This window comes from Chiloscyllium plagiosum, chromosome 23, assembly GCF_004010195.1.
Source record: "Chiloscyllium plagiosum isolate BGI_BamShark_2017 chromosome 23, ASM401019v2, whole genome shotgun sequence".
Taxonomy (NCBI): domain Eukaryota; kingdom Metazoa; phylum Chordata; class Chondrichthyes; order Orectolobiformes; family Hemiscylliidae; genus Chiloscyllium; species Chiloscyllium plagiosum.
The window spans coordinates 23598947-23665563 of record NC_057732.1 but is presented as its reverse complement, the minus strand read 5'-3'; the positions used below and the strand labels follow the sequence as shown (position 1 = coordinate 23665563).

Below are 66617 nucleotides of genomic sequence, written 5' to 3'. Positions count from 1 at the left end.
AATTGTGAAGGTGGTGTTTGGTATGCTTTCCTTTATTGGTCAGAGTATTGAGTACAGGAGTTGGGAGGTCACGTTGCAGCTATACAGGACATTGGTTAGGCCACTGTTGGAATATTGCATGCAATTCTGGTCTCCTTCCTATCGGAAAGATGTTGTGAAACTTGGAAGGGTTCAGAAAAGATTTACAAGGATGTTGCTAGGGTTGGAGGATTTGAGCTATAGTGAGAGGTTGAACACGCTAGGACTCTATTCCCTGGAGCATCGGAGGCTGAGGGGTGACCTTATAGAGTTTTATAAAATCACGAGAGGCATGGATAGGATAAATAGACAAAATCTTTTCCCTGGGATGGGAGTGGGGAGTCTAGAAATAGAGGGCATAGGTTTAGGGCGAGAGGGGAAAAATATGAAAGAGAACAAAGGGTCAACTTTTTCATGCAGAGGGTGGGATGTGTGTGGAATGAGCTGCCAGCGGAAGGCTGGTACAATTGCAACATTTAAGAGGCATTTGGATGGATATATGAATAGGAAGGGGTTGGAGGGATATGGGCCGGGTGCTGGCAGGTGGGACTAGATTGGGTTGGGATATCTGGTTGGCATGGACGGGTTAGACCGAGGTTAGACTGTTTCAATGCTGTACATCTCTATGACTCTAAGTGTTACTGTCTTTTACTGTGTATTTTTTTCATCTGGGCTAATGTGTAACATGTTGGATTTTGAGTTAACTCTCCTGCTCTTCCTGGACCACAGGCAGTGCTATACCAGTTCTTAACTCAGGATTGAAGCCCCTCAGCATCTTTCACCTGCTTACTGAAACCTGGAAACGTAAGCTAACAATAAGTCAGAAGACTTAAGGCTTCATTATAAAATTTAAATGACCAACCCACCTCTTGCGAATAGATAGGTTGTCTGTCCCATGACTCACATTTTATAAAGGCAGTGAGGATTGGAATGGGTGAAGATGCTTAAAGCAAGTTGAGTTATTCTTTCCAACTTCCAGAACTTTAGCCTCTAATCCAACCCTAGCCCACCTATTGTTGAGAGTTTAGTTTCGACTAATTGGTCTGATTACTCTTTTCCTTACATTTTGTTTCACTGGAGTCATAAGTGCACAGAAGGCCCTTCTCCCTATTGAGTCTATACCGAAATAACAAATGCTAAAGGCGCTTTAATCTTAATTTCCTCCACTTGTCCCATATCCTTGAATGTTATGACATTTCATGTGCTTATCCATTTTTTTTTTGTTAAAGGTCATAAAGTTTCCAGCCTCCACTGTTGTCCAAGACAGCGAAATCCAGATTGCCAACACCCTCTGAGTGATAGAGGTTTTTTTTTAAATCCCATCTGAATCTCCTAGGTAGAATCTGACTAGGTGGAGCTAGTATAGAAGTTTGATAGCTGGTTACTGATCAATGTACAGATAGGTCAATATGAATCTGTAATTGGAGCTGCAGTCATTGTGTTAACTTTCAAAAGGGGACTTCAAATGATTATTGTTCCTGCCTCAATTCATAAACAGAGCAATTGCACTGACAGGATCAGAGTCACTCCAGCTGGTTTGGTTCCTTTAGCCATACCAGATATCTTAGTTGACATTTCTCGAAAACCTGTGAAAATGTGTTAAAATTAAATAATTTAATACGGTGGGTGGTTACAACCAGTACTAACAATGAGATACTATTTACTTATTCTTAGAATTGCTGAGGTAAGAACCTTTTGGAAACAGATGGATTCTGTTGGCTCTACAAGCAATCAGGACTCGGTTATTAATCTGCATTTATTTGACAGAATCTCAAATGTACAATAATCAATCTTTGTTTGTTACATTGAAAACACATATTGTTGTCCCCTATAGGTATGGTTCATAAAAAACAATTATTAAATTTATTGTGCTAGTAATTAGGAGTTCATTCAACAAGCTAATCAAATCTTCATGCCTAACTGCAAAGCCCTGAATTACACAAAAAAAGCCAAATGGCATAGAATTTGGACACGTAACACTATCGTTATGGATGTGACTGTGGCTTTAGGCATTCAGAATGGTGTCAGCAGTGTGTGTGCACCAGTGGTGTGAGCCATATGGGATGCCATTTCTGTAAAGACATTAGTGGGCAGCACGATGGTACAGTGGTTAGCACTGCTGCCTCACAGCACTCGTAGACCTGGGTTCAATTCCTGCCTCAGGTGAATGACTATATGGTGTTTGCACATTCTCCCTGTTTCTGTGTGGGTTTCCTCTGGGTGCTCCGGTTTCCTCCCACAGTCCAAAGATGTGCAGGCCAGGTAAATTGGCTGTGCTCGGTGAAGAGGTAAATGTACGGGTGGGTTGTGCTTTGGTGGGTCAGTGTGGACTTGTTGGGCCGAAGGGCCTGTTTCCACAGTGTAAGTAATCTAATCTAATACATGAGTTAGGGATGTCTACTGGTTATAGGAGGAGTGAGAAGATTATAAAACCAATCACAATATAATAGTGTTTTGATGGCATTTGGGAGCTCAGAGCCTCAACTAAGGCCATGTCTTAATCACCCAGAGCTGAAAATACATTCAACAGCAGGAATAAACCTTTCTCACAACCACTTCTAAGAGCATTAGTTCAAGGATCATCAGATGCTTTCCATTGCTGATGTATTGTCATTGGTTGTTGTCATGATTATCCAAATGTTTGGTGCTTTCTAGAGTTCTTTAACTGCTAAAGTCGAGGAGGAGTTATGTAGTAGGCACTGAAGGTTACAAGTCTCCAAGATGTGGGTAGAGTGATAAGTATTCCTCTTAGAATAGAATATAACTAAGGAAATGTGAAAAGGACATACAGAACAGGCTGCTAGAAGAGAGGGAAAATGATACTCAGATGTAGATGATTTCCATCCAAGTAGTTATGAAGTCACTTTCCTACCTCAGTGAAGAACACTATGTGAGATGTCTGCACTTCAGTAAAGATGTTCTCACTGAGATCTGATAGCTGTCACAACTTCAGAGCAGGGCAAGGGAATTACGAGTAGCTGAAGTGTCCTGCAGTTTTGCAGCTGCAGAGTTCTTTTGTCACTTTAGAAATTCTTTCATTGTGAGTATCACCAGCAAGGTTAACATTTATTGCCCATCCCTAATTACTCTTTAACTGAGTTGTTTTCTTGGCCATTTCAGAGACTATTTAGGAGACAACCACATTGCTACCGGTCTGGAGGCACATGTGGGCAAAAACCAGACAAGGACAGCAATTTTCCTTTCCTGTGGGGCACTACTGAACCAGATGGGCTTGTACAACAATTGAAAATGATTATATGCTCAATAGTAAGTGGCTTTTTATTACAGATTGCTGGTGAACTGAGAATCATCTAAAATGACCGGTGGATTGCACTCATGGATAAAAGAACTGAACTGTATGCTGATACAGACAATAAAAGAAACATCTAAAACCTGTCCACGGGCCAGCATATCAAACTGAACCCCCCCCAAAGAACACCAATGGCAAGACATTACATACTGCCAAGGTGTCAGTCCTGGATCATTGGTCAGAGCGCTTTGAAAAACACTCATTGCCAAGTGCACAGTGTACATCAACTACATCGAAAAACAATCTGTCAAAAAAATAAATAGGATGAGAGCATGACGCTAGAGGAAACTGTGATGCCATCAACCAGCTGAAGTCCCACATAACCCCTGGAGTCAATGGAAATCTAACTTGAAGCATGCTCGGCCCTCTCCTATTTATATACAAAGAACCATGCGTTTCAGACAGCAATGCAGGATTCTACATTATCTCCCTGATGCTACTATCATCACTGAAATAACTCCAGAAAAGCCTCTATCCCATAATCAAGTCACCTATTATTTACAGATACATAGTACATGACATTAACCCAGCTAGCTCAGAGCTGGCTCCTACAGTAGGCATTGTCCCTGACTTTCCTGTTTATATCTGTCAGCCAGGACTCCATGTTGAGGGTTGTTGAACTGGTCCAATCAGGGAGTTCATATTCTATGAGATCCCCGGCTGATATAGTTCTAATCACTACAGTCACCTCATTGAAAAACAAAGGAGAAAAGTCAGACTGCTTCAGCTGTCATGGGAACATCTTTTTATATGGCTTGAAAGATTCTGCTTAGAATATTTCTGAGCAAGCTTGTGCTACCACTGCAGAAGAAAACCTCCCAGAGAGCCAGGATGGTTTCAAAGTAAAGAAAAAAACATAGATATAGTGATTGCACTCAGACTATTGCAAGGAAAGTGTGAACAGAACAAAGGCTTGGACATTACCTTATAACCTCACCAAGGCCACAATGAAGCAATTTAATGAAAACCTGTATTGACTGATCAAGTACAACAACAAGCTCCAGTCATCTGTGAGTCACCAATGATGTGAAGCAGGGATCTGTACTTGCTGCAACCTATTTACCATGTTCTTGAGAGCAATCATACTGGGCTTAACAACTATGTGTGGAACCACAGGGGATGGGGAAGATACTGAACGAGTATTTTGCATCAGTGTTTACTGTGGAGAAGGACATGGAAGATATACAATGTGGGGAAATAGATGGTGACATCTTTAAAAATGTCCGTATTACAGAGGAGGAAGTGCTGAATGCCTTGACACGCATAAAAGTGGATAAATCCACAGGACCTGATCAGGTGTACCCGAGAACTCGGTGGGAAGCCAGGGAAGTGATTGCTGGGCCCCTTGCTAAGATATTTGTATCATTGATAGTCACAGGTGAGGTGCTGGAAGACTGGAGGTTGGCCAGTGCGGGTCCACTGTTTAAGAAAGGAAAGGAAAGGCCAGGGAACTATAGACCGGTGAGCCTGACATCAGTAGTGGGCTAGTTGTTGGAGGGAATCCTGAGGAACAGATTTAAACGTATTTGGAAAGGCAAGGACTGATAGGGATACTCAGCATTGCTTTCTGTGTGGGAAGTCATGTCTTACAAACTTGATTGAGGTTTTGAAAAAATAACTAAGAGGATTGATGAGGACAGAGTGGCAGACATGATCTATATGGACTTCAGTACGCGTTCAACCAGGTTCCTCATGGGAGACTGGTTAGCAAGGTGAGACCTCATGGAATACAGGGAGAACTAGCCATTTGGATACAGAACTGGCTCAAAGGTAGAAGACAGAGGGTGGCGGTGGAGGATTGCTTTTCAGACTGGAGGCCTGTGACCAATGGAACGCCACAAGGATCGGCGCTGGGTCCACTGCTTTTCGTCATTTATATAAATGATTTGAATGTGGACATAGAAGGTATAATTAGTAAGTTTGCGGATGACACCAAAATTGGAGTCGTAGTGGTCAGCAAAGAAGGTTACCTCAGAGTACAATGGGACCTTGATCAGATGGGCCAATAGGCTGAGGAGTGGCAGACGGAGTTTAAATTTCCATAAATGTGAGGTGCTGCATTTTGGAAAAGCAAATCAGAGCAGAACTTACACACTTAATGGTAAGGTCTGAGAGAGTGTTGCTGAACAAAGAGACCTTAGAGTGCAGGTTCATAGTTTCTTGAAAATAGAGTCGCAGGTAGGTAAGATAGTAAAGTAGGCATTTGGTATGCTCTCCTTTATTGGTCAGAGCATCGGGTATCAGAGTTGGGAGGTCATGTAGTGGCTGTACAGGATATTGGTTAGGCCACTTTTGGAATACTGCATACAATTCTGGTCTCCTTCCTATTGGAAGGATGTTGTGAAACTTGAAAAGGTTCAGAAACTATTTACAAGGATGTTGCCAGGGCTGAAGGATTTGAGCTATAAGGAGAGGCTGAACAGGCTAGGACTGTTTTTCCTGAAGCATCAGAGGCTGAGGGGTGACCTTATAGAGGTTTATAAAATCACAAGGGGCATAGATAAGATAAATAGACAAGGTCTTTCCCCTGGGGTGAGGGAGTCCAGAACTAGAGGGCATAGGTTTAGGGTAAGAGGGAAAAAATATGAAAGGGACCTAAGGGGCAAAGTTTTCACACAGAGAGTGATGCGTGAATGGAATGAGCTGCCAGCGGAAGTGGTGGAGGGTTGGTATAACTACAGCATTTAAAATGCATCTGGATGCGTATATGAATAGGAAGGGTTTAGAGTTTATGGGCCAAGTGTTGGCAAATAGGAGTAGATTAGGTTAGAATATCTGGTCAGCATAGATGCATTGGACCGATAAATCTGTTCCTGTCCTATGTTAACTCTGATGCTGCCAGACCTACTGAGTTTCTACAGCATTCCTGTGTTTGTTTCAGATTACCAGAATCCATAGTTTTCTGCTTTTAGTCATGTGTACAAAGCCATGGTCATCACCAACTTTATATATGTTGCTGAGACAACGGTCCTGTAACACAGTCGCATGCACCTTCAGGAGAGCCTCCATCAGCACATCCTCCACAGTATCCTTAGCATTTACTTGCAGGACCACATCACAAATATCAATGAGGGGTAAATCAATTATGGCTAACCCAGAAAGGTAAGGAGAAAATGAAGTTGAAAGAAAAAGCATGCCAAGGTCAGTGACAGCCTGAAGACCAGGATAAAAGTCACTAAACCATGAGGGCAAACTAGTGAGAATCATAAAAACTAACAATAAGAGCTTTTTAAAAAATATGGAAAGGAAGAGATAGTGAATATGGAAAGTGAATTTCAGCAATAAGAAAATGGCAGAAAAGTTAAACAAATATTTTGCATTGTCTTTGTGGTAGGAGATACTTTGAACATTCCATTAACACTAAAGAATAGAGGGGAGGAATTAAATATCACTACAATCACTAAAGAAATAGTATTAGACTATTTGACTATTAATCTAAGAACAGATAAGTCCCCCGACCCTAATGCCTTGCATCCCGGGGACTTAGGTTTAAGGTGAGAGGGTAAATATTTAAGTAAGTTGTGTGAAGAAAAGTTTTTACACAGAAGAGGTTAATGCCTGGAACGCACTGCAGGAGGAGGTGGTAAACGCAGATACATTAACAATGTTAAAGAGGCATTTAGACAGGCAAGTAAACAGACAGGGAATAGAGGGATACAGACCATGACCTGGTGGATTTACTTTTGAATGACATAATGATTGGCACAGACTTGGTGAGCTGAAGGGTCTGGTCCTGCACTGTATTGTTTTATGTTCTATGTTCTATCAACCTGGTTGAGACTTCCTCAAAAAATTCTAATAAATTCATCAGATATGATTTCCCTTTCATGAAGCCACCCAGATTCTGCTTGATTAGATTATGAGTTTCCAAATGTTCTGTTATTACATCCTTAATAATTGATTTCAATACTTTTCAAAAAAAAGATGTCAAGTTAACTGGCTTATAGATACTCACTTATTGCCTGTCTCCCTTTTTGAATAGGGACATCACATTAGCAGTTTTCCAATCCTCTTGTACTTCTCCAGAATCCAAAGATTTTGTATAATTACAACCAATGTATTCACTATGTCTGTAACTACCTCTTTTAGGATCTTTGTACACAGGGCATCAGAGTTATTTTGTCACTGTTCTGGGTCATACAGAACCTGTACAAACACTATACCTCAATTATCCATAGAACTTGGAGTCAGGGCCAAAAAGCTCTGATCCTGTTGTGGGCCCCATACTTCTCAAGAGGCCCTGTGGCTGTGACCGTTCCCTGAGGTGGATGCTTCCCATTCTCTACGGGTGTCTGTAGCTGCTCCCTTGCTTGCTTTCAGTCATGAACCTCTTACATCCGTCTTCTCCTTCTTAGGAAAGCAACAACAAACATGCATCAGCATTCCAAATGCCAGTTGCTGAGGTTTTGGGGTGGATGGGGCTGGTGCCATGGATCAGGTACTATTTGGTGCTGAGCAACACGGACACTGCAATAGAGTTAAGACTGCAGCCAGCTGTGAGATGAAGTCACCAGGTACCAGCTTTGACTTCCACAAGGAGAATCCTCAACCTCCAGCTTGTTTGACACATTTGATGAAACAGGAAGCAGAATAGTAATGAGGTGAGTTGTAGTGTTAATGAGTCATTTAGCAAGCTAATATCCCCCTTAATTAGTACTCACTACTGCTTAGGTAGAAACATGTCTCACTGCTCAGAAAATGCGTAAAAGATGGAACAAATTGCTCCCAATGTCATGATAGGCTTTGCTGGACTTCCTATCTGACCCTGCCTTAAATCTCTACATTTCTCAGGCCTCTGTAAGGTTCCATTCATTATTTCTCCATCAATTTTTTCCTAACATATTTATTTATTCTTATTACCTTAATGCTTTTAATATCTGTACCATCTCAAAGTTGACGTCTGCTGCCTTCAAGTTTATACTCTTCCATTTAATCAATGCCATTTTGTTACAAGGATCTTAAAGTTTGACTAGTTTTGTGATGCAATGTTGATGCAGTAATTTCTTTGCCTGCATGCTTTTAAATTCTGCATGATGACAATATTCTCTTAACGTCTTCCAATAAAGCTTTAAATTCAGTTAACTAGAAGCACTGTACTGTGTTACTTCTTTCAAGAGCGTGTTAAACAGCAAAACGGTAACTCTGTACTGGCTTTCCTGCCTTTTTGAACAACAGATACAGTGGTTTTCTTCCTTCTGAGGTACCTTCCTAGCTTCGACAGGCAAGATGGAAGCTTCCTGCTTCTACCTGGACAAAACAAATGTTTTCCTGCCTTTCATGTTTCAAACCTTAATACATGTCTCCTTAGACAATAGTTTTAAAGAAACATCTGAAGCCTCAACCTTAATAAAACTTATCAAAATCCTAGTTTAAATCCTCCAAATCTACTAAAATTCTTTTCACCTTCTTTTATTGGCTTTATCTTCAAACCATTTTTACATTTGCCTCTTGTCCCATCAAATGAACTCCAGGAATTAACCAAGAGTGTGGTCTCAGTACAAAGTTCTTGCTATGTCTTCTGTGGCCAAGCCTTGCATGGAGCCTACTTTCAATGACAGTGCTGTTCATTTTAAATATTCCCATTCACTTATACCATTATTCTTAATGCTTTCAGTCCCTGCCTTCTGTTTAGCGTCTGCTACTTCTAGATGTGTGTTACTAAATAGTATTCTTATATCTATATTCATTTTCAAATCCTACTCCTCATCTTTAATTCCAGATAATGTAGCTTGTTTCTACCTACTGTCCTCCCACACACCAACCCCACATCTTCTGTTCTCACAACTCTATCCTTATAACTTTCTTCTTTCAGATGTGTGTCAATTTGTTCTGCAAGAGAGATGATAACCTGGTAAACACTCAGTCCAGTGCAATCTGCTTGAGTAATGAGGCTGTCATGATTGAATGGTAAGAACTGTGTGTCAGCCATAAGATGTGGGTGGAAGACTTACAGCAGTGCTATGTGCATGTGAATGAGGCAGAGCCATGAGTGTTAGTTATGAGTGCTCATTAAGGAGATTGTATACATAATTGACAGTGGGGAGGACCCACCCATTTCCTCCTTTTCATCCTGTCCAGGACATCCATCCTACTGAATCATTTGTTAAATATCAAGGTTTGGCCCCAGTGAGCTACAATAGTAATATTATTCCTGTGGAAGAGTTTGGAGTCTTTCAATCAGGCTAAGCCTGCCAGTTACAGGAACCAGTTACAGGGTTGGTGTGTGGGAGGACAGTAGGTAGAAACAAGCTACATTGTCTGGAATTAAAGATGAGGAGTAGGATTTGAAAATGGATGAGGAGTAGGATTTGAAAATGAATATAGATATAAGAATACTATTTAGTAACACACATCTAGAAGTAGCAGACGCTAAACAGAAGGCAGGGACTGAAAGCATTAAGAATAATGGTATAAGTGAATGGGAATATTTAAAATGAACAGCACTGTCATTGAAAGTAGGCTCCATGCAAGGCTTGGCCACAGAAACATAGCAAGAACTTTGTACTGAGACCACACTCTTGGTTAATTCCTGGAGTTCATTTGACGTGCAGCAATGTGGATTTGACGTGCAGCAATGTGGATTTGATTAAATATTTTGCTTTTTTTTGTGAGTTAGGATTGTTTCTCTGGGCTCCATGAACATATCCTGGTATCTTTCCGACCTGGACTTCTTCTTGTTATCTGGTTATAGTGACCTCTTAATTTAAGGAGAACCCTCCTGACAAAACTCACTCCCTGCCCTTGTACCACCACCTCCAATATAAGGCTTCTTGTCTTCAGATGAAGTTTCCTGGCTCTTGTTTTGAATGGACAAATATCCCTTTGTTCCACCATGTTCCACCATGTCCAGAAGTTAGAATTAATGCACGATTTTAAACTATAAACAATTCTATTTGTATACAACATATGAAGAAAATGCAGACAAATTCTACTCTGGTCAAACAAAACAAAGAGAATCTATGCAAGATGGCAATACAGGCATTAAAGCCAACACAGTGAATTGTCGAGTATTTCCAAGCTGAAGGAGTGATAGGGATAGAATAAACATTTAATACAGAATCAAAAAGAGCATTTTAAGAAACAGTCATCATTGCTTGCCTAGATGCACATCTTTTCTGATTGCGTTGTGGTATGGTAAGTTAAATTCAAGGTATGTGCTCAGCTCCTACTTGCAGCTAGGGTAAGCCAGTGATATAAAAATCCATTAGTGTTTTATGTCACTGCTACATCATGTTGGGATAGCAGATAGTGCAATCTGTCACCCTAAGTAAACTAACTGTCACTTGGTTCACATAATTAGAAATAATAACTTGTTAAGCTTACAATATCACCTATGAGTTGTAAGATACACTGAAGATAAAGGTGGTTTCAGTATAGCTTCAGACTTACTGCTACTGTTAAGGTTAAAAAAAAACAAAAATTGAAATTATTTGCAGAAAACACACAGGGTCATTTGACAGCTGCAGAGAGAACTGATCATCAACATATTAAATGGATTACCCTGTATTTAAATCAGTCATAGACATGTAACATTTCATTTCAATTGTTTTGACAATCAAGATCTGTACAAACATTACACAACATCAGGTTATACTCCGAAAACTAGTGCTTCCAATTAAACCTGTTGGACTATAACCTGGTGTTGTGTGATTTTTAACTTTGTATACTCCAGTCCAACACTGGCATCTCCAAATCATGTAGAAAAGTTGGCTATTTGTTAAACTAAGAACACATTATTAGTGTGGATATATTTACAAAACAGATTTTTGATATAACAAAGTCAGTTTATGTTAAATATTTAATGTTTTGCCATTCTAACCTGACTGTTTACATATTGTTTGCACTTAAAATCTTCACAGTTCTTGTTAATATTTCCATTTTACATATGAAATTGAATGGAAATGCTCATGGATAATCATTTCAAGTGAGTTAATTATGCATTAGTATATTAACCCTGATCTTGTATTACTAACTCTGTGCACATTTATTAACTTCCTTTCAGACATAAAAATCTAACACATTTAAAGCAAAGACCAATTGTTAATTTTTAAATATATTTTGCCTATGTCCAATTAAGAAGTAATTAGTGGAAATTAAACCAATTAAACCTCTACGTGGGCGTCCACTCCCTTTCTCCCGGTGATTTGGGGTGGAGGTGTGGCACATGGCAATCCTCTGCAACTGCAGATTGCTTTTGTTCACAGACTCCCAGCCCAACTGCTGTGGAATCCATGGACCACATACATATGGGGAGTGGGCATTAGCACTCCACTTTTTAGTTTTTGTAGAATACCTTCTCTGCTCTTGGCTGCAGTTCAGTCCCACATTCCTGATCTTTGGGCACTCGGTGCGGAGGGGGAAGAGTAGGTCAGAGGACCTCCTTGCGGGTCTGCTCCTGGGCCTGGCAAAACTGGCCATAAACAGTTCCAGGCAGCAGGCTGTGGAGGATTCGTTATGGCCGATTGCCTGGCCCTCTTCCGTGGCTACATCCGAGCCAGGGTGTCTCTGGAGAAGGAGCATTCGGTATCTTCCAAGTCCCTTAAGATTTTCAAGGAGATGTGGGCACCGCAGAGAGTGGAGTGCTTTACTTCTCCCTCCAACTCTATTTTGATTTAATCCCTTCCCTCCCCTTCACCTTTTTGATCACGCAGTATTGCCCTTTGATGTGAAGGACACTGCTTGTCACTGGCCAATCGGGTGTTTCCTTTCTTCCTGGTGGTGGGAATTGAATAAAGATTTGTATACCTGTTGTCTTTCGCTGTGTCTGGCACTTACACACACACACGCGCGTGCGCACACACACACATATACACACACACACACTATGGGTGCTAAGAAAAATTAAAAAAAATACACTGAAATGGCTTGACATTACATTAAATTTGCACAATTAACTGAGCCAAAAGTCTATTAAAGATGATGATCAGAGCAGGAGACAGCTTATGGACATTATCAAATAGAAGTTTTTGGTCAGAACAAGGTCTAGTATCAGGGCTTTCCTTGCTTAACATTCTAGAAGATGAAAAGCAAGATCATTTGGAGGATGTGGAGTGATGTGTACAAAGTCTGAGATGTGCCTATTCTCAATTCGTGGGATATTGCTCTAAATTCCTATTTCTGACCCAGATCAGATAAGAAGCTGACCAGATATTTTTGGAGGAGTTGGCCAAATGAACAAGGAGCATTCCCAGCTAAAGCAGCACAGATGAGTGCAGTAGTCCACATTGAAAGCACTGGGTCGAAAGCACAGCCAGGTTGGTTTCAGAAGCTGCCTTATTCTGTAGTTTAAAGGCTCGATAACTATTTTAATGGCAGCTGAGAGAAGGTATAAAGGTAAGTTGTATAAAGTGATAAAGCTCCAAGTGGGTGAGGAGGTGGGCGATAGATGTGTTGGGTGATTAGATGTTAGGGTGGAAGACAGTGTTCTCTCTAATTTTTTACCTGGCTGTGGTTTTTGTGCAGCTGTGTCTTCTGAAAATGGAAGTCAAGGCTGCAGATGCTGATTGCTACATGTGGAATCTTGGAGTAGCTGCATGCACAGGTTACAGGGAACCTGGTGAGCAGGTGGGTACCAGTGAATGGAGGGGTAAGGCTACTGGGTGGGTAAGGTGGGAAAGATGCCAGATAGGTCCAGGTAGTGTGTCAGGTAGGTGAGGGTTAAGGGTCCTAGGTGGGTGAGGGTTACAGGTGGTATGCAGTTGTGGGGTACAAGTAACAAGTAGGTGGGCTAGGTGTGGCTAGTAAGTAAATAGGGACTTTTGGGTAGGTCAGGGTGCCATTTCAGGTCACACACTGCAAGCTGTTAGAGTTGTTGTGGAGGTTAGTGAAGCAGAGTCTGGTCAAGTTGTGTTGGGTAGCAGCTGTGGGAGGATGGATTCAGGCTGGGAAGTCCTGAGTTAAAGTGTGAGATGTGTTGGAGGGCGGGCAGGTCTGCTGGGACTCGTGTGCAATCACATTGAATCAGGACTTGGGGGTATGCAGTTTGGGAGGGTGTAGTCTAAAGTGAATCAGGTCCATTGGATTCTGGTGGAGTTGCAGTTTGGATTGGGACTACATGTTGTGGGAAGTGGTGCAGTGGGATAGAGTTGTTTGGGGTCACATCCATGGAAACCAATATGGTTTTCACAGAATCATAGAATCCCTACAGAGCTAAAGCAGGTTGTCCAGCCCATTGAGTCCACACCAACTCTCTGAAGAGCATCCCACCCAAACCCTCCCCCTCCCCTATCCCTGTAACCCTGCATTTCCCATGACTAACACACTCAAACTTCACACTCCTGGATACTATGGGCAACGTAGCTCATCCACCTAACTTGCACATCTTTGGATGGTGGGAGGAAACCGGAACACCCGGAGCACAGAGAAACTGCAAATGGGAAGAATGTGCAAACTTCACACAGACATTCACCCAAGGCTGGAATCAAACCATCAAACCTGGGTCCCTGGCACAGTGAAGCAGCAGTGTTACCACTGAACTACATGCTACCCCTTTGAACCACTGTACCGTCCCAATTAGCATGGAGATTTGAGTTCAGGATGGATTAAGGAGAAATTGATGCTGTTTTATGTGTGTGTGTGTCCAGTGTCCATGGAGAGGGTGCCAGGATTGGATTGGGGGTCATGTTGGATGCCTATGTGATCGAAGATATGGTCCCAAGTAATAGATAAGGTTTTAATTCATCCAATGTTTACTAGTTAATCATTCAGATAATTGAGTTGAAATGCCTTCCTAACTCAGAGCTGGGAATGTTCGTATAGGATTTGGAATGCTGGTTTAACTTCCTGAGCAACTACGACGGAGTCAGCTATCTCAAGAAATATGCAGGTCATGATGCATAACTTCAGTTTACATTAGAGCGATGAAATCTTTAAAAGATTTCAGTTACAAATAGGATATAAAGTAGAAAGAAGGCTAAAATGTCTGTTTTGGAGATTTATGTTTGGTAGATGTGGAAGGGAGGTCCATCTACCAATTTGTGTAACCCAAAATTGACCTTGGTAAATGTTGTGGTGTTATTCTAAGTGCTGCCAGCAGTTTTATCAGTTCATATGAAGAACTCTTTGTGACGATAAGGATGCACAGCTGGGGAACCTGGGGATCAAAATGGGACAGAAAATTATTTGCAACTGCAGAATTAAAATACCATCCAGAGCCTAAAATGCTCCAAATGGAAAACTACCTACAACTTACCAAGGTCTCAAGTGCACTTCTGGGAGATCATCCACAATCTCAAGTTGTGCTCTGGGGCTATGTTTTCGAACCTTTCAATTGAAGTTGTAATTGAATCGACGGGTCGGATCATGTTGGGAATGAAAAGAGACTTTAATCTATAAGAGTAGCTCAAATCTCATGGAGAGAGAGGCTGTTTAGCAGTAATTGCTTTCTCCAACACATCTAACCTGGTAACTCACAGTTGTAAACAACAACCTCTAGAAATGTGTTTAACCAAGGCATTTATACTTAGAACCACCAGATTGCAGTCAGTTGGTGAATAGGTTTCAGTGTTCAGGAGATTCTACAGGAAGCATTCATAATCATAGCCTTTACCTGGAAATGGTTCTTTACTGGTAGCGTTATCTGACTGCATGAAATATGTAGTATTTGATAGTAAATGACTATTAGATTCATTCACCATTTAGCACCTCCATTTCAGTCTGACAGCTAATGCCTGAGTTAGAGTGGATGTCATGACAGGAAGAAGGTGTTTCCATTGTATGGATCTCATGTCTGACACGTTCTGTAGAATAGTACTGAATTTTTTAAGGAAATTGAGAGGTGGAGGTAAGTGTTCTGAATTGCTATGATATTGGGGTGGCATGGTGGCTCAGTGATAGCACTGCTGCCCCACAACGCCAGGGACCCGGGTTTGATTCCACTCTCGGGCAATTGTTTGTATGGAGTTTGAACATTTTCCCTGTTCTGCATGGGTTTCTGCTAGGTGCTCCAGATTCCTCCCAAATATGTGCAAGTTAGGTGGATTGGCCATGATAAACTACCCGTAGTGTCTGGGAATGTGTAGGTTAGATACATTAGCCATGGGAAATGCACAATTATAGGGTTATGGAATGGGTGAGGATGGGATGCTCTCTGGAGGGCTGCTGTGGACTTATTGGGACAAATAGCCTGTTTCCACACTGTAGGGATTCTACTCTGTTCACTTTATATTTCTTTTTGGATTTAAGTAAAATTTTCACTCAGACATGATTATGAAAGCTAAATGCAGTCATTCTCAACAACAATGCAGCACTCAGCTAAATGAGATAACAAGGCTCCTGAGTCAATGGAAGTCAAAGGAAAATAAACTGTAGTGGCTTGTGCTGAACAAAATAAATACAGCTTTTCATTGCAGCTCCTGGCTATCACTGCACCAAGATCTCAAGGCAGAACACCAACAACTTTTCATTAGTTCACCAATAACTTGTTTTTCATTATAAAGTAAGGAATGAAGTTGTTTGCTGAAAATGTAACAGTATCCAGAATAATTTCACAATTCTTCTAATGAGTTAATTATGTCAAACCACAGCAGGACCTGAACTGTTTTGTAAAAGGCAGAGTCTCTTCAGGCAGTAATTATTCCTAAATCCATCCAAATCAACTCATTGAACCTCCAAAAACAATATTGCTGAGTTCTCACTATCACTATTTTAGAATATCTCATGAGTGGAAACTTATTTTGATAGTGTAATTCAACAGTGTGGTTATATGTGAAAAAAGAGAGAGACATGTTGCTCAGAAAAGAGAGACCGACTGACCACTTAAAGTAACTTTATCTCTACAAGGGCTTAGTCAGGAGTGTGATAGAATATTCAACACTTACCCAGATAAAAAAAAATTGAAGAAATCCAACAGCATCGAGGAGAGATCAGTCATTTGACTAATGGCTGATACACAGTTCTATTCCATCTATCACAGACAGATTGTCACCACAATATATACTTTCTACAAGATGGATTATAACAACTTATCAAGATTCTAAGTTATGATTGGTTTGCTGAGTGGCTTGTAGTCCCTTGAACTTGCTATAGGATAGGGTATTCCATTAATTCACAAACCCCCGAGTGAAGAATTTGCTCCTTATTTCAGTCATAAATAACTGAATTCTTATTCTGAGGCCCTAAGTTATAAACCATTAGTTGTAGGCTCTCCAGCTCAGAACAGCAAGCACTCAGGGCTTACACTGTCAAACCCTCTCCGACACAGTTCAACCCTGAATCTTTTTTACTCTTGAGGAGCAAAAAGCAAATTCATGGGAACATTATCACTTCCAAGTGATTTCCTAAATCACATGCTCGTCTGAATGATTGCAACTCTGTCATTGTCAATGCATTGATAAACTGCAATTCTAATTCCATGTAACAGCTTCATGAAATAAGTATCATAATAAAAACTGAAAAGTTCAAGAAAAACTACAGGATAATTCATGTTAGGCATTCTTGACCCTTTTTCATGAATATCCAAATCTCTAAACCAAATTTACAAACTGTGTCATGGGAATTTGCATTAATCCCCCATGTCACCCCTTGCACTGGAAATCTTGAATAAATGTTGTCTTCTAGAAGTATCACAGCAAAGAAAAACAGAGCAGGACAATATGTTAGTCTCATGATGGGTATGTGTTCAGGTAACAGCCAACATGTGGGAAATTGACAGTGAGGTTAGTGATTGAAGATGGGGTTAGGTTTAGAGATTATTGCCCAAACTGTATGACTTGGAAGGAATGGGATCTCGAAGCTAAACTGCAGTGCAATCTGCTGGGGCCATTAACTTTGCTGTTTGCTGTTAATTGTTATTATTATTGGCTGTTTGGCATATGGTCAAAACCTGGAGTTGCTGCCGAGATGGAGGGATCAAATAGATCACCTAGCTGGCGGGAATGCACCTTGTTCTGAAATTTGTACTGGAAAGTTGAAGGTAAACTGCAAGAAGAACTGAGTCCGAGAAAGTAAAATGGGGTTATTAGGAGACAGTGGTGAATCCCTGAGTCTGTGAATAAGTAAGATCTGGGCATTGGAATTGAGTGACAAGAGGCCAGGAATATTTAGATTTGCAGCTAAGAGTAATTAAGTCAGAGAAGGCAGAAGACACAAAACATTTCTTATAAAGATGCTCCTGCCTTGGATTTCCCAGGAACCAACTAATGGGAAAGAAAACATTACTTCTTTTGGAGAGGGTGAAGTCTAATGTAAAATAGTGACACAAACTGAGACTTGAAACACAATGTTTTGACGTGTTATATCAGCACACCAATAATAATAGATAGAATAGGTAAAGCAATAAGACAAAAGTCAGAACAGAGAAACAAGAACATTAGGGAATGCAAGCAAAGAAGTAAAGATGTACAATGTGGTAATAGAGGTAGGTGCAGAGAATAGAGTAAAAAGACAAAGCATGATATAGAGTGAGTAATGAGATATCACAGGAAATAAAGCAGACAGATGAGTTAATGATACACAAGTTGTGATGTGACAATATGCTTAAAGTGGATAAACAACATGGCGATAAATGAGATAAGTTAACTATCAAGCCGGAGAGAAGCTGAAAGGTAATCAGCAGATGGCACTCAGAAAAACAAAGGAGGAAGATAAAAATTCAACAATAGTTTCAAATCGTGATTTTTGGCTCCTCTTCATAAGGATCATTGGGAGCTGTAATTACACATTCGTTGGTAACTGATGGGAAATGTTTAAACCTAAACATCAGTTAAGACATTCCATTAAATTAATAATTACACAGAAAGTGCTAATATTGGTGTTTTGTGGGAAGTTGCACTCCTACATTTCATTAGAGGTTTGTAAGCAGAAGCCCGAACAAATAATCTCTCTCTCATATTTCAAAATTACATCCACTGTGAACTTAATATTATCAAAGTATGCTTTCCAAATTTCATTTCTGTTTTGCTGTATATATTCAACCTTTCCCAAACACTGTAAGGTTCTTTAATATTCCTGGAACAATAAACTTTGACTCACCTTCTATTCTGTCCAGAGAGTTTCTCTCTCTATTTCCCTCACACTCATAGAAGTTTATATTACAATTGCACACGAGCAGCTGCCTCATGTTTATCTTTTGTTTCCAATCATTTTTTAAACTAAAATTATTTTCTCACTGGAAGGTGGGTGTCATTGACATGTATCCATGAGAAGATAGTGTAGCCACTTTCTTCAAGCATCATAATCTGTCAGATGTCAACCATGCCATTTGTGGGCTTGGAGTGATACATACACTCTCTCTCTCTCTCTCTCTCTCTCTGTGTGTCTCTCTCCCTCCATCTCCCTGTCTGACTCTTTCTCTGTCTCGCTTTCTCCCTCTCCCTCTGTCTGACTCTCCCTCTGCCTCTTGCTTCTTCCCTGCCTCTCTCTCTTTTTGGGTAAATTGGGAATGAAAATAGATTTCCTTGCCAGTTGTGAACCAGTTGGAATTTAGAACACTGTCATGGTCATCACTATTAATATTAGATTTTTTTATAATCTAATTTAATCAAAAACATTTATATTTCTCAAATGTTATGGTATTTGGTGTTCTGATTTTCTCTTGTTAGATTGATCATTGCCTGGTACTTGTGTTTGTGAATATTACCTGTCAGTTATCAGCCCAAACTTGAATATTGTTCATGTCTCACTACATATGAAAATAAACTGCTTCAAATTCTTAAGAGTCATGAATGATGCTGAAAATTGGGCAAAGTCATCGAAGACCCTTTCCACCCCAGTAACGCTGCCCTACAACCTTTCCCATCAGACAGCAGATACAGAAGGTTGAACACACGCACCAACAGGTTCAAGAACAACGTCTTCCCTACTATTATTAGACTGCTGAATGGACTCTCTAACTTCAAATAATGTTGATCTTGCTTCTTGCACCTCCTGTGCAGTGTACCCTCACATTTAATTAACTTATGTTTAATTATCCACTTCTTGATTTTTCTGTCATTTAGACAAAGTTACTTACTTAATAAAGTTGACAAAGCGAGAAAGAAAGAGAGTGAAAACCTGACAATTTGATTGCAATAGTCTCTTCTTTTGCCCCCTGGATGAAAAAAAGGAAGTAGAATAACTATAGAATGAATGACAAGCAGCAAGTCAGTTAAAGCTCCACAATGTATGGAACTATCCCAAACTGTAGGTCTTCCACATCTTCTGACTAGTCAAATTCCAGTTGATCATGAGTAAAACTTTTGCTCAAAGTTTCTTAAAACCTCTTGCCATATAATTAGTGGCTTATATTCTGTTTCTTCCAGTAACCATGATCTAAATTTGACCAAATTTAAATTTACAGTTATATTCCAACAGAAAAGTGCTTACAGTTATATTTATGGAGATTAAAAAAACCTCGTCTGCTTTAGTACCAAACTTTAAAGAATAACTTTTCAAGAAATAAGCTTACTTCTGTAACCTTTATGTGAAACACAGAGCATTGTCCAGAAAGAGGCAACGCCTCAACAATGTTGTCTATTCCTTTTAGGACAAACTGTAAGTATTTTTCTATTAATGTTCATTCAATTCTTATTATTTCAGAATGTTTTGAAATGAGAGATGGCTCAATAAAATTTAAATATAATGCTGCAATTAGAACTTCAGAAAGGATATCCTGATTTGGTTGTCAGTTACCATGGTACCAGAAGCCATTCATGATAGATAGTAGATTGTTATGCAGAGCCAACAAAGGCAGTTGAGAGAAAAACAACATGTTATTACTTAGCAACTAATGTTTCCTTTGAGCTGAAATAATGTTTAAAATTGGCTACCATTGGTTGAAGGACTCCAACTAAAAATTATTTTCACAGTCACTTTTGAAATTCCATCCAAGTAATGGTGATTCCTCATAGTATAACTATGGTTGTCAAAATAAACAAATACAGGCAAATGTCCCTGTTTGTAGTTAAATTGTTGCAGTGAGCAAGTTTAATGGTGCCCAGTGTGCTAGGGGCTGGGGTGGATTTTCTCATTTGGTCTTCTGCCCATCATCTCAGTAGTTCTGCAACCGAGTTGCTGGGCTTATTTTTCAGGGAATTGCGTAGCCAGAGAGGCGGAAGTGGTTGTCTTTATTGAGCTTTTCCAGTTTACATACCTCTGGTCCCATAGTTAAGACCCAACTGCTCACCAATTCAGATGCTGCAAACCAGGAAACACTCCTCATGCTGCACTGCTCAAGCTCCCCTTATTTAAGACATGGGCCTGAGGAAACATAAGCCAACTCCATGCTTCTCGGAGAAGGATTTGGAGGTCTTGATGGACAGGGTGGCTGAGAAGCAAGAGTCCTTCTCTTTGCAAACCACCAAAAGAGTTCATGCCATCATGTGCAGCCAGCATGGAAGAAACATGCAGCCTGAGTGAAAAGGAGTGTCCAGCAATCCGGAAAAAATGTCAAAGGTGTCCGCACTCCACAAGCCTCAGTGCCACATCTTCACTCTGCTACTTCACACTCACAGAGCTGTCACTCTGCATTGCACACTCATCAGACTAAAGTTCATAGATGAAAGGTCTCAGTATTGCTTGCAGCATGCCCGCTTAAAGGGCTCACACTCTCCTCAAAATCATAACCTATTACTCTTTCCTGCTGCCATGCTCCTTATTCACTCACTGGGGCTAAATCACCACATCTACGGCTCAAGTCATTGAGTGCTCATCTATTTACTTTCATCATCCTTAATTGCTGTGTTTGTCTCATTGCAGAAATAATCGGCCCATAACTAAAGTCCAAGATTGTTGGCAAAGATCAGGCTCATCACTCCTCATGAGGAGAGAATAATAGACCTGGCCAGTAAAAGAGAAGAACTGCTTTTGCGGGGATGGAGAGATCCCACCTGGTAACCAACCCTGTAAGCTTTAATGGGCTAGACAGTGCTGGTGCTGAAAATGTGTTGCTGGAAAAGCGCAGCAGGTCAGGCAGCATCCAAGGAACAGGAGAATCGACGTTTCGGGCATAAGCCCTGAAGAAGGGCTAATGCCCGAAACATCGATTCTCCTGTTCCTTGGATGCTGCCTGACCTGCTGCGCTTTTCCAGCAACACATTTTCAGCTCTGATCTCCAGCATCTGCAGTCCTCACTTTCTCCTAGACTGTGCTGGTCCCCAACAGGGGTAATTCATTCTTGCTTGAGGTGTCTTGAGTCTTCAACAACTGACTTCCTCTCTCCTGTCATGCTGATACTCTGCAAAAACGCGTGCAGGAAGATTTCAGCACCGGAAACTCTCACCTCCACTCCCATCACTGAAGAGGAAGCCAATGAACCCTCAAAGGTTGCACCATCAAGGTTTTCACCTCCAGTGTTCAACAGCTCAGAGACATTCACCCTGATGGTATCCTTTCAAGATTAGACTCAGGAATACGATCTGGGGAGCACATTACTAACACACTTCCATAGTTGATTGAGGAAAAAATATCCTACATCTCTGATACTCAGTGGACTTTTAGAGACCAGACATCTGTCCAGCCCAAGGAAGAGGGCAAATCCCTGTTCTCAGTCATTAATAATTTGGTCAAACTGCCAATCAGGCACTGGTTAAGCTGAAATGAAGAATCGGGGGTTTCCGTCAGTGCTATAAGTATGGCACTATCTCCAGTATGTGTGGCTGTCTTCATAAACAGATTGGTGAGCACTTATGAATCCAGGTCAATCCTACTCTGTTTGTGTTAGATGCATGCAGTAGAACTGCATTCCATCACTTACCTGACTTCGCTCAGTATTAATAACAATATGAAAAGGGGATGGGGGATCTTGACCGCACTGCGGGGGGCCCATTCTCTCAGGGCAAACAGGTTGGTATCAGTGGGAACCTACACAGAGTAAGAAAGTTATAGAGGAGTCCCAGATACTTCTTCTCAGGACACTCTAGATGTACCAAGCTCCTCACCTGTCCCAGTCTGTGATGCTAAAATCTTGTAACAAGTCAAAGGGGTTGAGCCTACTGCTGGGTGGGACACTCTCAGTCATCTTGGGCTGTCTAGGCCCAAAGACACCAGAGGACAATTGTCCAAGTTAAGCGCCTCCACTGCAGCTGTGGAAGGCAAAACTGCACTTAGGCATATTGGGTGACAGAGAAAGGAGAAGGGTATAAATTGACGGTATATGTTTGGCACAGATGCTATATCACTGTAGATAACCTCATTTTTGAAAATATATGTTCTTTTGCTATGTTACTGTAGCTGCTGCAGTATGTTACATCACTGCCATGAGAGACACATGAACAATTTCTTCAAATAGCCCCAGGATGAAAGAAGGTTTAATAGCCAACCATTGTTCATTTTCCACCAGTATCTGACTCCTTGACTGCAGACAATTGTAAGGGATCCTTCAAATGATATATTGAGGGCTGCAGCAAAAGCATTGCATATTAATATGGACAACACTGAGGTTATTCATTATCTCCAAGCACTGTGTTAGGGACTACTCAGTGCACATTATACCATACTTACACCTACCTCATGACTGAAAGTACAGTATCAGTGCTGATTCCAAACATCTCTGGAGGGAAGAATTCATTCTACGCAAAAGCTTTTCCAAGGTATACACTGCCATTCAATTCCACATGTCCACTCCCCCTTGTAAAGCAGTTATCTGCTGGGAGCAGCTGTGCAAAGCACTACCACTTTTAGTTCAACACTGTCTGAAATGATACTTAAGCATTTCAAGGCAAAATACCAGCCTATGTGTTCTCTAAACCTTTGAGAAATTACTAAAGATGGAAAGATCAAATTGAAATTTCTCAATTCCTGTCAACCTATGGGCTACCATGACAGAAACACAATACTTTGCTGTCTGAAGTCTTAAGAACGAATTAACGTTAGTACCATGCAATGTTACTGTATCGTCTTACTAGCTGCTATTTTTCTTCTCCTTAAAGGCCATGGATGGCATGTTATACTTGAATATATTAAAGTGGTATCATCTGAAAGATAGGTAGCATGCAATTGTATGGATAGCAATACATTTATACAAAAACATAAATAGTCAAAGACTGCAAAAATATCAAAGTCACAGCGCCAAGCAAGGGTTGCTTGTTGGATGAGCAACGGGACCTTAGACAAGTGAACCATGTCCAAATTCAACTCATTCAACCTGTGAGCGTTTTCCAATCAGCTTCTGTTTGGCCTCTTGGATTCTTCAATGCATTGATTTACATGCTTTCTTGAACCGTCAACCTGATCAATGTCCTAATCTTCAACCTCTTCTTCATCTCAAAAGTTGCTGTTCCTTCTTCATTTTGTCTGAATTGAGGGCATCCCCCTTTGTGGGCTCCAGTTATGAAGGGCACAGCATTCCACATCTATACAGGACACCATTTCTGGGCTGTGCCCCACCTGAGCATTCCAGGTACCAAAGAAGCCTAATGTCTATTGACAATGGGCCAGGTTAAGCATGAGCAGTGTAGCATTTTTTGTTCTGCTGCTGTTGACTGTCTTGTACTGATATCATTGAGGAGGGCACTCCCTGTCTCCCAACAGGCTTTCCCATTTGGTCCAAGGACTTTGGAAGGAGGTAGCAACCTGTGAGATGTCTAGAATATAGAAGTCATTACACTTCCCAAATTTGCTGGTGCAAAACTCCAGAACTGAAGGTTACATATAATGTGGATGTTCATAGGATGGAAGCCTTTTCTATGGGTAAATATGGGTTTATGGTAGGGGACTGCCAAAGCAAAAATTAGTGGAGTTAATAGCACCTTGTAGTTCAGGGTGGCAGGGATGGTGGAGAATGCCACTGTCTAAATTGCTTGATTCTCACCTGCATGGTGGTAGGATATGAAGATCTGTGGCCTGGAGTTTAAAACAAAAACAGAACGTTTAGACATGATCTATCCAGACAAACAAGTTATTGCTTTTGTGTTTGCAGGCCATTGAGGCTTCGGATGACAGACAGCATTTGAGCCTAAGGTTCCCCATGGTAGGCTCATTCAGAAAGTCAGGAGGAATGGGATTCAGGGGAACTTAGCTGTCTGGATACAGAATTGGCTGGCCAACAGAAGACAGCGAGTGGTAGTAGAAGGAAAATATTCTGCCTGGAAGTCTGTGGTGAGCGGTGTTCCACAGGGCTCTGTCCTTGGGCCTCTATTGTTTGTAATTTTTATTAATGACTTGGATGAGGGGATTGAAGGATGGGTCAGCAAGTTTGCAGATGACACAAAGGTTGGAGGTGTCGTTGACAGTATAGAGGGCTGTTGTAGGCTGCAGCGGGACATTGACAGGATGCAGAGATGGGCTGAGAGGTGGCAGATGGAGTTCAACCTGGATAAATGTGACGTGATGCGTTTTGGAAGGTCGAATTTGAAAGTTGAGTACAAGATTAAGGATAGGATTCTTGGCATGTGGAGGAACAGAGGGATCTTGGTGTGCAGGTACATAGATCCCTTAAAATGGCCACCCAAGTGGACAGGGTTGTTAAGAAAGCATATGGTGTTTTGGCTTTCATTAACAGGGGGATTGAGTTTAAGAGTCATGAAATCTTGTTGCAGCTCTATAAAACTTTGGTTAGACCGCACTTGGAATACTGCATCCAGTTCTGGTCGCCCTATTATAAGAAAGATGCAGATGCTTTGGAGAGGGTTCAGAGGAGGTTTACCAGGATGCTGCCTGTACTGGAGGGCTTATCTTACGAGGAGAGGTTGACTGAGCTCGGACTTTTTTCATTGGAGAAAAGGAGGAGAAGAGGGGACCTAATTGAGGTATACAAGATAATGAGAGGCATAGATAGAGTCGATAGCCAGAGACTATTTCCCAGGGCAGAAATTACTAACACGAGGGGTTATAGTTTTAAACTGGTTGGAGGAAAGTATAGAGGGGATGTCAGAGGTAGGTTCTTTACACAGAGAGTTGTGAGAGCATGGAATGCATTGCCAGCAGCAGTTATGGAGGCAGGGTCATTGGGGACGTTTAAGAGACTCCTGGACATGCATATGGTCACAGAAATTTGAGGGTGCATACATGAGGATCAGTGGTCGGCACAACATCGTGGGCTGAAGGGCCTGTTCTGTGCTGTACTGTTCTATGTTCTAAATGTGAGTCATTAGTTCAGGATGTGCTGTTCAATTAAATATAGGGGAGGCCTTGCCACACAAGACAGCAGTACCCCTGATTTATTTAGCTGCCTTAAAGGTTAATACCAGATATGGAATCAAAAGAGAGGTAACAGAAGCACAGAGCTAAAAAGTGAACTCTCGAAGATTTACTGACATAGTAGTGCTTGGTACAACCTAAGATGACTGTCATATATAGCAAAACAGATTTTTTGTTCCAAGTCAGTAAAAAAAACTAGTCTGCACCAAAGTAAAAATCAACAAAGAGCTGAAATCCTCCTAAGCAGGGAAAAAGTGGTACATAGGCATTAAAACTAAGTTGATGACATTTATGACAGATATTCTGTTCATGTAACAGTTACAGAAGTCAACAAGTTTTTTTATTGACTTTTGGCATTGCTTCATCAAAATGTGTGAAATGAATTTGTCCTTTAAATGTTTTGGTAATCACATGTACATGTATAATTATACACAAGGTAAATATTAAATGTCACAACTCCTGAAGCAATACTATTGGCATGGCACAGTAGCTAGCATTGCTGCCTCACAGTGCTAGGAAGCCAGGTTCAATTCCACCCTCAGGTGACTGTTTGTGTGGAGTTTGCACATTCTCCCTGTTTCTACAGGGGCTTCCTCCCACAGTCCAAAGATGTTAAATTGTGCCATAGTGTCCAGGGATGGGTTGGATTAGTGGTGGGAAATACAGGGATGTGGTAGGGCTGGATGAGATGCTTTTCAGAGAGTTGGTGTGGACTTAATGGGCTGAAAGGTTTGCTTCTATACTGTAGAGATTCTATGGTTTCTTTTTACAAAACTCTATTGTTCATTTTGTTTGAACAATAGTTCCAAAATAGACAAGATCTTTGATTTCACAACGTCATCACTTTCTCAAAATGCCATGTCAATTGTTAGTGCACAACTCCAAATTCACAGTATTCATTGTATGTACAAGTAGAAGTCAACCACTTCCCCAGTTTTTAACTCTGACTCTGTAGACTACACAAGATACTTTTGTGCCGCTTAGGCTAGGCCACTCACAGCAATATGTCAAGAGTGAGTTTGTATCATTCAAGCAGCTAGATGCAACAACATGTATAGCTTTTAAATTAATAAAATGTTCGAAGAATTTACAAGTGATTGAAATTCCCCTATATCAGGGGAAAATCAACAAAAATGGAAATGCTGGGAAAATTCAACACATCTGGCAGCACCTGTGGGAAGAAGGTAGGGCTACAATTTTGAGTCCAGTGACTCTTCATCAGAACTGATAGCAGCTAAAAAAAAAACTGATGATGAAGACGAGGTTAGGGGTTGGGGTGTGGGGTGGGAGGGAAAGGGTGAGGCAATCGACATCAATAACTTTAGAGCCTGATTTCAATTTTTTTGTTTGTTTTTTACCCACCCCATAACCTATTATCACATTACATGGTTTGCTTTCAGCATTGACTACTTCATTATCACTTACTTAGCTTAGAACATAGAACATAGAACAATAGCGCAGTACAGGCCCTTCAGCCCTCGATGTTGCACCGACCTGTGAACTAATCTAAGCCCATCCTCCCACACTGTCCCATCATCATCCACGAGTTTATCCAAGGATTATTTAAATCTCCCTAATGTGGCTGAATTAACTACAAAGGCAGGCAGGGCATTCCACGCCCTTACCACTCTCTGAGTAAAGAACCTGCCTCTGATATCTGTCTTAAATCTATCACCCCTCAATTTGTAGCTATGCCCCTCATACAAGCTGACATCATCATCCTAGGAAAAGACTTTCACTGTCTACCCTATCTATTCCTCTGATCATCTTGTATGTCTCTATCAAATCCCCTCCAAGCCTTCTTTTTTCCAATGAGAACAGACCCAAATCTCTCAGCCTTTCCTCATAAGACCTTCCCTCCAGATCACGCAACATCCTGGTAAATCTCCTCTGCACCTTTTCCAATGCTTTCACATCCTTCCTGTATTGAGAAGACCAGAACGGTACACAATATTCCAAATGTGGCCACATTAGTGTTTTATATAATTGCAGCATGACATTATGGCTCCGGATCTCAATCCCTCTACCAATAAAACCTAACACAGCGTATGGCTTCTTAACAGTACTATCAACCTGGATGGCAACTTTCAAGGATCTATGTACCTGGACTCCAAGATCCCTCTGCACATTCCATACTGTGAAGAATCTTTCAATTGACCCAGTATTCTGCCTTCCTGTTATTCTTCCTAAAGTGAATCACCTCACATTTATCTACACTGAACTCCATTTGCCACCTCTCAACCCAATTCTGCAGTTTATCCAAGTCCCCCTGAAACCTGCAACATTCTTCCACACTGTCCACACTACTCCACCAGCTTTAGTGTCATCTGCAAACTTACTAACCCATCCACCAATGCCTGCGTCTAAGTCATTTATAAAAATGACAATCAGCAGTGGTCCCAAACAGATCCTTGTGGCACACCACTTGTAACTGAACTCCAGGCTGAATATTTTCCAACAACCACCGCTTGCTACCTTCTTACAAAAAGCCAGTTTCTAATCCAAATTTCTAAATCACCCTCAACCTCATGCCTCTGCATTTTTACCAACAGCTTACCACGTGGAACCTTATCAAGTGCTTTACTGAAGTCCATATACACCACTTTAACTGCCCTTCCCTCATCTACATGCTTGGTCACCATCTCAAAAAACTCAATGAGGTTTGTGAGACACAACCTGCTCTTAAAGATACCATGTTGACTATCTGCAATCAAATTGTTGCTTGCTAGATGATTAATCCTTTTCCAAAAGTTTTCCTACAACAGATGTAAGGCTCACTGGTCTACAGCCCTTCTTGAACTAGGGCACATTTGCAATCCTCCAGTCCTCTGGTACTAAACTTGTAGACAATAATGACTCAAGGATCAAAGCCAAAGGCTCCAACACCTCCCTAGCTTCCCAGACAATCCTCAGATAAATCCCATCCAACCCAGGGGACTTGTCTACTTTCACTTCTTCTAGAATTGATAACACCTCTTCCTTACTAACCTCAATCCTTTCTAGTCTAATATCTTGTATTTCATTCTTCTCCGCTACAATATTCTCATTTTCCTGAGTGAAAACTGATGAGAAATATCTGTTTAGCACCTCTCCAATCTCCACAGAGTCCACACACAACTTCCCACTTCTATCTTTGAGTGGCCCTAATCCTACCCTAGTCATCCTTTTATTCCTCATATACCTATAGAAAGCTTTCAGGGTCTCATTTACTCTACCTGCTAAAGACTGTTCATGTCCTCTCTTTGCTCTTCTTAATTCTCTCTTTAAATCCTTCCTAGCTAATCTGTAACCCTCCATTGCCTCATCTGAACCATCTCATCTCATCGTCACATAAGCCTCCTTCTTCTGCTTAACAAGAGATTTCTGTAGTAAATCATGGTTCCCTTACCTTATCACTTCCTCCGTGCCTTACAGGGACATACCTATCTAGTACATGCAATATCTGTTCCTTAAACCAGCTCCACATTTCAATTGTCCCAATCCCTTGCATTTTTCGATCTCATTCTATGCATATTAAGTCTTGCCCAATAGCATTATAGTTGCCCTTGCCTTTCCTTTTCCCCAGTTCTGCCTGCCATCAATTATCCCCTCATTTACCTACTCCTTTCATATCTTTCTCTCTCTCTGTCTTTCTTTGTCTCTGGACTCCGTCTCCAACTATCCGCTCTTCTCTCCCTTCCATCACCACCACCAAACTCCTCCAACCTCATCTTCAGCATATATACCACATTTTTCAAGCTGCCATCAATGAAGTGTTAACAGACTCAAAGTGTTAGCTGTGCTTTCTTCCCGCAGATGCTGCCAGACTTGCTGAATTTCTCCAGCAATTTCTGTTCTTATTTCAGAACTTCAGCATTTGCGGTTCTTTGTTTTATTTCAGAGGAACATCAGTTATGAATATCAAATGGAGAAGTTAAGATTATTTTCTGAAAAATGAAGGTTAGGAGGAGATTTAATAGTGGTATTTAAAATTCTGAATTATCTGGACATTGTAAATAAAAAGAAAACTCTCACTCAAGAAAGGATTGAAAATGAAAGGACACAGATTGAAATTAATTGATTAAAAAAAGCAATAAGGGTAGGATGAAAAAAAGCCTGTTCATCCAGTGAATGGGGAAGGTCTGAAATACAGTACCTTTGAATTTGATGGAAGGTGATTTAATAAACACATCCCAGAGGCAATTAGTCTGTTTTTCTGAATGTGCACAGTTATGGGTAAATGGGCAGAGAGGAGCTCGAAGGAAGTTGCTTAATGAGAGATCTGGTGCAGGCACAATGTGTCAAATGGCCTCCTTCTATGCTAGAACAATTTCGTGATTCTGTAAACTCCAGAGGTTGACAGTGTCGAATTAAGTTAAGAGATTTGAATGATGATACGTCAGAGTACTGAAAACATCCAGTTAATATCAGCGAAATGTCTGAGTAAATCAAATCATAGCTTATTTGGAAGCCCAGAATGGATACCACATTATACGAAGTTTGTGAAAGCAATGGGAGTGTGGAAATATGGTGGGAGTGAAGTGCACTCAATCTCACTGGGCATGCAGCAACGCTGTTACAAAGTGAGCCATGAACAAATGAGTTTTTTTCATTACGTCTGAAAAAGTTAAAGATGATTTAATGGTCTTCTTTAGGAATGTAGTTAGAATAAGATAAATAGTAATAGATAGTTTCCATTGGTCAGAGAAGGATCAATGGAGACTCAGACAGAAACCTTAAGATATTAACAAGAGTAATTCATTTTAAAAGTTATTAATGTTGGATTTTTTGTAGCAAATAATCTGAATTTGTATTTATTTGTCATGATTGTCACAAGAAGTGCTGAAACTGTGTCTGTAAATGTGTTTGAAAAATTGTAGAGAACACTTTCAAAACTGAAAGAACTGGTTCTGCTGCTATGACTACCACAATGTATTTAATGACCAGTGCAATAAATCTGAAAAATTTACATTCATGCTCCTGTTTCTTGTGGGAATGGGATTCTCTCTTCTTAACCAGCTTGCAGATCCTGGAAAAAAAGAAAGTAATTTTCTGTTTACAAGACACTCAATCATATCTCCAATTGGATGGAGTGTGGGCATAACTTTATAAAAACATTTGCCGACTAAACTTTCAATGCAATAATCATTCGAACTGTAAATAAACAAAGATAATGTACCACTTACAAGCTCAACTGTCAACTTGTTACATTTATAGGAGATTCTAATCTTGTCTAGTAAGAGTTCAATGCAAGAAATTGCTCTCATTTTACTCAATAATAATTTCTAAAGTATTTTGTTAAATTCTGATAATGCTGGGAGATTATTTTGCATTTATCAGGCAGTTTCTAATGTCTCAAAATGGCTATCACTATCATTGGAAGATTTTTCACTTGCATGCAAACACACTTAGAATGATTCCTTATTATTGCAATTGGGAAAATGTGCTTGGGATTTAGGCTCCTATGGTGCTGAATTGCAGAGGGCAGAGCCAAATTGAGCTGCAAATTGTATAATTACCACCTACCATCCACTGACGTACCAAGGAGATTTCTGCAGTTCTTGAAACTGTGAGCTATTATCTAACTAGTTTTTCAAAAATATTCAGAGTTCCTTAACCACATGTCTGCTAAGTGCTCTAAAAGATCATGCCTCTGAAAGAATTCATGTCCATGTTACTTTGAGCTCCACTCAATCTGGTGATACCACAGGTTGAGTCAATGGAGGTCTACATAAGTACTTAAAAGGAGCAAATGTATTCTGTACAATTCCCAAGGGTAACTTTGTTTAGCGAATAATGTTAATGGGACATATTGCAATCATACAATAAATAATCCTGTTAAGTAAGACAAGTGTCTCTGTTAAAAAAAAGAAAGAACTGCTGATATCATAAATCAGAAACAAAAACAGAAGTTGCTGGAAAAGCTCAGCAGGTCTGGCAGCATCTGTGATGCGAAACCAGAGTTAAAGTTTCAGGTCCAGCCCTATTCTGAGGAAGGGTCACCAGTCCTGAAAGGTTAACCTTTGGAGACTGAAAATGAAAAGGCAAAATTGGGTAAAGTTGAAACTGTTAATGAGCGGTAAATTACACTAATCTGTCTCTCAACAGTCACCAGTGAGAACATCATCTTGATGCCTGACAGTTGGCTGAAAAATAGAAGTACTGGTCTTAACATTAAGATGATCCTCACTAGACACTTGACTAAATTTTTAAACTTTCTCATCATAACCCATATTACTCAATGGCTGGCAAGTTTCAGCCCATTTTTGCAGGACAGTGTAAGTGCTGATGGTCACATACGCAAAGATGCCCAAAGAATGAAGCACAGCTTACCAATTTGTAAGAATAAATGAGATATTAAAAACATTAAACAAGATTCCTCCAGTGGGGAAAATACCTGCAGCACTCTGGGAGGGACCTGCTGACCCAGATGAAACAAAATGTAAAGAATTTGTTTATGCCAAAGGGTAATTTGCTAATTTTAATCATGATAAAGGGTCAACCTTACTGTCCTATCTGACCTACTTTCAATGGCTGAAGAAGCAGAAGCTGACAAGAGATGAGACTGCATGGCGCAGATAGAATAACGGTTAAGAGCAGTGTAATGCTACAAGTTACACTGCAATACCACACACATGAGAGTTGAAAATAGATGTGTGGTTCACAATTATAATGTTTACATTTTAATCTGCATGCATGTCTTAACCTCAGCTTAATTTAAAGATTTGAAGGAGGTCAACTACTTCCCAAAGCTCAATTGGCTGAGCAACAAATAGCTGCCAAAACGCCACTCTATTTGACCAACCAGTCAATGGGAAACCAACTGAAGATTTGATTGGACTAATGAGACTTAAGATAGAAGCCAAAACAGAAGAAAGACTCCAGTGAGATTATTCTGTTGGGCATAAGCGAACTGCTTCATACTGTCAACATAGAGTAAATCACAGACTTTACAGGACTGGTAGAATTGATTAATCCCCTAACTTCTAGAACAGAACAGTCTAAACCAGTGACAAAGATAATGCTGAATGAGCAGTAATCATCAAATAACTTGACTGAAGGCATGAAAAAGCCTCAGTCACCAATAAAACAATCATAGAGGGAAACTGAAGATATCTGACCAGATCAACCATTTGAAGGAGATGAACTGTACACAACTCCAAAGAAGCCAGACTAATACCCACAGATTCAGGGTATGGTGACGAAGAGGAAATTGCCTGCTTTATACATCCAGGATTCTATTTAAAAGCGAGTGCTTATTCACATCAGAAAGGTATTGTTTTGACCAAAAATCCAGGGTACTGCTAGGAAGAAATAAATTGTTTCAACATAGAGCTGCCTTCTGTGATTTATATTCATGAGATTAATAGTCTTCCTGTTAATGTTTTGGGGCATCAGCCTAAGTTAGCAGGCAAGTGGCTCTCGAGAAAAGAGAATTCAGGAGATTGAAGGTACTTTCGATAAGGTAATGACCAATGACAAGGTCTACCAAGAATGATGTCTGTCATGAAGGATATCCAAGAGATAAAAGGTCCCTCTCTGCATTAAAAGATCCACGGATCAGAACCAAGCTCAAAGTCCTCAAGCAAATGTCTACCTATTATCCCAAGTCCAAAGATTGTCTTTCTGGGAAGATTGTGCAATGTCTATCAGTATTTATGAAGTGAGAACTTAGAATCCCTACAGTGAAGAAACAGGCCCTTTGGCCTAGCAAGTTCACCCTGACCCTCCGAAGAGTAATCCAGCTCAACTAATGCGCCTAACACAATGGGCAAAAAAAAAGCATGGCCAATCTACCTGACCTGCACATCTTTGGATTGTGGGAGGAAACTGGAGCACCCGCAGGAAACCCATGCAAACACAGGGAGAATGTGCAAACTCCACACAGACAATTGCCCAAGGCTGGAATCAAATTCAGGTCCCTGGTGCTGTGAGGATGCAATGCTAACCACTGAGCCACGATGCCACCCTAAACTTGGGGTTGTGACAGATATTGGAGGAGGGACAGATGCATTATATCTATATCTATATCTATATATATATATATATGAATGAAAGTATACCAATTAACAAAGGGAAAAGCGTGTGAGAGAGATATTCCATATGTTAATGGTTCTACAAGAATTAATATTCATGTTACATTGAACTCTATCCAATCTGAAGAGGTCACATTGTCTTTGGGTACACACAATTAGGTTTCGGAAGAAAGCATAAGTATTCTCTATAGTGTTCTGTAAGAGTGCTCAGTAATTACAGCTGACTACCAACGTAACTTTAAATTATTGTTATCATACAATAAACCACCTTGTTAACCAGGAGAATTGTCTCTTTGGTTTAAATTCACCCACGGACTATTCTGTGTCACTGATAACTAGATAGCTGCTAAGCAGAGTAAAAGCGAAGAAGGATTAGTGGCAATGAACTACCTCAAGCACTCCTTACTGAGTACCATCTACTGGTGATGGTTGAAAACACCATATTAAACTCTGAATTCTCCAGACAATTAATATTTGTCAGCGCAGTTAGATTTAACTTTGACTTTATTGTTTCACATATTGTAAATCATTCCTTCGCTGACCGTGAAAATATGGTTTGGTTGATGCCCTTTCGAGCATAAGAGCCTATATTTTGTGCTCGCTAATTGCCTCTCTTGAGGAATAATTATATGACAAAACAAGCTTAATGCCATTGGTGCAACAAACATTATATTTAATATTTACATAACAGTTCAGAGTGCAGGCCCAAGATAGATAGTTCTGCTGTATTACTTTTATCTGCCAGGAATTATTATAATCTATAACTTAAACTTTGCAGTTAATTTATGCATGCACATGCTTTTCATGTGTTCAGACCAATTTGCTTTTGGTATTTAATAATTCTGAATAATTTACGCAAATGTAGAGGAAAAACACCACAGCAGAGTAATCCTTTAGCAAGTGATCGATGTCTGGTATTTCATTGTCTAAACATGAACTGTGAAAATCAACATTCCCCCTTCACCACGAAAAAAATGAAGATGTTCTCTGCCTCCTTTCAGAATAATCAGTTCAATTTCCTAATGACAGAAGAATTAAATAATAGGCTCTGAAAAGAACTGTAAGCAGTCAAGTGAACCCATGTGCAAAATTGATATTTCAGCAAATCTTATATCTTACACACAATGCCCATATACTGTTATGTAGTTTTCTGACAAATCTACACTTAAGCAACATCATATTTCTTGCTTTCTATCTTTGACCATGAAAATTAATGACAATTTTGTACAGTTCTGATTGCTATGTGAAATGTATTTTTTAAAATGATTTTACATTTGTATTTCTCTATATGATCAAAAATAGATCAACTATTTGGATAGAGGAAGTAGACAATCAGACTTTGTCTATATGATTTTCTCACCTTGTTAACATTGCAGTAATGAAGGCACAAACAGCAGAGTAGAAAATTGGAGATGGAACTTGGACTGGTTAACTCCCTTCCTCACCCAAGACATTGAATTCCATCCTCGTACCATTTGCTGCTCCAGCTGATGTAGACTAAGTCAGCACAGACTGCAACAAAACCACATACTACATGTTCTGCATGGCTCAGGACAAAACTAGACAGTCCATCATTCCTTAGTATTTATAATTTTAAGAAGCAATTGATATACATTCAAATTAAATGCTGGAAACATTCAGGCAGCGTGTTTTATTGTACTTTGCCTTTTATAAAGTCATAGCATGGAAACAGACCCTTCTGTCCAATCAGTCCATGCTGAACATAATCTCAAACTAAACTAGCCCCACCTGTCTGTTCCTGGCCCAGATCTCTCCAAACCTTTCTTATGTGTGTATCTTTTAAACAGTGTAATTGTACCCACATTCACCACTTCTTCAGGAAGTTCATTCCACACGTGAATCACCCTTTGTAAAAAGAAATTGCTTTTCATGTCTTTTTTAAATCTCACTCCTCTCACTTTAAAAATGTGCCCACTATTTTTAAAAGTCCTTATCCTAGGGAAAAGACAACTAACATTAAATCTGCCTATACCTCTCATTATTTTATAAACTCCTGTCAGGTTATCTCCCAACCCCTATACCCTAGGTGGAAAACATCTCAGCTTACCCAGCCTTTTTTAATAACTCAAACATTCCATACCTCGCAACATCCTGGTAAATCTCATCTGAACCCTCTCCAGCTTAATAGTATCATTTCTATAGTAGGGTGACCAGGACTGGCCACAGTACTCCAGAAGAGGCCTCACCAAAGTTCTGTACAACCTCAACATGACTTCCCAACTCCTATAATCAAAGGACTGAGCAAAACAAGGCAAGTGTGCCAAGCACCTTTTAAGCTACCCTGTTTTTATGTGACGCAAACTTCAAAGAATTATGTATCTGTACCCCTGGTCCCTCTGTTTGACAACCCTACCCAAGGCCCTACCATTAATTGTATAAGTCCTACCCTTGTTTGTTGTACAACGCCTTATTGATTTCATAGAACTAAGTGTTCCACATAACATCCACACAGGAGTCAGGGAAGGATGCAAGAAACCTCAATAAACAACATAGCACTATCCATCATACTTCACTGACATTCATAATCCAATTACGCCAAGATCATCCCCTCATTCTGTACTATTCCATTTTGCCACCAGAAGAGATCACTGTGCGTTTTTAGTTCTGATCAAATGGACAAAATACTGAGATTTTCTTTTCCGATGTCACTTTTACAGTTTGACAATGAAAACTAAGTTAGTGAATGGAAACTGTCATCAACTTAAAAGTTAATTATTTTTATTCATTTGGGGGACATGGGCATCGCTGGCTGGCCAGCATTTATTGCCTGTCCCTAGTTACCCTTGAGAAAGTGGTGGTGAGCTGACTTCTTGAACTGCCACAGTCCACATGCAGTAAGTATAGCAAAATGACTTTTGAGGAAAGAATTTGAGAATTTAACCCCTTGACAGTGAAAGAAGGGTGATATATTTCCAAGTCAGGATGGTGATTGGCTTGGAGGGGAAATTGCAGATGGCGGTATTCTTCTGCATTTGCTGCCCTCGTCCTTTCAGGTGGAAGTGGTTGTGGGTTTGAAAGGTTCTGTCTAAAGATCTTTGGTGAATTTCTACAGTGCATTTGTACATAATAGACAGTGCTGCCATTGAACATTCATGATGGAGGGGATAGATGCTTGTGGATGTGGTGACAATTAAGTGACTGGTTAGCCCCGGATGGTTTGAAATTTTTTGAGTGTCTTTGGAGCTGCACCCATCCAGGCCAGTGGTAGTGTTCCATCACACTCCTCACTTGTGCCATGTAGATGGTGGACAGGTTTTGGGGAGTCAGGAGGTGAGAAGAGAGCTAGAGATTACTGAGCATGGTCAAGACTAACATAGAAATGTGTATAAAGTGTACCATCATCATTATTTTGCTATTAGATAAGTCTTTACCATTGATAGCAGTGCTTTCAGCTGTATATGCCCCACATTGTAAAATTCCTTTCCTAACTCCATTTCTCTCGCAAGAAGCTCCCTAAAACATATCTCTTCAGTCAAGCTCTTGGCCATCTTTCCCAACATCTTTTCCTATAGTTCACAGTCAAATTTTGGGTAATAATATTCTTGAAAAACATCATAGGATGCTTTACGATGTTAAAGTGGCTATATAAATTAAACTCTGTTTGATATTCCTTAAAGGTGGAATCACAGGTAGAAAGGGTAGTGAAGATGTTACTTGGTACACTTGCTTTTATTGGTCAGTGCATTGAGTATAGGAGTTGGAAGATCATGTTGCGTTATAGGACTTTGGTTAGGCCACTTTTGGAATATTGCTTTTAATTCTGGTCTCTCTGTGATCGGAAAGATGTTATTAAATTTTAAAGAGTGCAGAAAAGATTTACAAGGGGTTAGAGGTTTTGAGTTATAGAGAGAGGCTGAATAAGCTGGTGCTATTTTCATTGGAACATTGAGGGTTGAGGGGTGACCTTTTGAATGTTTACAAAATCATGAGGGGCATGGATAGGCTGAATTGTCAAAGTCTTTTTCCCAGGGTAGGGGAATCCAAAACTAGCTGGGTTAAGGTGAGAGGGGAAAGATTTAAAAGGACCTCAGGGGCAACATTTTCATAAGAGTGTGGTGCATGTATGGAATGATCTGTCAGAGGAAGTGGTGGAGACTGATACAATTACAACATTTAAAAAGCATCAGGATGGGTACATGAATAGGAAGGGTTTAGAGGAACAATATGGGCCAAACACTGGGGAATGTGAGTAGGTTAATTTATCTGCTTGGCTTGGATGAGTTGGACAGAAGGGTCTGTTTCCATGCTGCATTACTTTATGGCTCTATGACTCTATAATTAAATCTGCTTCTAACTACATCGCTGTATGTTGTTTGTATCTAATGAGAGAACTTAATTTGCATCTGACCTTAACTTACCTAAATCATTCTAATTTTACCTGGATAAAGTTTAGGTATGAAAGACATATTCAGGTAGATTTTCACTTTTGGTTGTGATGAAAAGTGTAACTTGAGATTGTGACCATTCTACACCCTGTCTTTTCCCTTTATTTCTACTCTGTATGTCTAAGGAATGTATTTCCCCAACATTAGCTGTCATATCAGTAAATATTGACTAGGTGTGGATTATTTTGCAGATAAGGGACCACTGATCTGCAAATGAGAAAGACTCACATCAAAAATTTCAAAGATGTCTAAAGTAAGACCTTAGATTTGTAACAGCCGCAAGCACAGAATTTAAATTCATGGTTAACAGAAAGGATTTAAGGTTTGTATTCTTTGGAGTACAGAACGATATGATATAATTGAGACTTTCAAGATAATTAAAATAATTGATAGCGTACACACAGAAAAATTATTTCTTCTGCTGCACAAGTCCAGAACAAGTGGAATAAGCTTAAAGTTTGAGCTTAGATGCTCAGGCGTGAAGCTAAAAAATTCTTTCCACAAAAAGTGGAGGAAATTTGGAATTGCTCTTCACCAAATAAAGTAAATAAAAACATTCGTAACTGAAGTTGATAAGTTTTTGTTAGGCAATGATATAAAGGTTTATGGAGCCAATAGATGAAGATTAGCCATGATCTGCTTGAACAGTGAGATGATATCAAGGCGCTCAATGGCCTTTTTTTTCTATTCCTCTATTCAGAAAGAATGAAGGAAAAGATTAAAGTTGCTTGAATATTGAATATCCTGCAGAAGCTGTGGTGGAGATAAAATCCTCAATAGCTTTAAAGTAAATGTGGAAATATATCTGATAATGTAAAGGATATGGAAAAAGGGACGAGGGTTGAGGTTATTGGTTAGCTGCCTCAGGAATTTGACATAGTTTGGGAAAGTTGCCTTCTTCTGTGCTGTAAAATTCTGGATTTCATGTCCAGTTCGAATTATCTAACTTTGTCTCCAGTGTTCTTATGACTGTCCACTCTGAAACAAAAATAAAATCATGAATGTTACTTTTCGATTATTGCAAGCTATAAGCTTAGGTCTATGAGGAGAAACAAATATTGGGTGGCATTTTCTGAGATTACACCCTGCTGGAACATAAGGACCATTTGCAGTTAGGCAGCCTCATTGTGGAAGAGGCAGTATTAGTAGCCCATCTCCAACCGTGGATAGTCATTCTTTCAAAAGAAAGATTTCCAGTCAAAGTGAACTCAACGTGAGTTACAATGGCTCACCAGCATTTCGACATTTGAGGCTGCAGTAACTCCAGGAATGCAGAGGAGCACCAAAACCCTGTTGACTAGGGTTATCAAGCTTTCTAGATGCCTGCTGTGGTACCTGAGGGCTTTCAGTGAGGTGAGTTCTCACAAGAATTGGGAGAAAGCTTTCCAAGCAAACAAGTATGCATAGAAGTGACCCAGGTAATCAGCAGCAGTGGTGTGCTGTTTCCAGTGCACCAAAATATCTAGAAATTTAGAGATTTGGAAAAGACAGTCGCATGACACTTCCAGGAGTCAAGACCAACAAATTGAATTTTCCAGCATTTTCTAAGCAACTCAGGATAACATTCTTTGTAACCACTTTGATTCCACTTGCAGTATACTCACCCAAGTAACTGTTATCAGGAATGGTTTGGCTTTGGGCAATGGGGTTGTGGAGGAGAGTGTGAAGGTGCTGATGATTTGGCAGCTGTGAGAACCTGAACTTGCCTTTCCTCCAATTACCTTTCCACTTTCACTAACAGTCTCCTCACTGTGACTCTCCTCCTGCCCCACTCACCTCTCTCCAGGGATCCATAGCTGAAGGTTTCAGAGCATTACCAGCAGAGGCTGTGGCTCCCATTACCATTGTTTGGCTGGCAGTTCTTGGGGTGGGATTTTTGCTGTACTTGCACCTTAATGCTATGGGAGGCTCGACACCGTTCAGGTAAGTGGTTATTTGTCACATCGTTGTGTCTGGTGTCTCAGAGAAGAGAGATACAGAGGTCCCCTCATTTTTCCAACCGTTACAGATGGTGTGGGGAACTCATGACTGGCAACCAGTGTAATTTTTCTGTAACCAACTAATACTAATTACATACCATAATGGATAATAATTTGCCCTTGCTATAATTAGCCTTTCTATACATTTTTCCTATTGTGCGATTTATGTGTAATGATATTTTTAAAGGACAATATCCTGTGATCCTCGTTTATGTTATAAATCCAAATATTGAATAGATATTGGTATCTCTCTTTTTTTTGTTACAGCATGGTAAATCTTTCTAACCCTTCATTCTAGGAACAATGATTTCTCGGGCCCAATGAACAGGAAAACTGAACTGAGAACTGTTACTTTTGCATCTGTACCTAACACACACATATAAATGAGATCCAACCATCTGCTGGAATTTTCAGGCCTTTTTCAGTCTAAACGTACCCCATAGAGAAGTTCTCCTAGTTAACTCTTCAAGTGCTTACATGAGCACCCCTGTAGAAAATATAGAGGGAAAAGAGTAAAGCAAAAATGGGAAAAGTTTTGTTGTGGTGGCAGAAAAAGCTGTACTGAAGTTAAAATAAGAAATGGGAGAAAAAGAGATATGGGAGAGGAACTGAATACAGGGACAGCAGGCTTACAGATTAAGCTTTCAGGTATCATCCAGTGAATCCAGGAGAGAAAAATGGTCAGAAATATCAGTATTAGAAAGGTAGGCCTTTTTAGGCGTCAACTAGGAGATATTTTTGAATCAATCTGTTCAGAGATATTATTTACATAGCTGTGGAGCAGGTGGGACTTCAACCCAGGTTTGAAAAAAGAGTCTAGTTCAGGCCACAGGTGATACTATGGTGGAAGATGTTATTTAGTTATGTGTGATAGCACTTCTGGTTATAACAGTAAAAAAAGCCTCATTCACATTAGCAATTTCAGGCAAAGAAGTGAAATCTGGCAATATTGGAGTATCTCTCACTGAAATTAATAGCCTAGTATATAGCAGCAGCATAGGAAGTTAACCAGACCATGAGATGTATATCCAGAGGATAGTTGAAATCCTAAGGGAGAATATTCAGTCTGCATAAAGCACTGGTTAAGTCATGACAATGATGTCCTCTTGATATATAAGGTGCAAAATAAAACTTCTACTTAGTGGCTGCTTTACATGACATTATTTTGATTGAATTTTCATTTCAACAAAGGATGTTCCATTTTCACTTTATTTACTATTTCCTTACATTTAGACATGTATTACATAGTGTAAATGCTTTACATAAAGATAATGTAGTACCTAGTTGAACAAAGCTTGGGACTTATTGTGAAAGAGTTAATGAAATTTATAATCAATGATTAGTCATTCATCCATTAACCATCTGTAGCAGCATTTGTAGTGAAATATATTAAGTGGTTGGAATCATTGGAAATGTGCATTACTCACACAGAGATGGAATAAGAGAACTACATTAGTAGTGTGTTTGTTAAAGCCATGAATGTGTAACAGCATGATTAGTTGAGTTGTCTTATATGACTGTCAAGGACAAATCCACTTTCACTGATGAGGATTATGGATTAGCATTTTCAGTTCAATGCTGCGACTCATGAATGTGATGTCTGTGCTCTTAGGGCAAACTGTTACCAGATATCACTGTTAAACAGTGATCTATCTTATAATCTTTGGAGCTTTTTACACTGTGACAAGATCTAATAACTGCAGGATTAACATTTTCATTTTAAAAAAAGATTCTCAAGGCCTTTGCCATACAATCTAAGACCATTTAAAAAATCTTAAATATCATTAGAGTCAGAGACAACTTTTAGAAATGGTTTAATTAATTTATGCTTTCCCAAAGAATTCACTTGCACATTATCTCAAGTGCAATCCTATGAAGTCAAAATGGGGACTGTATTATGCACTGCAATTTAGAAAGATTTATATTATCTCAAGTGGTTTCACAAATGATGGCAATGAATTACAGATAGCCTCATAGGTGAAAAATGAATCAAATGACACAGCTAACTATGATCTATTTTAATTATAGGTGGACTTCTTTATATATATCAGTACAGTAGACCTGACTAATCTCCATTCAAACTAAGTTTCAATATAAAATTAAATGATTAACTTTCAGGACTTGGAAAGTTCCTTTCAATGCATCATGGAAACCAAAGGCTGACTCAACTTAAAATCAGTAAGTCACCAGGAGTTGTATATTTGAGGATGCTGAAGGAAATACTGACTATAATCTTCTGATCTTCCTTAGACTCGTGGGTGGTGCTGGAGAATTGAAGAGTTGTAAATACTGAACACCTGTTCAAAAAAGGGTGTGAGGATGAACCTAACAACCAGAGACCAGTCAATTCAACTTCAGTGATGGAAAAGTCTTTAGAAAGATAATCCTTGCCAAATTTAACAAGCACTTAGACAAGTGTGGATAATTAAGGAAAGCCAATAAGGATTTGTTAAAGACAACCTGTGTTTAATTAACTTGGCAATATTTTTGAAGACATAGCTGTGTTGAGAATAATGGAATTGTTGTGGTATATGTGGACCTCCAAAAGGCATTTAATAAAACAGCACATAATATCTTTATTAGCAAAATTAGCAAAGCCAATGGAATAAAGGGGATAGTGATGATATGAATACCATGCTTGCTGAGTGAAAAGGAAACAGACTGGAGAAAAATTCCCCATGGGTCAATATTAGCCAATTTTTGTGACATGTAATAATGATCTTGAATTAAAGGGAAATACAAGTGATCAGATAAAATGTGAAAGTACAGCAAATGTTTTATTAACCAGCTCAATGGGAACAGGAATGTGCTGGTTGATCAAATATTCTGGATATTCAAGAGGCACATGTTAATGCAGTAAACCCTGAACAACATCCAGGCATCAACATCCCTCAAAGAATCTGTGTAAATACAACAACATACTTCCTAAAATGAATGCAAAAAAAACACATGTAATAGAAAAGTAAAGCACAGAGCATACATATCATCATCATACTTTTTACAGCTTAAATACTTATACATCATGGAAGATCACAAAATGTAAGGTATATAATTTTAGCGGGTTTACAAAGAGTGCCGGTTGATTAAGGTGCTGGTTGAAACAAAGTTTGTTGCGTTGTGGGCCAAAAGGAGGATAGTGATGGACTTCAAATTGACATAGGTAGCCTAGGTGAATGGATGGACACACGGCAGATAACACTTAATGCAGAGAAGCACAGGCAAAGAAGATGAAGATGGTTAGATTAAGAATATTACACTGAGGAACTATCTTTGTGGAAAAGTGATTTTATCACTGTCCCTGAGCCAGGAAGTCTGGGTTCCAAGTCTCACCTACTCTAAAGGTGTGCTATAACAATTCTGAACAGATTGATTAGAATGTATGTACACTGAGGAATTTTACTGTAAGGAGACCCTGCCTCCTTACCTTTTCAAGAGGTGTTTGTGGTGCAGTGGTAGTGTCCCTACATTTCAGCTAGGAGACCTGGATTCAAGTTCCATCGTTCTAGATGCGTATCATAACACATCTGAATAGGTTTATTAAAAACATCTACACTGAGAAACATCTGGAGTAATATCCTGGAGCTGAGATAATTGACGTTTAATATCTACGGTATTCCTTTGTGACAGGTATAACTCTAATCAAGGGATAGTTTTACTCTCATACCCATTGAATCCAGCTTTGCTAAGGATCCTTGATGCCCTACTCTGCCAAATACAGTCTTGATGTTAAGGGCAATCACTTTCACCTCACCTCTTTTGTTCATGCTTGAACTAAAGTTGTAACTAGGTCAGGAGCATAGTGGCATCAGTGAGCAGGTTATTGATAAGAAAGTGCTGTTTAATAGCACTGTTGATGACATCTTCCATCACTTTACTGATGATTGAAAGAAGACCGATGGAACGATAATTGACTAGGTTGAATTTGTCCTACTTTTAGCATACATAGCACACCTGAGCAATTCTTCACAATGTCAGTAAATATTCATTTTGTAGCCATACTGGAATAGCTAGACTGGGATCACAGCAAGTTCTGGAGTGCAAGTCTTCCAGGTTATTGCCAGAATGTTGTCCGGACCTATAGTTTATGCAGTATCCCATGCCTTTTGATGGATAGTATCCTCAATGTACAGCCTGTTTAGTAGATTCTGAGCCTGCCTGAATACATTGAAAATGAGAACTTCATTTCTCCCTCACTCTCTCTCTCTCTCTCTCTCTCAAGGTATCATTATTTAAGCGGTCATTAGCCTTCCATTTGATTGGTCCTTGAATATCCTTGGTGAAGACTTGCAGTGGTGTTTCTGTGGGGTACCTAAGAAGGATGTTATCTTGTCCTTAGAACCGAAAATGTGTTGCTGGAAAAGCGCAGCAGGTCAGGCAGCATCCAAGGAGCAGGAGAATCGACGTTTCGGCATGAGCCCTTCTTCAGGCTCATGCCCGAAACGTCGATTCTCCTGCTCCTTGGATGCTGCCTGACCTGCTGCGCTTTTCCAGCAACACATTTTCAGCTCTGATCTCCAGCATCTGCAGTCCTCACTTTCTCCTAAAGCATAAGCAATAATAAACATTTATTGAAGTAAAAATCATAAGATTGATCACTTGAATGAAAAATAAAAACCAGACAATCATTGTGCTTTTTTATTGACTCACCCCAATTACAGAGATACTGTGGTCTGCAGAATGTTTTGATCGCAGACGTTATTTCAATATCTTCAACATTCTTTAATGCAAGTAAAGGAAATGAGGACGTATAGAGATTCTGGGTAAATTGTCACGGGTTATGAAGAGGTCAGCAGCATTTTAGGTGGCACGGTGGCACAGTGGTTAGCACTGCTGCCTCACAGCGCCAGAGACCCGGGTTCAATTCCCGCCTCCGGCGACTGACTGTGTGGAGTTTGCACGTTCTCCCCGTGTCTGCGTGGGTTTCCTCCGGGTGCTCCGGTTTCCTCCCACAGTCCAAAGATGTGCAGGGTCAGGTGAATTGGCCATACTAAATTGCCCCTAGTGTTAGGTAAGGAGTAAATGTAGGGGTATGGGTGGATTTCGCTTCGGCGTGTCGGTGTGGACTTGTTGGGCCGAAGGGCCTGTTTCCACACTGTAATGTAATCTAATCTAATGTAATCTAATCTAATTACTGAACAATGAGACGTTCCCTTCCCACAATGAAAAAGACAGCAGTATAACTAGTAAATGAGACATTCTGATCCCATGTGATTTTTATGTTTCTAACTGGAGTCCAGATACATTTTGTTTTCAAGACTTAGTTTCTTCATTTACTTTTCTGTGTCGCATGACTTGCTGAAGAAGGTTTGAAATGGACTACCAGCCTCAGCTGCTTTCCTCTTGATGATCATCCATGGAGAGGATTTCTCCTGTTGCTGTGTCTCCTCCAAATGCAGAGCTCTGCATGATGACCTTAAGCAATGTGCAGCACACCAGTATAATGAAGGAAACTCTTTGCAAAATATACTTTGGGAAGGGCTTAGACCTGTTTAGTGGCCTGAAATTCTAATTCAGCATCGTCATTCTGTATTCACAATGATGCTGGATTTTATTACACTGATGTCACTCAGCTATGCTTGTGTGGGTGAATGACAACCCACGTCTGAAGGAAGTGTTCCTTTACTCCAGCAAAAATCCTGCTATATTCCTTTTAGGATCAAATATTGGTGATAGGAGCACAAAAGAATAGTGAGACTCTGATTCGGAATAATATAATTTTGACAGCATTCTTTATACCGTACAAGGTATAAATAAAGCAGGCTGCCTGGAGATGCACAATTTCCACTTGCACAAGGCTTCAGATAAATCTGTCAGTTGTTCATCCTGTGTAAAAGTGCTGGGTAAGGCCTCCTGTAAAAACTCTTCTCAACTACTGTCTTTTTCTGGTCATCAGATAGTTTTGCTTTTCATCCTCTGAATGATCCTGAATTAAAAGAAACCAGCAATGCCAATGGTCATTTAAATGCAAACTGGTAGACCAAGGTCCTATAGTTGTAAAATAAATAAACTGAAAATGGAAACGTTCTTGAAGATAAATCCAAATAACTTAACCATCGGCCCTCCCTGTGCCGATTTGGCAAGAAGGGTTAAAATGAGGTCCATTATTTTTAAAATAATTGTTTTGCTATCGTTAAGTGCATGAACACCCCAACCTTTTGTACTGAATAAGGAGAAAACAATGACCTTCATTCAACTTTAAAGCTTGAGATTCACCTTCCAAATACTAGGAATGTTATGAATCCCATTTGCCGCCAGCTATGATCCCCTTCTGGGAAAATTCAATAGTAATAGCTGAAACATTCAAAACAGAAAGACATTTGTACAGGAGATAGATGATAAGGATTTCTACTGAAGCAATTCCACAGGGAAAATAGTTTGCTACCTGAATGCTTGATGAATCCAATGATGGATCTGCCCCATCATTCACACAATGTCAGCAGTGGAAGAGATTTGCCTAAATGGCAAGAACTTGTGGTAGGTCCTTGTTGTTCACCCTGAAAATCTGAATTCTGAAAATAAAAACAAATTACAACACTTACCTTTCAATCAAACTCCAAAAATCTGCATTCAGCAGTCAGCTTGCACACTTTTTTTTTTGTTTTTATTCTGAAGCGGTGCTGACTTCACAGAAAGCTCCTCCAGGGATTTTCCAGCCATGGGAACTCTGAATACCATGATGGATTGTGATCCTTCTAAAAATGAGAATATCCCTATAGTGTTGTTGAGGTATATGAGGTTAAACTGTACTCAGCATGAGCTGCAGTGAAAGAAAAAGCTGTTAGTTATTTGTCCTCAAATAAAATACAACTATTTTGAGTACCATAATGTTTAAGAGTTGGTTATGCTCACATTAAATATTGCGAATTGAATAATTGTGGCAATTTACTTATAGAGTCCTTCATTCCCAACATAAGAATGACTGGTGAAGCTTATCATTTTAGTTGTAACTCTGCCTTGTTTAGCATTCTTAAAACTTTCTCAACAAGTTGACATTGTGGTCAAGACAAACATTTATCACTTGTCCCTGGTTGTCCATGAGAAGGTGATGGGGACAATAGGCCTCTTTGTGTGTATAGTCGAATAGTGTGTTAGACTATTTCATTGTCATGATGAGTTTAATTTGATCTAAGAGTTTTATCACTTTTTACTGCACACCAAAAAATTCAAGCAGAATTTGATTTCAGCTTCTTTGGATTTCTGGTTGAGTGACATAACCACTACACTACCACTCCTGCTTTTCTACAATGTGCATTTTATGTTTGCACAGCAGGCCAACTATTGCAGTGACAGAAGAATAATACTGACAGTCAGCTATGAATTAGAATTAGGAACCACAAAAGCAGCTAAATACCAGCGAAGACAGAGCAACTGCTAACTGTGCAGTACTATTAGAGAATAGAGCAGAGACAAGGCTAACAAAAAAACAAATTAACCAAGCAATGCCTTTAAACCATATCAGAAAAACCTGAACATTTTGGAATGTGCTGATTACAATTGATAGCATTCTCCTTTCACATCATAAAGTACATAAATTTAATGTGGGGTGCAATAAATAATTAGGAAAGCAGCTAATCTGTTAACCTTTCTTACAATATACTTAAAAATGTAAGGGCAAAGTCTCACTAAGATTATATAGGGCACTGGTGAGATCATATATAGAGTATTATGGATGGTTTTGATTTCCCTACCCGAGGAAGGATATATAAACCATGAAGAGATGTTCACTGGATTAATCCCTGGGATAAGTGGATTATTTCAAGAGGAAAGACTGAGTAGACTGTATCTATTCACTTTTGGTGCTGATAATAATTCGGCAAAAGGTTTGAAACAGATATCTTTTTTATCATAGAATACCAACAATTCCAATAAAGAGGCCATTTGGCCCATTGCATACTGCACCAACTCTCCAAAAGGTATCCCATCCAGATACCATCCTATCCTCGTAAATCCTCAATTCCCATGTCTAACCTACACATCCCTGGACAATTTAGCATGGCCAATCCACCAAATCTGCACATCTTTGGACTGTGGGAGGAAACCAGAGCACCCGGAGGAAACCCATGCAGACACAGGGAGAACATGCAAACTTCATACAGCCAGTCACCCAAAGCTGGAATCAAACCGAGATCCCTGGCACTGTGAGGCAGCAGTGCTAACCACTAAGCCCTGTGCCACCCCAGAGATTAATATAGTTGATGTTGAGAGGAATTTTCCATAGCTGAGAAGTTTAGTGTTAGGGGTCACAGGGTCAAGAAATGACTTGTCATTCAATACTAGAAGAACTGTATCCACTCAAAGGGTTGTGACTCTTGGAATTATCTACCTAAAGAGCTCTGTATCATTAGTCATTCAGTATATTCAAGACAGAAATTGATAGATCTTTCTATACAAAGAGAAATAGGAGATTTTGAGAATAAATTTGGAAAATCAAGTAGAAGTAAAAGACCAGCTTTGATCCTATTAAATGTATAACAGGCTTAAATGGCAAAATGGCTTATTTCTTAAATTATTATATTTTTCAATGTACATTCAGGTTATCAGCATATTATCAGAATAAAACCAAGGGAAGAAAAGATTTTTTTATGAATAGAAATGCTTAAGAAATAATTTATAATCATCGCTAGAAAATAGTAACCATGCACACATTATCATCATCAATTCTTTAATGACACAACACAAAGAATATGCAGATTTAACTAATAATGTATCCAATGCCTCTGAAGTTGTGCATCCACACAACAGTACCACTCATTTGCAAGAAGAAGAGGAATACAGGATAAAACGACCTTTAAGTAATCTGAAGCAATTTGGTCTATTGGCTCCATTACAAAGAGCAAATCTTGAATTCACTTACCTTCACGATTTCAAGCAAGTGGAAGACAATGACGTTAGAAGTTTCCTGAAAAGTTAATAGCATAATGTTCAAGTCATGTCTGAGTGTTTGGCAAATAGTCTTGCTCCAACTATGCTTCACAGGGCCACATATTATGGGTATTGGTTACGTCTGGCCTAAGTTCAAAATTTTGCTCTTTGTTGCTTGAGACTGAGAAGAGAACTGTTTTCAGCAACATTTTCCCTGAGCAAAGTCCCAGCAGCTTACATCTCCAACACCACCGCTGTCCAACTTCAACAAGGACAAATATAACCTAAATAATGTAGACATTGAGGTTGAGAGCATGCATGAAATCATCCAAAGTGGGAATAAGCAAGTTGTAATGATTTGATCACTAAAATAATTCTTGGATTGCTTTTTAGTTGAAGTGCGTTAATATAATTATACCTAGATGCAAAACTCACCTCGGCCACAACTCTATTCTCAAGACTAAAGGGATCAAAGGATATGGGGGAAAGTGGGATCATGGCCCTGAGCTGAATGACCAGCCATGATTATATTGAATGGAAGACCAGGCTCAAAAGGTTGAATGACCTACTCTTGCTCCCATTTTCTGCGTTTCTATGTGTCTCCAATACAAATGCACATGTATGAGTGCAGCATGCCACCTTCAATTGAATGTGAACCTGGTTCCATGACCTTCCCATCAATGTGGGAAGGACTGTGGCAATGGCTTCCGAAAGTAGATGTCATGCAGTTTCATAGTGATTGATGTTGGTGGGACTTTCCAGTAGTTGAAACTTTATTGCTGGAACAGCACAGCAGGTCAGGCAGCATCCAGGGAACAGGAGATTCGACGTTTCGGGCACAGGCCCTTCTTCAGGAATGAGCAGAGAGTGTTCCGCAGGAGAAGATAAAAGGTAGGGAGGAGGGACTTGGAGGAGGGGCGTTGGAAATGTGATAGGAGGAAAGAGGTCAAGGTGAGGGACTTTCCAGTAACCATGCAACCATGTGGTCATGGTGCTCCGAGGGAATGTGAGCTCGCATGCACCACTATTTTCATGTGAAAAATAGTGGCTTTAAGATAATGAGCATTTATGGTATGCAAAACTATTGCATGGAAGAGGTTGACATGTGATGGTATGGAACCCAACCATAGCTGTCACACTGCTGCTGACTCAAGTTTTAAGTCCAAACCTGCCATTGTAATTTTAGCAGCTTGGCCCCCACAATTAACTCCCCGCATCTGCCTCACTTCCTGCTCCCAGAGTATTTACTAAATTCTTCTCTTGTGACTGAAGGGCAACAGTGCTACCGTCTGAGCCACAGCTGAACATATTAACCATGGAGCTCTTCAGGATGTGCTGAGAAATGCTAATATAGCTGCAAGCTTTTTCTTTGGTTTTCACACCTCCCCCAACTCCACTTTGCAACACAGAAATATTAAGGCCAGTTTTACTGTACTAACTAATACCTTAGCTGAAATCACTCAATTCTGCATTCAAAAGCCTTTCAGGCATTGGGAAAAGTTATGAAGCACTAACGAACATTGAAATTCACAGATAGTGCGATCCATTATGCTTCAGCCGCAGTGCAGAGAATGTTGTTAAGCTGGAGGAAAAATGGGTATTAAGACTTCCAAAGCTTCTGATTTAGTAATGCTTTGCTGCAGTTTAAACAGAGAACTTCACAATGGAATCTCTGCTCATTCTATCATGTGTTTTTCAATCTACCTTCTTTAATATAAAGTGACTGGCAGATAACTCTTCTATTCACTGCATGCTTAGACAGCTTGCATTTTGTTGATTGAATGTTGTATAATTCTTTGATGTGACAGCTTGTTTATTCACATTATTGTGATTATCTCTTGTGTTACATTTAGAGCGATGTGAAGCAAGACTCATTATTTTTTATAGAACTATGTCTCTTTGTTAATTAAAGGTTATTCCCTGAAGAAGATGCCATTCTACAGGGATCAGAGTTTTGTTTTTTGTTGCATCTGATATTATTTCTCAGATATAAAATTTATCTGCTCTTTTCTTCTTATTCTTGAAAATATGTGAATAAACAGGACTATATTTTAGGTTTTTTGAAAGTTATCTACAAGTAAAGTAGCCATCATAAATAAGGTGTGACAACAAGGATAACTTAAACATCACAATTTTGGTCATTTATTAATTTATTTGAAGTGCATTGAACATTTCTTCATTTCCAAGGTTCTCAAAAGCAACAACATAGATGAGTCTACAAGTTTCTCACTGATTGACTGGTGAAACAAAGTGAAATGAAAAGCTCACTGTCAGCTCAGCTTCTGGTGAACTGAAGCTTGCATTACTGTTCCTGCCATTGTTCGTCAATCTTATAAGCTGTCTCTTCATGTTGCAACATTTTCCTCTGTATCCTTGTAACACCATTCGACATATGTGTCCCAAACGCAAATTTCAGTTAACACAAGTAACAATATGCTGACTCCCTACATCACCTCCCTGGGCAGCCTGTTTGACACTTTCATAAGAACATAACACGAGAACGTAAGAACCAGGAGAAAGAGTAGCTAATTCAGCCCCTCAATCCTGCTCTGCGATTTCATACAATCATGGCTGATTTCATTTCAGCCTCAACTCCACTTTCCTGCCTGCTCTCCACAACTCTTGAAGCTGTTACTAATCACAAATCTCCTCCTTATATTTACTCAATGTCATGACATCTTCCACACACTGGGGTAGTGAATTCCACAGATTCATGACCTTTAGAGAGAAGAAATTTCTCCTCATATGATTTACATCTGCTAACCTCACTAAGACCATCAGATATAGGAGCAGAATTAGGTCATTTGGCCCATTGAGTGTTCTGCCATTCAATCAAGACTGATATGTTTCTCAAATCCATTCTCCTGCTCTCTCCCTCTCTCCTTTGATCTCCTTATTAATCAAGAATCTATTTACCTCTGTCTGAAATACACTCAATGACTTAACCTCCACAGCCCACTGTGGTTGAGGAGTTCCACAGATTCACCAGCCTCTGGCTAAAGAAATTCCTCCTCATCTCAGTTCTAAAAAGTTATCCTTTCACTCTGAATATGTGCCCTCACCATCTAGTCTCTCCTACTAGGGGAAACATCTTCTCAATGTCCACTCTATCCAAGCTTCTCAGTATTCTATAAGTTTCAATGAGATCTCCCTCATTCTTCTAAATAAATTTTGCATACACTTGCTGTATACAAAACTTTATATTCTCCTGATACTCTTTGTAACACACTACAAACTTTTCCTGCTATTAATTTCTACATATGTTTAAAATTGAAAAAGCTTATCAAAACTTATCATCCAATAATTACCAAAATTAATCAATTGAGTTACTCAAGAACCCCAAAAAGTGCACTGAAAATTTTCAGCCAACTATTTCATTCTCAGTATTTGAAACTTATAATGAGGAATATGAAAACATAACAATATACTTTTATGTATATTTTATGTTGATCCATTTGAGTGTCTTTTCTGTTTTTTTTTTAAATGAATTTATTGGACATGTTCAAATTCCTGTTATTAATTAGTTCACCATTTTCATCTTTTTTTTTTGGTGACTGGATCTTCAGTTTATAGCCTTTCTGTTTTCACATGTTTTTCAGCAAGATTCATCGCAATACTGATGACTCACATGATTATAAACTGAACAATTAACAATAATTTAATTGCAGAAATCAGGAAGTTTCTGTTTGAGTTCTACTCCCCTTTTTGCTTATCTCAGTGACTCATGAAAGAATTCAGAGTTTAAACCACAAAGTGTGTGATATTGCTGTACATATGTAGCCATTAAACACACAAGGAGAACAAGCATTTAATAATGCCGGATTTTGATATTGCAGAAAACAAGAGATGAGTCACTGAAACTTTTCATCTTACCTTCATCACAACCAATGCAAAAATGCCAGATTTAAAACGATCACAACAGTTCATAGTACAGAAGAAAAAGGTACCAATTGAAAAGTAGACTCTGACTGGTCAAGGCATTGACATTTAGAGGAGGTGACAGCTGATAGGTACTATAAATGGATTGGTAATCCAGAGACCCGGGGGTTTGGGGAGCCACATTCAAATCCCACTACAGCAGATGGTGGAATTCAAATTCAATTTTAACATCTGGAATTAAGAGTCTAATAATGACCTGAAACTGGTGCCAATTGTCAGAAAATCCCATCTGGTTCACTAATGTCCTTTAGGGAAGGGAACTGCTAGCCTTATCTGGTCTGGCCTACATGTGACTCCAAACCCACTGCATAGTGCTGATGGCCTGCTGGGAAATTAGGGATGGGCAGTAAGTGTTAGCCTAGCCTAAATCGTCATCCTGAATGAATTTAAAAAATGGAAAAAGAAAGTTAAACTTTCCAAGTTCCTAGGTAGTTATGTTTTGACTGAATGTGGTTTGTCTGCAGCATTTTCTACCCAACAGGGAACAAAACTGATTTCCAGGTTTGGATTCTATTGAAAGAAACATGCACACTGGAGTTAAAATTCCACTGCACTCTTCCTGACTAGAACACGCTCACCAAAAACTTATTGCCGCTTCAGCTTGGAAATTACCCAGCAGTAAAGATCAGGCCCTGCATATTTTGATGTGTATTCAGAATCATGGAGCTGTTACAATGTGGCAGGAGGCCATTTGGCCCATTCTGCCCATGTCATCTCATGAAATGAGCATCAATCTCTAGTACCAATCTTCTGCTGTTTTCCAATACACTTGCACATTGTCTATAATTCTTAAAAATTGATAGCTTGCTCTGCTCACACCAGATTATTTGTAGAGGGTACTATGTGGTTTTGACTCTCTAGTAACCTCAGTTCAGGTACAAAAATCCCCAGAAGGTCTTCAGCCTATGTGCACATAAACACCGGAGATCATTAACCACCGTGCACAAAATCATAGCACATATGTTTTCCTTTGATAGCCTCAGCACTCTTTATGTTAATATGCAACCAAAATCAAATAAAATTTGATGCCAGTTAATTTTTGACATATTTTCTTCACAAAAATGAAAATTAAATAGCTTAGTTGTTTACACCCTTCAGACAGATTCTAGTAACTAACAAAAATGAAATAAAGAGGCAGGCAGGTACACTTGATGTACTAAACAGACAACTCCCAGTGGAGTTGGAATGAAGGTAGAAAAGGGCCTGAAAGTTCTAAGACTGGCTGACAGCTTTCCCAATCCTGTTGCCAAGATCAGCAGTTTACTAGACATGGACTTGGGCCTGTAAACGCTACTCAAACTCACAGGGCATTTAGGCAATTTGCTATTAGACTTATTTCAAGCATTTTAACCAGGGGATTAAAGAGGCCAGCTGTGATTATCACATTGGCCACCAGTTTTCAGTTGCATTAATGGGTAGTTAAGAAGGGAGGGACAAAGGGGGAGCAGATCAACTGGTTATCAAGCGCCAAGGCATGCCCAAAAGCTGTTCTTGCCTGCTTGGATATGCATGCAGCTAAAGTCTGCTCTCCTGAGGCATTCCAATTCTCCTCCAAATGGTGACCTGGCTGCTTTTTGTTGTTTTCATTTAAGGTTTGTAAAGAGAGGCTGAGGTGGCACATTCTTCTTAAAGTATTCGCCCAGGTATGTAACTTGTACAACAATCTGCTTTCCTCTCGAGCTAGAAGGCAGCTACATTTTTAAAACTAACTTATTTGGACATGCTGTGGTGCACCTCCACGACCATTAAGTCCAAAGTAAGACTTGAATGGGATCTTCTGGCCCAGAAAGAGGTACACTCCTGCTGTATCATGGGAGCGCAGAAGGCCTCTGATCAACCCTGAGGGTGAATTTCCTTAACTGGGTAGAGAACCTGTCCCAACTACACCGAAGGGAGCTACTGTAGACAAACCAGCGATTGATTCGCAGGGACAGATTCAAGACATGGAAATAGTCCCAGGGAATTTCCCATTCCCACAGTGATAATCTGTCTTCTCTGATCTGATTTCTTCTTAACTATGATGGCAAAAATGTACAAGATTTACAAAAAAGACTTTCATGTCTAACTGGTCAGTCCTAAAGTCTAATAACACTCAGTCACCTTTGCCTCAAGCATCTCTCCAAACAACCATAAACATTTCAACTACTGTTTACTTTCAATCTATTCCACAAATTTTTCCATCATCTGAGTAGAATAATTGAATTTACACTGTCTTTACAATTTTGAAAGTACAACTTCTCTCCTTTGATACAAGTAGTTGAAGCAATTTAAAATATAGTCCCCATGAATTCCCTTGCAGGATGTTTTCCCCTTTAACCTTCATAACTTGAGCAGAAGACTGATGAAAATCTTGCTTACTTAGTGTATCCATGGTTTCTGCTGAAACTGTGGATGTCAGTCAGGAGAAACCCAAGGAAATTGTCATCAATTATTAGATTCAATATGTGAATTTCCAAAATAGCCTGAAGTACTTGAATAATTTCTCCCTGATTCTTCATTCCAAAGTAGACATTCCTAACATCCAACTTCCCCTCACAGCTCAGATGCATTCAGCTTGATAATAGCTTGATTGCCATTTCCTGCCCTGCTTCCTTTGTCGAAATATCCTGGCTATAACAGGTGACTAATTTCTCCTGTCGCACAACATACTATTCCACCAGGGAGATTTATTGCATACATCATTATTCATCTCAAATTTAATTCAAAAGCTATTCTTGCCTAATCAGCAGGGACTTTCAGACTTGTCATTTTTAACTACAAAGTTGCATTGACTAGTTTCAGAAATATCTATAATTTAATTTTTATTTATTTGTTCATTCAATATGAACATCACTGGCAAGGACAGTATTCCCTTTCATTCAATTTGATTTTATTCGTTCATGGGATGTCACCAGTTAGGTTAACTTTTGTTACTTATCCCAAGTTAGCCTTGCAGAACTTGGATGAGGTCTTCTTCCCCATCACTGTTGATGGAGAATGAGTGAATGCTAAAGATGTGGATGGTGTGCTGATCAAAAGAATTGTCTTGTCCTGGATGGCGTTGAGCTCTTTTGAATGCTGTTGAGGCCACTATCATCAAAGTAGAGATTTTTCCATCAGATTCTTGACTTGTGCCTAACAGATAGTGTGCAGGTATTGTGGAGTCAGAAGGTGAGTTACTCACTGCAAAATGCCTATTCCTCAACCTGCTTTTGTAGCTACAATATTCATATGGCTATTCCAGGTCTGTATACGATCAATGATAATCTGCACAATGCTGATAATGGGGGAATTTAGCAATGGTAACACAACTGAAGCTCAAGGGGAGCTTGTTTGAATTCTCTCAGGTTGGAGATGATTGTTATCTTTCACTTCTGTGGCATGAATGCACTCAATTAAATGTGGTTAATGAGGAGCAGATAAGTGGATATGGGCAAAAAGAATATCATTTTTTCCCACCAGTTCTATCATCCATGATCATTTAATATCCACTGGGTCACTAATTACATAATGGTGAAACATTTGTATCCATTTAATTACAAATGCTTCAGAATACAGACCTTGGAGTGCTCTTGTGATGCAGTGACAATGCCCCTACATCTTGACCAAGAAGCCCTGTCCAAGTCCCGCTCCAGAGGCAAGTAATAACATTTCTGTACAGGGTGATTAGAAATTGTGGGCTGGAGTTTCCTGGAGTCCAGGGAGAAAATCAGCAAGAGAGTGGGAGATTAGTCAGGACAGCTCCATTATTATTTCTAGCCAATTTTCTCAGGGGCATGGTGGGAACCAGGTCACTTGCATGCTTCTTGGAGGCCATAGCCAGTTAGTCCAAACTAACATTTCATTGTCTTCATTCATAAAGCAAACAGAAATAAACAGACCTACACTAGACGAGAAATGCCGATTTTCCAATGCGACAATTGCATTCCAGGAAGAATTATCTAAAAACAAGGTGTTATGGTGGATCCAAGGAAATCAAGATCCATCAGTGAATTTTTAACACCAGTGTGCCTAAATAGTATACATCACTTCTTCGACATCGTGAAGTCATGTCAGAAAGTTCATCCCTAACGTAAGTGGTCTTATTTAAGTCAGAAGTGTGCCTTTTGCAAACAGGTCATTAATGTATTGGAATCAAGAAGGGACTGCAGTTTTTGAAAATATTAAAGCGAAGTTACTTTCTACTCAATGTTTCAGCTGATTATAATCAAGGCTTGTCTACTTAGTCACTGTTGGGGAAATCCGGCTGAGAAACCGTTTTGTGTCCCCAGGACTTTGCTGGCTGTGCATTCCTTACTATGAGGTAATGTGAAAGGTAAGCCTTATCTTCCTAAGGTGTCAAGATAGTGTTTCCTCCCTTTGATGAATTATCAGTGCAGCCTGTAGAACCAGTCAAGTTGACATAGACTTGTCAATTAGTCCCACTTCCTTCATGAGTTACTGCCACTTCACGATCATTCAATTAATTAGGGACATCTCTGCTTAGTGTTAGCAATCTGTGTAACTAGAACAAATGGTGATACCACTTGTTCTGTCCACTTGTGGAATGCATAATAGTGCTTTAGTTTTACCTGAATGACTAACCTCTAATTTAGTACAAACTTGTAAGCATACCAAACTGTGTAATTAACGATCAGCTCCTATCTGCTTTCTCTATATAATCCTGTAGTATCCTGATGTACTTCGGAATAACACCGAACCACAGTTAAGACAGTGAATTCCCCATGATATATCATGTAATAAACTAATCAGTTCTCAAGGTCTGAGTCTTGAGGTTTTCTTCAACGATCACAGATACATCATCCACATGGCTTGGAGTTGTCCTTATTCAAGCACAAATTGATAAAATAAATGAAAACCAGTCTAATTTAATTTAAGATCTTTGGTGGAGACTGAACAGAGGTGCACTGCTGTGGAGAAGGAAGTTAAATAAGAATTTGAAAGGTATGCAGACTAACGTATAGGATTGAGATTTCAGATTAAAACAGACCACAAGCTTTTGGTGTTATTGTGGGATTGAAAGAATTCTCTACAAATTCAAAGATCCAGATTTTGACTGATGAGAAAGGACTACAGTAAAGTCTATGCTTCAAGCAAGTGCGAGTAATGCTGGATACACTCTGGAGGGCAGCAGTAGATCATACAGAGAAAGAGGATCACATCTTTCTAGGTAGAGGCTTGTTCTACTTTGCTAACACTTCAATGGCAACCCAGACAATTTCATGTAGCTCAAAAGGTGACCTATTTGACCTGAGCTCAAAGGTCAGGCAACTTTACCTGCAAGGGTGATTAAAACATTATCTGGCAGCCCAAGTTCTGAAAAGGTGCCAATTGCTAAGATAATTAAACTTGACAATAGTGGAGGATTTATTGATATGCGACCATAGAATGATTATACCAAAGCCAGTGACAAAAAAACTACAAAAACTCAGCAAATGACATCTGGGTATTACAAAGTACAAGGCAAAAGCACAATCAGTGTAGTGGCCAGGCAATTTGAAAGACATACAGGATTACACTTTGTCATGTCAAATAGTGTCATACACAGCCAATTGACTACGGAGCAAATGATTTCATCAAGATTTCTGGAAAAAGCCAGGTGAACACGTAACAATGGATTTGTTCACATTTAGAGGAAAGATGCATTTAGTCCTAGCTTATTATTAATCAATACTGATTCAAGTGGCAAGACTTCCTTTGACCACTGAAGTCTGATCAGAGCACTGAAAAGGACCTTCTTTCTTGATAGAATTAATATTAGACAATGCATCTTAATTTATGATCAAGGGTTTTGGGATGCTCACTTTGGAAACGGGCTTCAACTAGGTGATACTTTCTTCACTCCGTCCTCAGTCAAATCCAGAGACAGAAAGAGTGATAAGTGCGAGTGCTCAGAATGTAATTGCATAAGAATGCAAAATGGCATTTAGCTTTACTCAGTTACAGAGCAGCACCACCTAAAAATGGGCACTCACATGTGGAATTTTTATTGGAGAGGAGGTTAAGAACAGGTGATCCTGTTTTGGAACAATGCTTCAAGTCAAACATGGCCTCTCAGGATCATGAAAAGGTAAAACAATTTCAAAACAAGATATAACAAAAAGCAACAGATGCAGTACAATTCTAGACACAGTGAAAACTCTTCAAAATATTGAAGCCAGGGCACAAAGTCTGGTCAAGGAAGTGGTCGAGAGAAACCATGGTCATCAGAAAAACTGATCTGACAATCAGTATTGTCAGAATACTTGAAAACACATTCAGGAGGGAGAGGAGGGATTGGTCTTATTCACTTCAAGTGGTGAAACGGAGTATCATTATTACAGGATGTGAGACATCCATACCTATGCTACATTAGACTGTGTATAGGATGGTACAACAATGCCATTCATGGTAAAACTCCATCAGCCGTGTATTAAACTTAAGTGAATCAAAATGGGATATCTAGTCAGAGTTCCAAATCTTCTCAACCTGTGAATTTGGATTTGATGGGGAGGGTAGATGGTGATAATTGTGAAGACAGTGATGAAAATAATAATTTTGCTAATGATGTTAATGATAATCAAGACTGTATAAGTACGTCAAAGTAAACTATAGGAATAGTGTAGACCGAGTAGAGATGAATGTGAATAGGAAATGTAGTAAATAAGATTTATGTAAATCATGATGATACAACTTATCATATTACTCTGACATCGGAAGGAGAGAAGACATTAGTCTGGAATGAGCATGTGAAAAGTGAGGTACTAAAAACCACATAGAGAGCTGTATTTAAAGAACGTTCTGTGTAATTATGTAAATAAAGGAATATTGCAATTCACATGAATTGAGTCTAAATAGAAAATAAGCAAGCAGCAAACATCTACAGTCCACCGAGATACTCCACAGCAGCATCTCAACACAAAGGTATTGGTATTGGTATTGGTGTAAAGTACAAGACGAAAGAGGTTTTTTACTCATCACTAACCTCAGCTCATGACCCCCACAATAGCAGCAAAAGCTGTAAGTAAGTCAATAGTCACAAGAGAGGACAGAGGGCAAACACAACTGCAGTGGAGCGTAAAATTCTGCCCATACAAAATTATACTCCGTTTCACCTTTCGAAGTGAATAAGACCAATATTTGTGGTATCATATATATAATTTTAAAAGAATGGTGCTTTGAAATGCAGTTTTTGCACATATAAATGTTATATATGTAGAATACAGGACAGTACGGCACAGCCAGGCCCTTTGGCCCTCGATGTTGTGCCAGCCTTCTATCCTACTCTAAGGTCAGACTAACCTACTTACCCTTCATTTTACTAACTCCCTTGTGCCTATCCAAGAGTAGCTTAAATGTCCCTAATGTATCTAACTCTATTAGCATTGCTGGCAGTGGATTCCACACATGCACCACTCTGTGTATAAAGAACCTACCTCTGACATCTCCCAGAAACCTTCCTCCAATTACGTTAAAGTTATTCCCCCCTCCCCCCCACCCTCTCCCCAATCCTGTGATAGATATTTCTGCCATGGGAAAATGTCTCTGGCTATCCACTGTGTCTGTGGCTCTCAACATCTTGTACTCCTCTATCAAGTCGCTTCTCATCCTTCATTGTTCCAATAAGAAAAACCCTAGCTCCATCAACCATTCTTCCTAAGACATGCCCTCCAGTCCAGGCAGCATCCTGGTAACTCTCCTCTACACCGTCTCTAAAGCTTCTACATGTTTCCTATAATGAGATGACCAGAACTGAATACAACATTCCAAGTGTGGTTTAACCAGGACTCTATAGAGTTGCGGCATAACCTTGCAGCTCTTAAACTCAATCTCCCTGCTAATGAAATTCAACACACCATACATCCTCTTAACAACCCTGTTAGCTTGGGTAGCAACTTTGAGGGATCTATGGACATGGACCCCAAGATCCCTCTGTTCCTCCACACTGCCGAGAATCCTGCCTTTAACCCTGTATTTTGCATTCAGATTTGAATTTCCAAAATGACGTTGTTCTGTTTATGTCTACTTTTGTATGTTGAGTGAATGGATTCATTTTCTTTTAGTCGTGAAGAATGTTATTATGTTGCCATTGTAATCAAAACTTGTTTCCTCTGCAAATTTTATTAGAAAATAAGGAAAGCAACATTGCAGAAATATACAGATTTAATTAATATTTGGGTTTCAATTTGATTGTGAAAGTCATAATCTTTTACTGTTTGATTTGGATGCAAATACACAATAATGTTCAATGAATAATCAGACAGAATGGTAATTGACAATTAAATTAAAATTAAATAATTGAAGTTGGTTAATCACTTGTGTCATGCTAGATTTTTTGGAACTTTTTTGTATTTCTCTAATTTCAAATCCTATCCTGAAGGTGAATATACTTCTGATTATAGTTTATCACTGTTTTAAAGAAAGTTAGCAGCTACTAGTCAGTGAAATACAAATTGCTGTGTCAGATCTATGTTGCATGGTCTGATGATGTTCAGCACAGCAGGAACTGCAAAGGTGAGGCATTCAATCTCTATTCTGTTGTTGGCTGAGTCTAAATGTTAATAAAGTGTGTTATGATTTACATTATGGAAATACATTTCCAATGATCACTTTTGTAAGGATATCATGCATTGCAGACATCAGTAAAGGGCGAGTTTATTCTTAGTATGATGCCTCACTTAAACTTAAGAATTTGGTGAGACTAGGCATTAAGGTCCATAATAGAACCGTGTGCAAGATGGTGGGAACCTGCACCATGCCCAAGCATAAATATTTGATTTGGGGAGAAAATGGAAAAACAGATTGGTCAGGGAGTGTTAAGGAACAGATGACACCAATTGTTTCTCCCACTTTCACACCATTGCCTGTCTTAGTCCCTTTCCTTTCAATTTCATTCAGGTTTTTCCCAGTTTTATCTTCCCATGTATGTCTTTCACACATTGGTCTGCTTTCTTGCTCTGCTTCACTGTTTTATACTTCTACAGTCCTGAAGTCTGGAAATCTCAGCCACTTCCTTTTTTTTTCTAAATGTAACCATTTTTTCTAATCAATCTGTTCTGAAACGTTATTGCACATCTCTGCAGCAGGTAGCTCTTGACTCTGGGCCTCTCAGTACAGGTGAATGGGCAATACCACTGTGCGACAAGGGGGCCTTTAAAACTCTTCTCTTTAACACTCCCATCTGCCCTCTGGCAACTTCAAACCCCAACCTCTCCATTTCTCTGTTGTTCCTCATGTTCAGCTTCCTCATTATCTTCATAATGATAAGAACTTTCAGATGTCTTAAGAAAGGCAAAATTTGCTTTTATTGTTGATGATGATATTGATGGTATATAGTTCCATTCATTGCACAAAAATGGGAAAAAATGCTTCTGAATTTGTACCAACTGAATAATATTTTTTACACTTTGCTCTGGCGATATCCTGTTATATATTAAAAAATATGTATTTTCTGAAATGTTTCTAACATATTCAGTGTGAAATATACTTCAACTCATTGTTGCACCAATGATGGTTATTAATTTCTATTTAGTTTCTACCTCTATAATCTCTGCAGTTGAATGGAATATGTTATCAAATATATTTTTTTTTAATGTTTGAGATAATTTGCATTTTATTCTAAATTTCTAACATATTCAGTGTGAAATATACTTCAATTCATTGTTGTACCAATGATGGTCACTAATTTCTATTTGGTTTCTACCTCTATAATCTCTGTAGTTTAATGGAACATGCAATGGATGATGATGTTACTCTAACATCAGGTGAACAGAGAAAAACAGAACAGATAAAAGACTGGGAGAAGCAAGTAGAAGACAAGGATTTAGACACTACACTAGAAAACTGCATCCAGGTCCCTGTGAATCTATAAAGGTAAATAAAGTATTACAGCAATGAAAATAGTGAGAAAGCCTTATTCTAGGATAAGAATGAACTGGATTAGGTTACTTACAGTGTGGAAACAGGCCCTTCGGCCCAACAAGTCCACACCGCCCCGCCGAAGCACAACCCACCCAAACCCCCTACATTTATCCCTTACCTAACACTACGGGCAATTTAGTATGGCCAATACACTTGACCTGCACATCTTTGGACTGTGGGAGGAAACCGGAGCACCCGGAGGAAACCCACGCCGACACAGGGAGAACGTGAAACTCCACACAGTCAGTTGCCTGAGGCGGGAATTGAACCCGGGTCTCTGGCGCTGTGAGGCAGCAGTGCTAACCACTGTGCCACCGTGCCGCCCACCGTGCCGCCAGAGGCAAAGAAGAATGGTAACCAAGAGAAAAGGAAGCAGTCTCTAAGTTTGTGTGCGCAATTGTCCAGAGATGCACAAAAGTAATGTCAAAGAATGTGAGCAGCAGTATCTGCACAATGCATGGCATAATGCAGTACCCCACATTCCTACATTTCTGCATGATTAATGTGTTCCTTCAGATCTAATTTCTTGCACATCACAGTTTTTCAAATCACCATCATTGTCAGCCATACCTTTACTCACATAGATCCAATTTCCAGAACATCCTCTTTGTCTCTCTACTATTATCTCCTTCAAAATGTTCTTTAAAACTTATTTGTTCGCTCAATTCCTGGTCAATTCATGTTAACTTTATTTGATATCACTCCTGAGAGGCATATACGAATGTTTTATCAGAGGTACTATATAAAAAAGAACAAATTATTGTCATATGATTCTAAGATGTCTGCTTCTCCTTTACATACACAACACTTTTGTTCATGTTGCGTTCTTTCCTAGCAGGAATTTTGGCACAAATCAGATTAGGAGTCTGGTTGGTCACTCTTTCTTGACTATCATTAGATAAGAATGCAACCTGAGAAATGAAATGTTTTCCATACACACACCTCTAATTTTATCTGTGACAAGTGATTGAGCCTGAGTTTGAATAGTATATTTTGCTGATGTAAATAACTGAAACTCCTCCAAGTTCCCAACATGTAATGGGATTAACTGGTGTAAACATGTCATTTATTGGATTCTTGACACAAAGACAAACTTTTATTGGTAAGTACTAGGAGGAAGTGTATCAATGAGTAATTCCTCTTGCAACAATTCAGTGCTTGATACTGCTTTTAAGGGACACGAAGCAAATAAATTCTAAGAGCTGTCAAGTCCTTAATGTATTCGCCACATCTTCTACATTCATTACTTAAAGTCACTAGTAGGAGTATTAATTAAGCTTCTTGTAATGTGAAGGTCAAGTGCAAAATGAAAATTAAGATATTTATTGATCAGCTCAACATTAGTTTAACCTTTGTCCAAATAGAGACATTCCACTATGTTTCAAACTTACAGATATTAGCCATTGGAAAGATCGTTGTGCTGCTGGCATGTGTGTTTACCTTTAAATCCTTTCTTAACATGTCAAGTATTCTCCAATGAAATGTATGACTGGTCTAGACTTTATCCGTCTTTCTCTCTGTTCTGAGCTATCTAAGTAGTGAGAGTTTGTCAGCTAGTAATTAACAGTGGGATAAAAGGAAAGCCCAGTAATCTGACATGTCAGTCCTCCCTATTCCTTTGCATTTGCAGTGAGTAAGATGGAAAATAACTAGGGGTGTTCTTTGTAACAATAATCAGCTTAGTTCTAACGCATTAGCTAACTGACAATGCCTGTAGCAGAGAACAACGGCAACTTTTGGTGAACACTACCATGATTTATTCTTCTCAGAATTGAAACACTCCATCACTGTTCAAATTACACACATAATATTATTTCTGAACTCCATTATCTTTGGAAATATTAGCAGTGGAAAACAAAAGGCAAATCATATACTGGAGTGCAAGCCTTTGGGATAAACTTATTTTAAAAGAATATGCAGCACTGGTGCTTGGATAACAGGCAAAGGAAATAAACATGGCATAATATGAACTTTCTGAATGAGAGAAAAGCATGGAATGTGACTTTGGCATAACACGAACAGTTTTTGTTTTTGAAGGAAGTGTCAAGGTAAATAATACAGCACTATACCGAATATAAGGTTCAAGCTGGTGGAAGTAGTAGCAGTCTAAAGATTGCATATTAAAATAGAGAAATTAGAAACTGGTGACATGGTGTGAATAATGATTTGCATTGGGGCCAGTGATCTAAGGCTCATATAGTATCCACTTTCTTCTAGTCGAGGGATTATTTAAAGATTACCATTGCTGTCTGCTACAGCATGGCCACCCAATGACTCCCCAGACACTGGTAAAATTGGGACAGGTTGGAGATAAGCAAGTAGTTGTATCATCCGTCTACTTTTTTAACGAAACCAGAAACCTTTCCACCACATTCGCATTCTCCACTTGCAGAATTAAATGGCTGAGAAGAGCTTCATCTATGCTCATCAGAATGCACTCCACAATTTCCAGATCAGAACTGATTACCACTATTTCTTTTAAATTGAGAAGTCATCGTTGCAAAACTGATATATATTCTCCCCATTGTTACATTACGAACTTTGGCATACACAGAAATTATATTTGTTAAAATCATCTTACCTCTTTAGTGCATACCTGTTTTATCATTTTGAACAGTTGATTATGAAGTCGTAACCTTGTTAATTGATATCTGTGCATAGTTTTGCGGGGTTTGTGTTGTCCTTGCAGTGAAGTAAAGCTACAGAACATGCGGAAAGCAATAGAAGGACGGTCAGAAAATAAAACATGGTTCAATCTTCTCCAAAGAATAGCTCGCAGCCAGCTAATTATTTTTCATAGTTATGGAAACATATTGTGACACTGATTTTCACTTTCAATTTATCCGATTATAACTGCTTTGCAAACCTTAGCTTTGTAGCTTATTTGCCTTGAAGAATCAATCATTTGTGGACCATGTTTGATAGTTTCTATAGGAACACATCAATCATTATAATAGGTGGTTTTCATCCATTAAGATAGCTGAACTGGTCCAAAAGTGTCTTAAGTTATTTCTTTTCTGGAGAAACACAAATATAAGGAAGTGTGTCATTATATTATCGTAAAGAAATAAACAAATACTGAAGAAATACATTGGCCTAAATCATATGAATTGAGGGTCAGTGAATGACTCAATTTGAATTTGCTGATATGCCCCTGAGACCCGAAGGAAGCTCAGATACACAGACATCTTCTTTCAGTAACAAGTCTAAGCGTCCAGCTGCTGGTTTTATACTTCCTGGACACTGCATGATTTCTTTTGTCAGAACCATGGCAAGGCTGGAATAATGAAGAGTTAGTCTTTTCTTGGTCTTTACACTGATTTGCTGAGAGCTTCTCCTCGCAGGTGTCGAGCTCCTGCTGAGGAACACAGCTCAAAGCAAATAAACTAGAATGCCAAAACACCCTATTTGGGAAAGGTTCGTCCACCATAATCCCCCTGCAGTGGTCACTTCTGTCCCAACAATGTTCAATCTGGTAATGTTCATCTTCCTTGCAATGTCCACACTCCCCTCAACAATGTTCACCCAACCCATAACGTTGACCCCCTGAAATTTTCACATTTGTTAGCAAATGAAGAGATCAATGCTTTAGTGAGAAACAATAGACACTGGAGATCAAGACGTGGAATCAGTCTGGGTAGAAATAAGAAATAGTAAGGGAAAGAAGTCCCTGGTTGGAGTAATCTATGGATCCCCAAACAGTAATTCCATAGTGGGGCACAGTACAACAGAAAGCATAGAGTCGGATAAATGGGTCCTGTTCTAGTTGGTGAGATATAACTCGTAGGGTGTCACGAAGTTTGGACCTCGAGCTCAAACTATTTACAATCTATCTTTCATGCCTTTGATGCAGGGATTGAAGGTACTATGGCCACATTTGTAAATGACACAAAAGTAGGTTGTGATAAAGAAATAAATTTACAAATGGATATGGATAGGTTAGGTGAATGGGCCAGAATTTGGTAAATGGAGTTTAACGTGGATAAGTGTAAGATAACCCATTTCGGTTGGAAGAATAGAAAGGTAGCTTACTATCTGAATAAAGAATGCAGAGGGATCCGAATGTTATCAGGAATAAGGTTTAAAAGTAAGGCAATGTTGCTATCACTGTACAGGGACTATTGCACACAATTTTTATCTCCTAACATGAGTAGGG

General features: G+C 39.4%; 1 long non-coding RNA gene across 1 annotated transcript; it reads right to left on the bottom strand.

Annotated features, from left to right (window-relative positions):
* Positions 1-23719: 23719 nt before the first annotated feature.
* On the bottom strand, positions 23720-34960 carry LOC122561495. Its single transcript, XR_006315012.1, has 3 exons — positions 34757-34960; positions 30331-30389; positions 23720-24085 (listed from the first exon to the last, which is right to left on the bottom strand). It is a non-coding gene; the product is annotated as an uncharacterized LOC122561495 (long non-coding RNA).
* Positions 34961-66617: the final 31657 nt, after the last annotated feature.